Consider the following 61137-nt stretch of genomic DNA (forward strand, 5'->3'; position numbering starts at 1 on the left):
ATAGAAGCGCTATAGAAGAAATGAAGAACAGATTACCTAAAATTCCATAGAAGAAATACACTTTTGCATTTGAGCTGATACTATTCTATCATTGTGTTCTTTAGTGAAATTTCTCAAATGTGAGTGTGGGGGGGACTTGGCCCAGGCAGAGGGATTCTCCTGGGGAAGATAATCCACCTGAGTTTGGCAGTTGCTTAGAGCTGCCTTAACAGAAAGGACAGGAGCTGAGTCCTTGACACCAGGCTGGATTTCTTGTGATATTTGCTGAGGTCTGGGTTAGATCTGGCTGGCAGCTGGATCTAAATGGTAGAGTGAAACCTCCCACCCACATCTCATGGACTTCCCTTAAAAAGCAACACTGATTATCCTTTGTGCAGGTCTGAGATATGGGCCTTGAGCTCCTGTCACTGCATCTCCTGCTGATCTCCACGGCCCCAACTCAACCCTGGTTAATATCTTAATTGTTTTGATGTAAGGTGTCTTCTGAATTATCGGGTTTTTTTTCTCATTTCATCCTCAGATATATGAGATGGGAAAAATCAGCTTTTGGAAGCTTACCTATTTCCTGCTGGGTTGACTTGAAGATGTGACAAGACCTAAGGTGTTTTTGCACAGGAACTTCCATAACCCTTGAGTCACTAAAGTCCTAGAGCCTTGTGTGATACACAAGTTTCCCATAAGCTTGTAGTGACATCAAGGCACAGACCTGAAGGCCAGGCAGGAGTCTATTCAACATTGTGATTCTTTCCAAAAAATACTTACCAATTTCCATCTGGGTTGGTAGCTCAACCTCAACCCTACCAGCATAGGGACCCCAACACAATGAGAAATGGAGCTGGGTTTGCACCAACAGTTGACCTTTGCCGTGTGTTCTTCATGCTCATCTACATTGCCACAGTCCCAAATCCTAACATTCTTCTTTTTTATTAGGCAAAACGTTGCCTTATATCGTCTTATATTTTTCAAAATTCTGTTGAATATGCCATACAAATGCATGCCTTCTAATTCTTCCAGGTTTGGTTGACTATTTTCAAAATTCAGAAATCTCTCCTTTTATTTCAACCGGCCATTCCTGGGAGTGATCAAAGACATTGAACACATGACTTCTGTTTTTAAGTAGATTTAACAAAATCTATCTAGTAGCCATAAACTAAGAATGTGAGCAGTTTTACTTGCGTACTCCCTGGCACAATTATATAAAATGCTGTTTCTGCCCCTTTACTGGAGATACATGCTAAGAAAAAGTGTAAGTGTGAAGTGGAGACAGAGAGAGGAAGTCTTTATATCACTAAACCAGTCCAGCCACATGTGCACCAGTAACTATTCAAAAAAAAATCAAATCCAAAAGGCATATTAGTTTTGGGTTACCATGAACCAGCCTTATTTATAAACCGGTGATACTGACTAGATCTATTTGACAAAAAATTGTAGGGATGACAGGAAGGATTAGCATGAACTTTCATTCAGCTTTCTCCGCTGCCATGTGTGATTTTTCAGGGGGCACTTGGATTCCCTTCACTCTCATGTAGGTTCTGCCAGGCCAAGACTGTTACAGCTGATAGGGTTGGTGTAGCCCAGGTTCTCACAGTCCAGAGCAATTTGCTGCAGCCTATCCTCTGAGTCCTCCATCATCTTATAATATAGATGGCTCTATAATGCCTGCTCCCCAGACAAACAACATACGTGGGTGGCTGGGGTGGATGGCTGCGGTCACCCAACAGGAAAGTTTGTGTTCGGAACTATACCATTGTGGTAGGAACTTTTGTATCTTGTTGGCAGTAATAAACTCCAACATCCTGAGCCTCCACCCTGCTGATTTTCAGTGCAAAAATCTGTGCCTAACTTACTGCCACTGAATCTGTCTGGGACCCTAGAAAACTGGTTGGAAACTTCATAGATCAGGAGCTGTGGAGGCTGACCTGGCTTCTGCAGGTACCAATTCAAATAGATGTTTCCATTACTATATAGGAGGCCCTGACTAGACCTGCAGGAGATGGAGGCCGGCTCTCCAGGAGTAGTGGCCAGGGAGAGTGTAGCCTAGGTCATTGCAATATTCCAACTGAATCCTAAAATAATTAGGAGAAGTGCAAGGTTACATGTAATTATTAGGAGACAGTTTTATTATTTCCCTTCAGTCACTTTTTCTCATGCTTAATCATTATTTTTGTGAGTGAAAATTTTGGTTCATATCCCAAAAACATCCAATTTCAAAAATAACCAAGATTTACAGAGCACGCAGGAGTCTATAGAATTCTCTCACATCATCCCTTTCTTTCTGTGTTAGAGGCTTCCCCAGAGCAAGGAAAAGTCCTCGCTCTTTCTGAAATCTTCCTCACTCTCACAAATCTAAACATTACATGCCCCATCCTAGAGGACAAGACGAGCACATCTAATACATGGACAGGACACACATGAGAGGCACTGGGGCCCCCAGAGCTCACCCTCCCACCCTATTCTCCTCTCTCATCTCCTTCTGTCCTTACCAGGGACCCGGAGCATTAGCAGCCCCAGGAGCTGAGCAGGAAGCCTCATTGTGAGGTGACCTGAGGAGTCCTGATCAGGTCAAGGCAAGGTAAGAGCTGAGCTTTTATCTCAGACTCACAAAGGGAGGTCCTCCCTAGGGGACAATATGCAAATTTCCTGGTGGGTGCAGTGGGATGGAAAAAGTCAAGGGAAAAGGGGAGTACATCTTGCATGAACAAAGTGACATAAAATATACTCTATGTTTAGAGGGTAACTAATAAAGATAAAGTTGCTGTTGCCCGAGTGACAGAAGTGTCATATTTAAATTTTTTCTTTCATTTTATCTATCAGATTTCTATTGATTTTGTACTTTCTAAAACACATTTTATACATCTAATAAGTTGAGTTTCATCAGTATTTGGCTATTCTTAATTTTTTATGCTTAAGAGTCTGGGTTTTATCTTTTGTCATTTTTATTAATAGAGATAAAACACAGAGTATAGGGGACAAATCTTTAATATGCAATTGAATAAAGTTTACGTATATTTACTGTCCAGATGGAGCTATACAAACTCAAGTTATCCTGATGCTTCCCTCATGCACCATATTAGTCAACTTTCCTTCTATTCCAACCGTGGTAATTGTCATTCTAATATCTGTCACAGTAGTTTTAAGTTGTTCTTGGCTTTAACCTCACATAAATTGAAGGAAAGGATTTTTTGTTTGCTGTTGTTTTTGTGTATTTTCAATATTCTTTCTTGCCCCTTACTATTTTTGAAGGCTTTGTTCCTGCTTGTGGACTTCAGCTGCTTTCTGCTGTCACTACCTGAGATTGTGAAGGATTTCCTCTTGAATATCTTCCAGGCATATCTGCTATTAATGAGTCCATCCTTATTTACCAAGGAATATTTTTAATTTGCTTTTATTTTTGAAGGATATTTTCACTGGAAATAGAATTCTTGGTTGTCCTTTCTCCCCATCCCTTCATTTAGTTATATCGTTTTACTCTCTTCTAGCCTTTGTTGGTCATAACGAAAAGTTAGCCAAAGGGTTTATTACTGTTTCTCTGTGTATAGTGAGTCAGTTTTTCACAGGGAATCTTGATGCATACAAAATTTTCTCTGTCTTTCAACATTTTAACTACAATGTGTTTCATTATGAATCTCATAGTGTTTATCCTGAACAGGTCTCATTGTCTTATTTTTGTATAGATTAATGTCTATTATTATTTTTGAAAAGATTTTGCAATTTTTCTTTTCAGATTTTTTTTTAGATACTTTCTCTCTGTCCTTAACTTTGTGATTCCCATTACATATTTTTGGTGTTCTTCAGATTGATCTATAAATCTATGAGGTCTTAAACATTTTTCTTTAAATTTGTTTCTTTCTTTGGATTAATTTTGAGTGTTGTTTTTATTTCACCAGTTTTTCTGCAATCTTAAACTGCTGTTAGATATAGCTAGAGAATTTTAAAATAGGATTATTATACTTTTCATTTCTAGATTTACCACTTGATCCATTGTCACAGCTTCTATTTATCTATGGAAAGTCCCTACTTGTTGAGTCATTGTCTTTATATTTGTCTTTTAAAGTTGTGGAACATAGTCTTAAAATAATAATTTGAACATTTATTTAATAACTTTTAAAATCTTTGCTAAAGCCAGTATTTAAAATGAGTCTGTGCCAGGATCCACAGACTGTTTTTATAGTTGACTTAATTTGTTCGCTTCATATAGGTCCCATTTTTCTGGTTTTTACAGTATTTTTTTTTTTAATTTAAAACTGCACATTATAGACAGACTACTCTTGAACATCTCTCTGGATTCTATTTCGTTTTTCTGAGCATCATTGAGTTTATTTTTAGTACCTTGCCTGGACTTATATAGAAGAATGTAAATTCCTCTTTGGCATTTGCCTATTAATGTATTTGCTCATTTTTTGTTCTGAACTTCAATATTTAATTTGGATTTCTAAGAGCTGCCGATGTATTTTCATAGCTTGGTAGTAGTCACCAATGATTTGGGCAGAAATTTTGCTCAAGTAACTTGAGCTCATAAATATACCTTCTGCGAATCTGTTTGTGTGTGATTTAAGGAACACAGGCAAACTGCAGCCAATCCTTATCTCCCTCTTTTCACTTTTCACTGGGCCCACTTAGATCCCTGTTATTCATGTCTGCAGCTCTTAAGTCACCAGAAATGAGTGTAGATATTGCTTTAGCAATTCTATGAGTCTGTCATTTCCAGGAATCCTCTCTTAACTTTCAGGTGGTGTACCACTTGCCCTAACCAGGGCCATAATCTTGGACTGGCAGAGCCGTGGGCTTTTTCTGTTTATTTCCTGCAGAGTCCATCACATTTAGCTGGAAATGCTGAAGCATCTTGCTCTAGAACCCGCTACCTGCAACTGAAGTCTGATCTTAGGCTGCTAGTTTCTGCTGCCGTCCATATACTAGCAAAACTCTAGTTCTGCAATTCATGCTGACTGAAGTGGGGTGGAAAGGAGCAGTCTTAGGCAAAATCCACAGACTTTTCCTGTGCTTACTCACAGTACTGACATTTTTATAAAAAGTACACAGTTCTCATTTTTTTAATGTTTTGTCAATTATCAGAGTGCTGATATATTTTGAGCTTTTTTTTTAGCTTTATACTTATATTTATGTTTGTTGTTTATTTTTGCTGGGAGGATTTAATTAACTCTTTGTGACACCATAAACAGAGATATCTTCATTAAACCAAATTTAAATGAACATAATAGTCACACTGAAAGAGAATGGCGGTATGAACAAACATAAACCATTTCGAAGTTGAGAATTTGAACTCAATACCCTCACTTTTAAAGAGAAAGAAAGCTCTTAACAATATAGAACTCTAATTCCTAGATTTTGCATTCTCAGAGGAATGCACTATCAATTTGTAAAACACCTTATGCATATTCTAGAATTGAGCAAATAAGTGAATATACTCTACATAGTGGGAGCCAGGGTGCTCTATAACAGAAAAGAGAAACACAGATAGTGAAAGGTGGAAAATATGATGAATTGTATGAAGTTGTTTTATAAGAATCCATGCTGTTTTCTTAGTTATTTTTATTTATATATTTTGATTAATTTTGAAATGCTTCTAGGCTTAAAATTTGAATATTATCATAAAGATTATTCCCATATACTCTTTCTTCAACTTCTTCATATGTCAACATCAAGCATATTGTAGTATAAATATGAAAACTAGAAAATTAACATAGATACAATACTATTAGTTAAGTAATTTGCAATCCTATTTGGATTTCACTGATTTTCCAGTCATATTTTTTTTAGGTCCAGGATAAAATCCTATATCTCATTAGTTATTTAATTGTTCTGTCCTCAGTATTTCCCGGTTTCTCAGTTTTATTTGTCTTTCATGATCTTGAAACTTTTGAAGTGTACTGGCCAATTACTTTGGAGAATATGCCTCTAACTGGTTTTATCTGATGTCTTGTATTGATTAAATTCACATCTTTCATTTTTAGAGAAAATATTACAGATGGGATGTATCCTCAATGCGTCATATCAGAAGCTATATAATGTCAATGTGTTTTATTGTTGGTAATGATTAGTGAATATAAGCAGAAACACTTTTCGGGAAGGAAGTTTTAAACAAAGCTAAGACAACTGCTTCAATCATTCTTTATATTTGGTCATTTGCTGACTTTTTTTAAAGGAATAATCTATTCCTGTTTCAACCTGTTTTAACTTTTGTTTTTAAGACTTAAACCATTTAAAGTTTACTGCACAATAGAGAATATTGAAGAATTTTTTTTTTTTTTTTACTTTTTTGAGACAGGGTCTTACTTGATTCCCCAGACTGGAGTGCAGTGGTGTGATCACAGCTCACCACAGCTTCAACCTCCCAGGTTCAAGCAATCCTCCCACCTCAGCCTTCCAACTAGCTGTGACCACAGGTACAAGCCACCAGGCCTGGCCATACTTTTTACTTTTTATAGAGGTATGGTTTTGCAATGCTGCCCAAGATGGTCTTGAACTCCTGGATGCAAATAATCCTCCTACTTCAGCCTCCCAAAGTGTTGGGATTACAGCTGTGAGCCAACAAACCTGGCAATAAATAAATTAGTTCGCTTTTAAATGGCAAATATTTCTGCCATTTGCCACTGAAGTGTTGGTAGCCTGGAGATAGCCAAAGAGGCAATTATTAAAACATGCTGTTATCAACAAGTGGACAGTTGTTAAAAACTCAACAATTTTGATAAATAAATAGAATTTTCTACATGTAGAATTTTGCAGACATCAAATGGACAGGTATAGCTTACACTGAGCTACTTCTCCTAAGGAGATTGAGGCACCATCTGTGCCATATCAGGATGTATATAGTTCAGACACTATTTCTGGAAATATGAGATTCAGGTCCTTCAGTTAAAGAATGTGTGGTTACATATGCCTGACAATCATTTCTAAAAACAGGTACTTTTCCAAATTTTCCATTTATGATGTAGTTGACTAATGAATGGAATTGTGCCTTTGGATGATTGTGAAAGGTAAAAAAAAATTAGAATCAAATGGAGACTTTGGGATATACATAGAGAAAATATCAGAGAAGAGCCAATCAGACTTTACAGGATATAGTTAACATGACCTTGGCTTTTGGAGAAAAAAGACTTTAGAAGAAAAATGTTTGATAAAGTCACACATGGCTTATTTTTAAAAATCAAATATACACAACTTGAAAACTCTTGCCAGAAAAAATAGATGGCTTTTTAAAAAGGTGAAATGACACTTCAGTTTACCAAATCACTCTCATTCATGCGTTTTCACTTGGCTCTGTGTATGTGTGTGTGTGTGTGTGTGCGCGTGTGCCCTGTAGGTCTGAGGTCTTAGAAGGGCCTGAGCTTAAAAGACTTTGTTTTCACAGGAATTCAGCAAATAAGAGAATAAACTACATTGAATAAACTACATCATTAGCATAGAAGCATGTCAAAAAAAACTTGAGATTAAGTTGTGAGTTACTGCACAAATACTAGATAGAGAAAAGATGTAAAAGATGGAATAAGGATTACATTAAAAAGAGCGACAGTGGCTGGGCGTGGTGCCTCACGCCTGTAATCCCAGCACTTTGGGAGGTCGAGGCAGGCGGATCACGAAGTCAGGAGATACAGACCATCCTGGCTAATACGGTGAAACCCCATCTCTACTAAAAATACAAAAAATTAGCTAGGTGTGGTGGTGGGCGCCTGTAGTCCCAGCTACTCGGGAGGCTGAGGTAGGCAGGAGAATGACGTGAACCCAGGAGGCGGAGCTTGCAGTGAGCCGAGATCACACCACTGCACTCAGGCCTGGGCGAGAGAGCGAGACTCCTCTAAAAAAAAAAAAAAAAAAAAAAAAAAAAAAAAAAAAGCGACAGCAATACAATATTTGAATCTTTCATGGGATAACATTTTGATAATGGATGTTGAGAAGAAAGGCATTGGAGAGATATGGGTGGGTATGATTAAAGGTCTGAGCATGTTAGCATAGATCAATACTAAATCATTAGGAGTTTAAGAGTTGTTAGCTAGTTGTTAGTTGTAGTGAAACACCCCATTCTATCATCTAATGGGCTGTAGATGAAATTAACTTGAACTGAATTTGATACTTTTACCCATAAGTTTCTGTAAAGTTAGTCGAGTTACGAAAATGATGATTATTATGGTGTTAAGTATTATAGCAATAAGACCATCAAAATTTATAGAACCATGTATTATATGTTGGATACTGTTCTAAGTGCTTTACCATATTTAAATTGTAAGTAGATCTATAAGGTAGAACCTATTATTGTCACAGTATCGCAAATTTTGAAACTGAGGCAACAGAAGATTAAGTAACTTTACTAATGCCATACAAACTGTAAGCATTAAAGTTCTCTCTGCAACCCCAAAGACTTGACTTCAGGGTCTGCCAAGATAAGATGTGGACTGTTGCATGGGTGTTTTCTGGCTGTGTATGAAGCTCTAATTCCAGAATGGATGAATATTCCATTGGAATTTGGAGTACCATTAATAAAACTGCTTTCTTGAGACCTAGAGAAAGGCTGGGAAAGCAAAATAGTTTAACTGCTTGGAGCAAAGGAACAGATTTATAGTAAATGAGATTCAGGAACATGAACAGAGTTTCTCAAAACTATTAAGAAGAGGTCCTGAGTCTGGGTTGATGAAAACGTTGTGCAGAATGAGTGGTACGGAAGTTTAAAAATCACTCAAGGAGTTGCTACCTGCCTGCTTGGACAGCACCATTATCTGTCTTCAGGGAGTGGATATCGGTACTCTGAGGGGTCAGAGTCTGAGTCCTGCTCATCTGTGCAATTGTGGCATCCTTGCACCTGCAGTGCTGGGGTTACTTGAGTGTTACTCTTTGAGGATGCTTCAGGACCCTCAGGAGAGATCACTAAGCAGGAAGTGAAAACTATACTTAGAAGATAAAGTTCTGATCAACTCTCATTCCAAGCAGATTCTGCCATGCATCAAGGGAGACAGACAATCAGGCACATGTGGGGTAGAAGGAGCAAAGTGGGACCATAGGCTTCTATTTTATTTCTTACAGTCTCATGCCAGGCACCATCTCATTTAGTCCAGGTGATTGGTGAGACAGGAGGACACAAGGATACAATTCTGTGGTCAAGAACAGAAATTGTACACTCAGGCTGAGCTAATAGCCTTTTCTGATTTGACCACCTGGGTAAAAGGTAACAAATATAATATCAAAACATCCACTTATATAGATAGATATATTTTATGAAAATTGATGGTCCTAATATGAATAATTGGTAATCTATTGATAAATATTTTGAGAAGAAACTAAAACTAGTATTTGATTAAAAACTGGGAACATTTCCTCATTTATGAAAAAATGTATGTAAAAGTATATGACATTTGAAAACTCAGGGCTAATAACACTAACCTTTTATTTTCTTGTTCATGTTAACAATTATCTGACTGATCAAAGAAGGGCTTAGCAGGGTGGTTCTGCTGCAGGACACTTGTGAAAAAGCAGAGTATCATGCAGTCCATCTAAGGTGCATCTGCTACTTTGCGTTTGTCACACGCTCAGAGTGATGCTGAGGATGTGGCTGAAATCTGGACAAATTTTAAGTGGCAAAGTGTTTTCACATTAAGGAAAAATACACTATGTGAACAAGTTGGTTTTCTTGTTTGGTTTTTCAAGGAAAGATTTTCATTTGTTTGTCAAAAGACTGCTATGTATTCTAAGCAAGTTTCTCATTTTTCTTTTTACTTTCTGACTAAATGAAATTAGCTTGCAATGATCCCAGACTTGCTAATAGTACATGGAAGCACATACCAGGGTATTCTGGGGCCATTGCATACCCCCAAAATTTTGAGATTTGGGAGAATATTAACCTTACTTGGCTATTAGTTCTCAACTCCCCATTATTATAGGCATTTCCAGAAGTACATCTCCCAAAACCCGTTTTCCCTTTATGGTGTCTTGTAGAGTTGCTCAATGAGATGTCCTCTCATGATATTTAAAAGTCAGAAAAGGATGATTCAATATTCATTGACATCTGCAGGTAGGCCCTTGGACTGAATTGAGAACTGGAAAATCACATGGAGAGGTGCTGCAGGCAGCCAAGAACATCAGCAGCCTCAAATCTAGACTTCCTAGACAGGTCCAAGGACCACATGTAAGGCAGCCCAGACCTTCATGGTTAGATGCACTCTGGCTTCTGGTGGACCATCAGAGATGCCCCTGTTTTAAGCATCGGCTTCCCTGATAACCATAACCCCAGGCTTGTATTTTGAATTATAATTCCCTGTTTATAATTACAGGTATTTTTCTTGGAATATGCAGAGCATCTTAATCTTTTGATGTATGAACACTGATTGAGGCCATAAAATGGATTCCCCAGGTATCATCATTGTTTTCCTTTATTAAGTCAGGAGAGACATTGCCTAGTCTCTGCTGCTGGGCTGACATGGAAGAAAGAGTTAGAATGCAGAGAGCCTCCCTGGCCCCTCTTACCAAAACCTTCAAACCTTGGCTGCATCTGAGAAATGCTTTCAGCAGATGAAAGTACCAGGAGGAGCAGCTGGGGTAGCCCAGCCTCACATATCGACTTCCCTAAGGGGTTTTTGTTCTGGCTTATAACAGCGTGGGAGGGTAGCTGTACTCCTGTTGACAGTAATAAGCTGCAAAATCTTCCAGCTCCAGGCTGCTGATGGTGAGAGAATAATCTGCCCCAGATCCACTGCCACTGAACCGCGATGGGACCCCGGTGTGCAGGTTGGTTGCATCATAGATCAGGAGCGTAGGGGATTTCCCTGGTTTCTGCTGATACCAGGCTAAATCATTGCTAATGCTCTGACTTGCCTGGCAAGTGATGGTGACTCTGTCTCCTACAGATGCAGACAGGAAGGATGGAGACTGGGTCATCTGGATGTCACACCTGACCCCTGAAATTGGAAACATTTAAGACAATTTACACTCTTAATCATGTTATAAGAAGACATCCCTGAAGACCCAGGCAGTACTGATCACACTGGGCTGAATAAATTCCTACTGCTCTTCTTTCTTACCCAAGAGCCAGAGAAGCAGGAACCCCAGGAGCTGAGCGGGAACCCTGATGTCCATGCTGTGTCCTGACTGGGTCTGACTCCTGCACAGGGTGTGACCAGCCTAGCAATAAGTCTTCAGGGCAGGGGGCTGTGCTCTGGGAACATGCAAATCAGCAGGGGGTGGCTCATCTCAGTAACTCAGCACAGGCTCAGAGTCCTCAGGCGTTTGAGGGCATACCATGGCAGCGGAGATTTGTCTGCGGAGAATATATTTCTCCAAGATGGACATTTTGTTACCAAGTAATTTATTAGGCATCTATTTCCAAACCTTGAAGCAGTTGTGAGAACTACATGGAGTCATGCATTTTAAAATTGTATTGGGGGTAACTAGGAAAATATGTCTTTGTGTGTGTGTGTGTGTGTGTGTGTGCATGCGTGTGGTTTATTGAATAAAGTCTTAGAGGGTGGAACTATCAGTTCTTCAACATGCTGTGAAGTTATTTCAGTTGTGGGAAGGAATACTTTGTGATATACTACATTTTTATAAGTGTGAAATTAATTTTTTAATAAAAATTATCATAAGCATGTTAGATGTTCTCAAAATAATTTTGTGATATCCCTAAGTCATTGTAATTACCAGTATTAGGTCAAGCAATTCACTGCAGATATGCAAAGATGGTACCGTGATTCTTCAATGCATGCACCATTTACAGACACACCGTTATTCAGAGCTGTAGGTCTTTTTAATACTCAGAGACTAGCTGCACCTTATTCTTGGTTTGGTGAGCCCCATATTCTGCCTTCTTTTTGCCACTGGCTAAGATTTCTCACAGTTCATCAGCATGAAGGATGAATAGTGATGGGAAATCTGATTACTTTAAAAAAATCTGTTTCTCTCTCTAATGTGGGAGACTGGATTCCAATAAACTGAAAATGGATCAATCCAGGCTCCAATGATACCTGGTCTCCAAAGCAGGAAGACGAATATCATGTTCCCCTAGTAATCCTCTGAGCTCTACTCCCTACTAGCATGTTCCTGGGAACTCAGGAACAGTTCTCCTAGAGCCTGGCTTTCTGGAGAGCAGGTGAAGGGGAGGCACTGGGGAAAGGCCAGGTCATTGAGCTGTTGGGTGTATGTTCCTGCTGTGCACCATCAATGCCACTTTCCTCTTTTACACTTAAGCAATGAATGGGGACATCATCCTGACCCGGATTCCAGTCTCTGTGCTGGGATCTGTAGAAGGGGAGAGTCTTCATCTCCTGGCAAACCACTGCTTATGTATATGGAAAAGTATTTTAGATTCTAATAAAACTGGACAAAGATTTAAACTCCGATTTTTCACGTATCTAACTTGGCCCTGAGTGTCTCAGCCTGGTTCAGCAACAGAGGGAGTGGAACAAATTGCATCAGCATCAGTAGACTGGAGCCTGAGGACTCCAGGGAGCATTTGCATGCAGGACTAGGGGTGGCCAAATCACAACAGTCTAGCCTGTGCACAGTCCTCCTGTGGCCTTTCTTGAGCCTGAATTTTTAGAGAAACTTGCTTACATCCAACTTGCCAGGATCCAATTTCAGAGAGACACAGTTTTAGATGTAAGTTCACATCTTTTTTTTTTTTTTTTTTCCTGCGTGGATGTGCTGGACTGATGGAGGAAGTAGTTATGGAGCCAGGAATACGGGGCCATCTTGAAGATTAAATGAACAAAACCAGAGGCATTGCACTACCCGACTTCAAACTATGTACTACAAAGCTACAGTAATCCAAATTGCATGGTTCTGGTCAAAAATAGGCACATAAATCAATGTAACAGATTAGAGAACTCAGACTTAAAGCTGCACATTATAATCATCTGATCTTGACAATGTTGACAAAAGGTAGCAATCGAGAAAAGGCTCCCTATTTGGTAAATGGTGCTAGCATAACTGGCCAGCCATATACAGAAGATTGAATCTGGACTCCTTCCTTTCACCGTATACAAAAATCAACTCAATATGGATTAAAGACTTACATATAAAACCTAAAACTTCAAAAACACTAGGATAAGAATCTAAGAAATACCATTCTAGACAAAGGCCATAGTAAAAATTTAATGACAAAAACTCCAAAAGCAACTGCAACAAAAACAAAAATTGATAAATAGGACCTAATTAAACTAAAGAGCTTCTGCACAAGCTAAAGAAACTATAAACAGAGTCAACAGACAACCTACAGAATGAGAGAAAATATTTGTAAACTACGCATCCTACAAAGACCTAATAAATAAATTTTTTAATAAAAAAGTTTGTATTTACCTTCTGCTGATGCTTCCTCCATGTACCTTTCTATTCAGCAACTGCTTCCCCATCTCAACCAAGGTAATTGTCATTCTGACGTCGAACACAGTAATTTGTGTTTTTATGTCTTTAATGCCATATAAATTGAATTGTGTGTTTTTTTCAGCTTTATTCTTATTGTTTACTACTTTTGAGTCCTTCATGATGGCCTGTGGGCTCAAAATCCTGCCTGTTGTAATTTTCTGTGATTCTGAAAGATTTCCTCTTGAATTTCTTATAAGGCATAGCTGCTATTAATGAATTCATTCTGTTTATCAAGGAATATTTTCAGTTCTGAAGAATATTTTCACCAGAAACAAAATTGCTGGTTGTCCTCTTTTATTTCCTTTTACTATTTAAATATGTCATTCCAATGTCTTCCAGCCTCCCTCAGTCCTAATGAAAACTTAACCAATGGCATTATTGTGTCATATGTAGAGTCAGCTTTTAGTCCTGACACATTCATGAATTTCTTTTTGTCTTCCAACATTTTTAAGTATAATGTATTTTGTTATTAATCTCATGTTATATCCTAAAAGGATTTCATTGAATTTCTTTCATCTATAGATTAAATTACCTTTGTGGTTCATGATTTTTAAAAAGCTGTTGTCATTACTATTCCAAGTATTTTTTGATCACTTTCTCTCTCTCTGTTTTCTTTGTGACTCCCTTTACACACTTGTTGGTATCTTTCAACCTGAGTTATAATTCTGTCAAGTCTTGCACATTTTTTCTTAAACCCCTTTCTGTATTTAGATTCAATAATTTCAGTACATCTATTTTTAAGTTCACTGAATCTTTTGCCATCTTAAACTGATGTTGGACTTATCTATTTTTCAGTTGAGTTATTGTACTTTTGTTTCTAGAATTCCCACTTGATTATTTTCCGTAGTTTCCATTTTTTAAGAGTTTCCATTGTCTTTATACCTCTTTAAGTCTTTAAAACTATGTGATCATAGTTTTAAGAGTAATTATTTAAACATTTATATAATAACTGCTTTGTAGTCTTTGCTAAAGCTGATATTTAGGACAAGATAGAATCAGCTTTCATTGACTGAGTTTTCTTGCTACAGTTGTTTTGTTTGGCTCCCTCAATATTGATCATACTTTTCTGTTTCTTTGCAGGATTTTTTTAACGGAAAACTGTACATTTTAGATAATATATTCCTGTACCTCTATCAGGAATATATTCTATTTTTCTTAAAATTTGTGAATTTCTTTATACTTACTTCCCTGACCTTACAGTAAGTACCTAATTCATGGTGGTTGGACTAAAGATGTTTTGACTTTACATTAATGTGAAAAACTTGTATTCAGTAGAAACAGTGCTTCCAGTACTGGTACAACTACTCTGTTTTTCACTTTCATATAATATTGAATGAACTACCTTACAATAAATTATAATAAATTACTGGTGGTGATAAATGAAAGTGACCAGTGAAATCCCTTTTGGAAGGAAGCCTTGGACAAAGCTAAGACAGCTGTTCCTATCACTCTTCCTACTTGGTCATTCACTGACTTTCTTAGCTTTGGAATTTATTAAAACAGGGTACCTCTCTGTGAATGAACAGCTCTTACTGAGTCAACTGTTGGGTAAATAAATATAATTTTCTTTTTTTTTTTTTTTTTTTTGTATTTTTAGTAGAGACGCGGTTTCACGGTGTTAGCCAGGATGGTCTCGATCTCCTGACCTCGTGATCCACCCGCCTCGGCCTCCCAAAGTGCTGGGATTACAGGCTTGAGCCACCGTGCCCGGCCAATAAATATAATTTTCTACCATTTACAATATTGTAGAAATGAAATGGATAGCTGCACCATGCACTGAGCTGCGTTTACTGGGGAGACTGAGAATTATTGATGCCTTGTTAAGAATCACACTGTGAGAAACTAATTCTGGAAATGTGAGATTCTGGTGGCACAGGTGAAGAGGGTTTGGCTATATGTGCATAGTAATTATTTCCAAAAATATGCATGTTTGCAAATTTTTAAACTTCTGATCTCACCATCACCATACTGTCACCCATACTATATTCCAGGCATTCAGGCACTGTAAGTTCTCATTTTGGTGTTTCTTCAGGTTCACTGTGGCTATTCTACACCCTTGACATTCCCACATAATATTTAGATTAGCTTCTTAATATAAATTTGAGTATACTTTAGGATTTTGATTTTTCTTATATGTAATAAATGTTTTAATCTTTGAAGAATTGACATTTTTATAATACTGAGACATTCAGTCTTTGAGCATAATATGAATTTCTATTTACTTAGGTTTTCTTTTATTTTTCAAAATAATATTCTGGAGACGTCAGTGTATTTTTAGTCTATTTTTTCTAAATACTTGATACTTTGATGTTTTTGTAAATGGTGTGTTTGTTTTATAATGTTAATTTTTAGCATGTTTTTCAGTTATACAGAAATAAAATTGATTTTTGAATCTATGAATTAATAAGTTGATCTTGAATCTAATGATTTTCTATTTCTCGTATCAATTTTAATAGTTTCTCTGTAGACAAATTTGAATTTTATCTGCACACAATCCCTCATCAGTGAATTATGACAGCTTTAATTCTTCTTTTCCAATTTCGATTATTTTTGTTGTTATTGTTGTTGCCTTATGGCTCTGGTTGGGACACTTATTGATGTCCACTGATATAAATCTGATCCAATGGCCATTACTGTGAAACTGTGTTTAAACCTGGCTGTCCGTCTTGATCTGAAGAAAAATGCAGGAATCAGAGTCTAAATACATCAAGGGATTACTTTTTTAAGATCCTCAAAATGCCCAGGCAGAGAAGAGATGCTAAAATTGAGTTGTCATTGCAGCAGCTATCTGTAAAGGAAGCAGCTGGTATAATCTAGTAAACAATGAAGGTCTTGCAGAGGTTTTTGTTTCAAGTTGAATCACTGTGGGAGGGGAGCTACTATACTTCTGACAGTAATACACTACAAAATCTTCAGGCTCCAGGCTGCTGATGGTGAGGGTGAACTCTGTCCCAGACCCGCTGCCACTGAACCTGTCTGGGATGCCAGTGGCCCTGCTGGATGCACCATAGATGAGGAGCCTGGGAGCCTGCCCAGGTTTCTGCTGGTACCAGGCTAAGCTGCTGCCAACACTCTGACTGGCCCTGCAGGAGAGGGTGGCTCTTTCCCCTGGAGACAAAGACAGGGTGGCTGGAGACTGCGTCAACACAATTTCTCCGGTGGTATCTGAGATTGGAAAGAAAACAGAAAAGTCACCCAGTGTAATTTAGATCAAACCCACTGTCTTCCTAGTAGAGCCAGAATTATTGCTTCATATTGAGCTTTAACTATTGCTTTGACTGAGCAGAGTTGCCAGGTAATAGGACCCCACAAACTTGAGAGGGTTTTCACTGACATGCAAAACCATCCCATGCTCCCCTCACCTGGGAGCCAGACTAGCAGGAGGAAGAGAAGCTGAGCTGGGATTTCCATGGTTCTCTCTGGGTCCTAACTGAGCAGCTCTTCTCCAGAGCTCTGACCCAGGCATTGATATGGGCTCTGGACTGCAGGGAGGCTGGGAGGGACATGCAAAGCAGCTGGGGCAGGTGCTGGGCTTCCGGCTGCTGAGACCATCTGCCTCCCCTCTCTGCAGTCAGCAGCCCATGTCCAGGTGATCAGGCCAGAAAAGGACGTTGGGTCAGCCTGAGGCTAGAACTTCTCCCCTGTGGCCAAAGAATTTAACCCCTGTGTTCTCTTGTCTCACCATCACCTAGATTCAGTCACAGAATGTTTGGCACAAATCTGTTAGAAACAAAATAGAAGGCTGTGGTTTCATTTTTCTCTTTCTTCTCCAACTGTGCCTAGTCAACTCCCTAACTGCATGATGGATCTGGTTGAAAAGAAGAGTCTATTACAACTTTATCTTCCGGATATACTTGTATTTACTTGTTAGTGATCTTTTCTGAGGGTCCAGAAGCTGTCTCATTCTTTGCAGGAATTAAAAGAGTAACATTCAATTAACCTCAGCACTGTGGGTGCGAGGACTTTCACAACGGCACAGATAAGTGAGACCTGGGCTCCAAACCCTCAGGGTAGTGATACCATTTCCCTAAAGACAGAAGATGGTTCTGTCCATGCAGGCAAAGAACTATTCCTTTTGTGATCCTCTAATCTATCCACCACGCTATTCTGAACAACACATTCATCAGCCTAGACTCAGAGCCTCTTCAAATTAACAATTTTTAAAAATTCTTCTGTTCATAGTACTGATTCAAATTCACAAAATTTCTGCTGTTTTCCTAAAGCTGTTAAAAATCATTTACTTTCCCATGTCAGGTGAAAGCAAGCTCAGAGGTAATCATCATTCATTCAGGAATTGGAGCTTCATCCTTAGCTAGGTTTATTTTCCCTCCAATAGTCCAGAAGTTATCATGGTAGGCCCTGAAGTAGTCTCTGGGCTGGTGAGGAAGCTCCATTGCTCATGGATTGCTTAAAATTCGTCAAGTTACGTAACCTCTTCTTACCTCAGTTTCTTTATCTGTGAAATGGTGACAATAGTAGGATATACCTTACAGTGCTATGTACAGCTTAAATAATATAAAGCATTTACAACATTATTTAGGACAGTATGTACACTGTTGTTAAGTTTGTTTTTTTTTTTTTTTTTTTTTTTGAGACGGAGTCTCACTGTGTCTCCCAGGCTGGAGTGCAGTGGCGCGATCTCGGCTCACTGCAAGCTCCGCCCCCCGGGTTCACGCCATTCTCCCGCCTCAGCCTCCCGAGTAGCTGGGACTACAGGCGCCCGCTACCGCGCCCGGCTAGTTTTCTGTATTTTTAGTAGAGACGGGGTTTCACCATGTTAGCCAGGATAGTCTCGATCTCCTGACCTTGTGATCCACCCGCCTCGGCCTCCCAAAGTGCTGGGATTACAGGCTTGAGCCACCGCGCCCGGCCAACTGTTGTTAAGTTTGTTGTTGGGATTGTTAAAATGTTTAGCATTATAATTATCCCCCTTAACAGAGGTGCATGGAAAATATTCTTGTAGTTCATCAAATGTGTTTCAACCACAGCCTTGGTTCTACAGCCTTTCTTCCATTCATCTGGTTGCAACTCTCAAAATTCTAATTATTTGGTCTTGAAACAATAAGTTAGTCAGGTCTTCAATCAGCTCCACCAAGCTCTGTTCAATGCATTTCTTCTCATCAAATATTACCAAAACTTTATCCTACAAAAGGTTAACACGTCCTATTGTTGTCCTTCTTTCTTAAGTAATCCTTATTCTGCTTTGTTATCTTTTTGTCTAATTCTTATCCCATCACTCACAATGAGGAAAAACTAGCATCATTACTTGGAAGCCTGTTTCAGAATAATTTCTTCAGCATTGTTGTCTTGAAATTTTGCAAATTGTCTCGGAAATAAGCATATTCATTAGGGCAGTTTCTTATAAAATGGAGGATTTTATCTATTTAGGTTCTAAGAAATTAGAGTGTCATGAATGTGCTAATTTTTGAGTTAAAATTTAAATTTTAAATTTTAAATACTCTAGTTTTAATGACAAAAGCTAAAATAAAATAAAATAATGTCAGAAGCACCCAGGGAAATACAATACAATAGAAAACACAGGTTCTGTCATATGGACTAATAGTTCATATTACTTCATAGATTTCTAGATACATGTTAGAAACCTGCTGTGTATATGTGTGAAATGATGATCCAAAAATTGAAGAGTGACTGACTGAAGGAAGTCCTGCATTGCACAAAGACTTCCCTACTTTCCCTGTTATGAACAAAAGGCTACAATGCTATTCCCATGACTATCAAAATGCTTAGCCACTTGAGATAAAGGCAGAGAAGATTTACTGAAATGAAAGCATTGGAAACAGTGGAGGCTTGTCCTGTGATGTTGTGGATGTTGTTACGGTTCTTTTTGTTGTGATTTTTGTAGTTTTTGTGGAGTACAGTGGGAGTAAAAGCAGCTGGAAGATTTATAAGCTCTGCTCTTCTTCGTACCCACAACTCCCTCTAGAGGTGAACAGATGATGGTCAAGGAATCTCTGACACCTCTAGGGAGTCTTGAGAAGTCTATCCCGAATCTTTCCTGATAAATGTTGTTTGAGTCACAGATTAGGTGGGACTGAGACACAGAGTCAAGGACTAGATCAAAGGACGAAGGGAACCGAGTTGTGGTTATAGGTGCAGGGAGCAGGGTTTCACCAATTTCAGGAGGTGCCTTTCTTCTATCATCATAAGGAGAGAGGCATCAAACCAGGCTCACTCCTGCAAGAATCATCAGGTAATTTTGGAGAGAAGGAAGTATGAATTCTTTGTCAAATAGCTTTTTGAAATTCATAGTTACCTAACCTTTGTTAATATTATTTATCTTCCTTACATACACCGAGTGTTGGAGAGCACATCCGCAGTTGGAACTCAAGACTTATAATCACTACCTATGTAAGTTGTTCCAGTAAAGAACAGAAAATTCTGCATTCATTGGAAGAGGGTGGTTGAATACAATAGGTGTTTAAGACTCTGCCAAACTGTTTTCCAAAGCTGTCATACCATTTTACACTTACACTAAGAATGTATGAAATTCCCACATTTCAACTACTTTTTAAAAAATTACCTAATTCACTGCAAACAGTGACCAGAACAGCTAATGGTCATAAAAACTATGTTTTTCTTAGCATTTTCTTGCTAGTTCTCTGTCATTGTCATGTTTCAGGAATTTGAGGACAGAATCAATACTGTCCAAGCCACTTTTCAAACACTTTAAGCTGTAATATTTAGGATGGTAATAGGAGATGTAAAGGGAGTTTTAATAGTAGTAATAATCATTCTCGATATTTATTATTTTCCTACTTCATAAGGCAATGTACTTGGAGCAAAATACCATTTGACTTAGGAGTCAGAAAAAAAGAATTCTAATTTCAGCCCTAAAAGTAAACATTAGAAAACAATTGTTTGTCAAAACATGGTATGAAAAATGGCATCCCAAAGTGATTATTTATTTACATTTTCTCAGACAATTAGAAAATAGTACAATTTCTTACGAGGCAACAATATTATAGATGTCAAAATTTTTAAATATGGTAAAATACAGAAAACATAAAATTGGCCATCTTAGTCATTATTGAGTGAACAGTTCAGTGGCATTAAGTATATTTGCATTGTTGTTCTACCATCAGTAACATGAATCTCCAGAAGTCTTTTTATCCTATATAGCTGGTATAGTTTACCATTAGTAGGATGAAAGAACCACTTCAGTCAGTGACAGGGTGAGGTCTGGGATGCAGATACAGTGTTTTGTCAAATTATCTGTGGTGGCTTGGAAGAGCCTAACACAGACGTGAAGCTTCTGGGTCTCTGTTGCCTAGTCCTTGCAGGAAAAGCAGATTGACAGGTCAGTGCCCCACCTCCCACCCACCCCAGGATCTCAGGCATCCTCTACCCATCCACAGGGGTTGGGTTGAGTTAGTAGAGGGACTCAATCTGTCTTTCCCTGTTCTAAGAGTACAACCTCTTTGGGCACCCATCACTCTTGTTGCTTGACCCAGTCCTTTCAGCCTCTGTTGTCCAGTTCTAGAAGGGAGGTCATGTACTGTAAAAACTTGACATGTCTGATAACGTCATCCACCCTAATGGAGGAATCAGAGGTCCTCTGTACAGCAGAAGTACCCTAACACCCTGGTATTTCTTGATCCTGTGGAACCCATAAAAGGCACACAGGGGAATCATTCCATCCACATTAGAGTTAGGAGGCCTGTCTGGGTTAGTATGGTGGCCTAGACTGCAACACCCCCAAGAACATGCACTATAAAAGGGAAAAAATGATTGCAAACATTGAGTTTGGGATTTCACAGTGGCAGCCCAATCAGGCGCCTGGTCTGGTCCAACTTCTTCCATACTCAGCTCAGGATTTTTCAACCTGCACCTCCATGTCAGGTTTCCCTTGCTCTGCAATGCAACATTTAATGTCCAATTGCCATAGTCAGATGGGGTACCACCCTATTAACAGATTGTCTTGATGCACACTCTTTAGTTGCTTTGTGAGTCAGCTGTTCTAGTATTAAATAGATCCATTGGCCTTTGGATGACAAAGTGTATGGAAAGTCCGTCATATCCCATGAGAGTGTGTCCGTTGACATGTGACTTGAGCAGTAAAGAACTTTCCTTGGTCAGAGTGAAGTCTCAGTGGGCATCCAAAAACATGACATAAGTTCATCTCAAGGGTGGTCATGGGAGTACCAGCATCCAGTTGAGTGAGATATTTGTCTCTTACAGGTGGCAAGCTGTTACCATAGTCCTTTTCTCCACAGAGGGGATGCTTTAATAGTCCAGTCACTCAGTTGCATTGCTATTTTCCTGACCAGATAGCTAGACTGTTGGCAATGGCCCATGAGTTGGTAAAAATGTAGCAAGAGGTGGCAGAAAGGCCTGCATGGCCATTACCATTGCATGTAGTTTGGACCATTGGATGGAATGACCATTATCAGTCTCAGTAAAGAAAATGGTCATCCACTGGCTAGATGATAGCCACCCCTAGTCTGCATGTTTTGCAGAGCCCTAAGTGAACCATGCCATACCGATGTAGGCATGTCTGTGAATCCTGGACTTCAGGTAGCCAAAAGCAGAGCCAAACCATCCCCCATGGGTCATCTAGTCCCTTCTAGCAAGCTCGCCAATTGTTCATGGAGCCTTAGGATCCCACAGGTTGCTGGCTAGGCCTGATTCTGAATATACCATTTCCATTTGATAATGCAGCTCTATTGAGCCTGTCCAGTTTTATTGGTTGGATTTTAAGCACCCAAGTGAAAAGGAGCAGTTCACCCAGCAGCGCCACACTTGGTGCTCAGCCCTAAGATGTCCAGTCCCTATCAGTTTCCAGAAGCAAGCAAGGAATTGCCATTCCAAAGAGGCACATCTGGTGGCTGCTTCAGCTAGTTTATGTGTCCAGTAGCTGAGAGGCTGGCTCACTCAGTGACAATTTTCTGTTGCCACAGACTCCAGTCAGCATGCAGAGAGACTGTGGACACCTGAACTGCCATCAGGCTAACAGGTTCTAAAGGTCTAAAAGAAGTGCTTGGACCATGTCTTGTTGAACAGCTTCCAAGGCTGCTGTTGCAAAGGGCTCTGTTCAAGGTTGGTGGCTTTGTTTGTGATTTTGATTTTGACTAATGTGACTAAAAGCCCACCCCAGAGAGGTTTATGCTGTTTCCAATACCCAAAGAGGCCTACCAGCTGTTTTCCTTTTTATTAATGGTTGCTGCTAGTACCAACAATGTTTAACTATATCTGTGATCCTTCCTTGGTTTCCTGTCCGAGTGGCCTTCGCATTCAACGTGAAATAGTTCATTGTTAGTCTCTGTTGCCCTTAAGTCTTTTTGCCCCGCCAAACTGAGTTGCTCCATGGTGACAGGGGGCTATGTAACATTTTAATCTGTTTGTAGCAAGTCTTGAAAAAAGCAGATAATGTCTTGTTCTTCATTTAGTAGATAGTACTGTTTTTGTCAAATAACCCACAGAGTCATGCATATCTTAGGTGGTAGGCTTCAGTGGATATTCCCTTTTGTTAAGGCTTGAATTCTTAGCTGTGAGGGAACATATCTTTTATGCAGCAGTGATGTTCTGTGGTACAAATATCAATGCCTGTACTGCACTCTGAGGTGGGAACTACAATCACCAGCCCCAACATGGCCCGCAGGGCACCATCCACAAGCAGAGAAGCACCATGGCCACTGCATTTGTCCCTGAACCTCTCAATGTCATTGGTTAAATTTTCCCCAATGGAGACCTATGGGCTCTGGCACTCAAAAACCCAGAAAAGTATTTCCTTATTTTCTCCTTTTATTTTTACATGGTCTAGGGCCACTGGTTTCTGGTGAGCACTCAAAGGCATTGGCTGCATCCCTAACTGTGCCATTTAGATCAAGAAATTTGGATCTGCAAATATTGCTTTACCAAATACACCAAAGTCTGCATAAGACTTCCCTGAATTTTTTGTGTATCTCTTATTTAGAGAGTGAGCCTCCCTTCGTGTGAAAGCCCAAATAGCATATGTTGGTTCCCTCTCAGGGATCTTAGGGTCCATTTGAGTACCAATTTCCCTAGCTTTCTGGCTCCAGGAATGAGCAATCATGTAAGTGTCTACCAACCAGAGGATATTCTGCCTCATTCTTCTTTCTACACTCCTTTCTGTCTGCCTGAATTCAGGCAGCAAGCTCATCTAAACTCATGGAAAGAGTGATCTATAAGCCAATGATCCTCCCTCACTCCCCGTAAAGCACCCAGATGCATGTCCAGGTCTTGCAACTTCCAGTCTGAAGGCCCTCCCCTGGGCCAAGTAATGGGAGGTATCATTTTTCCCAGTTCACCAGTAAGCCATGGTTCTCTCATACTAGAATCCTCTCACTGGGACAATTTCGTTAAGCAGGTTAACTGTGCAGTGATTACCAACTTACCTGAGTCCAGGTGTGGGGAAAAGAAAGAGAGATCAGACTGTTACTGTGTCTGTGCAGAAAGAAGTAGACATGAGAGACTCCATTTTGTTCTGTACTATGAGAAATTATTCTGCCTTGAGATGCTGTTAATCTGTAACCCTAGCCCCAACCCTGTGCTCCCAGAGACATGTGCTGTGTTGACTCAAGGTTTAATGGATTTATGACTATGCAGGATGTGCTTTGTTAAAAAAGTGCTTGAAGACAGTATGCTTGTTAAAAGTCATCACCATTTTCTAATCTCAAGTACCCAGGGACACAATACACTGCGAGGGATCTCTGCCAAAGAACATCAGGTATTGTTCAAGGTTTCTCCCCATGTGATAGCCTGAGATATGGCCTCTTGGGAAGGGAAAGACCTGACCATCCCCCAGCCCGACACCCGTAAGGTGTAAAACCCGATTACTCTATTTACTGAGATAGGAGAAAACCGCCTTAGGGCTGGAGGTGAGACATGCTAGTGGCAATACTGCTCTTTGATGCACTGAGATGTTTGTATACATGCACCGGTTCCCTCGGCCCACTTTTCTTTCTCTATACTTTGTCTCTGTGTCTGTTTCTTTTCTCAGTCTCTCATCCCATCTGACGAGAAACGCCCACAGGTGTGGAGGGGCAGGCCACCCCTTCACCAGGGAAATAAAACACCCTCACACAGATAGTTATGTGAGGCAATTTACTATTTACAGACAGGCAGCAAGGGATAGCAAAAGCCTAGAATTTATTGTAGGTCTGTTCCTCCAAGGCTCAGGAAAGCTGCCTGGGGCTGATGGGGTCTAGACTGCGCTTTACATACACTGCAGCTGAGGGACTCTGTATTTGACCCACCCTGGGTTTTGTATCTTGGAGTCACATATCATGTTGAGCTAAAGTGTTGAAGGAAATCCTGTTTCAAGAGGGTGTGGCAGGCCAACACTCCCTGTCAATTGCACAGACAGGTCTGCACAACAGTCACACAGACAGGCCTGCATAGCACTCCAGTTACACCAGCAAATTTCCACAATGCTGCCTTAACACTGAGCAAATAATTAAACCTAGGAAAATCGGTTCCCAGGCATCAAAGCTAGAAATAAAATATATGGTCAATGGGAGGCTTGCATAAGCTTCTCCCTAACCTGGAGCAAGTCAAAATAATGGAGCCAGCCTTGCATTCCTAGTGCCAGGACTCATCTTGGGTCAACAAAATGAGAAGGTAACAGAGGCAGCTGTTTGAATAGATTCACTGGAGAGTCTAAGGCAGCTCTCTGGACCAAGCTGTAAATGAGATAAGATAGAAATAATCACTCAGGTACCACAGTCCTCACTAATTAGAATTTGGGAGACAGGTCTTGACCTGTCTTGGGGCCCTTACAGCTTAATCAGACTTAGCATTGCTTTGGCCTCTGACCTAGTTGAAACAAAATTAGTTGCTTATAGACTTAGGCGAATGTTATACTGCATGCAGGCCCATAACGCCAACCTATATGAGCACTAAGAAAATTGTAACACTTTCAGCCTGGCCAATATGGTGAAACCCTGCCTCTACTACAAATACAAAAATTAGCTGGGTGTGGCATCAGGTGCCTGTAGCCCTAGTAACTAGGGAGGCTGAGGTAGGAGAATCGCTTGAACCTGGGAGGCAGAGGTTGCAGTCAGCTGAAATCGTGCCACTGCACTCCAGCCTGGGCAACAGAGCCAGACTCCATCCCCCGACCCGCTCAAAAAAAAGAAAATTGCAACACTTTGATTTGGTCTGGTGGAATGATCTCTGACCTTCTTCCTATATCTGGTTATAGCAATAAATTCCCTTCTTTCCTAGTTTGTCTGCTTCTAGTTATTGGGCCATGAGAACATGCAGCCAGAACCTGGCTCTTTCCAGGTACAAGAGGACTGGAACTGAGCCTGTGCTGTGGTGGCCAATACTGCCCTATCTCAGGATGTTACATTCCCAGAACATTCTACAGTGATTCTTGAAAACTAAGAGTGAGAAAGGGGAGGAGACTGGCTTGGTCCAAGGCCAACTGGAGACTGTGCTGCAAATACTGTAGTGGAATCACACCTCATTAGTCCTGTGACTTGCTGATTTTGCTGAGCATAATACCTTCACTGTTCATCTATGTGGCAGACTGTGTCAGAATTTCCTTCCTTTGGAAAGTTAAATAACATTCCACTCCAGTTAAATAACATAGCATATATATATATATGCTACATTTTGTTTATCCACCCTTCCCTGCATGAACATTTGAGTTGATTCCACCTTTTGGCTATTATGAACAATAATTCTCTGAATGTGAGTATATAAATATTTCTTCAAGTTAATGTTGCCAGTTATTAGGATGTATGTCCAATTGTGGAATTGCTGAATTATATAGTATTTCTATTTTTAATTTATTGAGGAATTGCCATGTAGTTTCTTATACTAGATGACCATTTTACATCCCCACAACAGTGTCCACAAGATTTCCAATTTCCCTAAATTCTCATGAACAGTTTTCATTTTCTGTGGAGGAAAACCATCTTTATATGTATAAAGTGGATTTTGTTTTCATTGCCCTAAGAATTAGTGATGTTGAACATCTTTTTCTGTGTTTATTGGCCATTCATCAGTCTTCACTGGAGAAACATCTATTCAAATCTTTTCCCTTATTTTAATCTGGTTTTTCCAAAAATTGAAAGCTTCCTGTTGACCTGTAGGACTTATTATTATATATTGGATATTATTGACCCCTTAACAGATATATAATTTACAAATGCTTTTTTTAATTCCACAAGTTGCATTTTCACTGTGTTGATTATGCCCTTTGATGCACAAACATTTTATATTTTATACATTCACATACATTTTCTATGGCTATTTATGTTTTTGGCATTAAAGATGTTAAGTTTTTAATTGTCTGTACCTTTCTGCTATTTATGCTGAGAAGACAGTAGTTTACAAAGTTAAATAACCCCTTGGGTGTCACTCATAGATAAGGAAAGGACAATATTTTGCTTCACACAGGTCTTACTATAAAGTGAAGAGTGATTGTGGAAGACATTGTTAAAAACATTTTTCCTTGATAGTGAAGCTACAAGTTTTGCCTTCCTCATTTTGTACCATGAAACAGTGCAACTGTTTGAGAATCCGGCAATTCCCTTTGTGCTTACATGGTTGCACTTCTTATGACATGGAAGGTTGTTCGTTGGCCTCCTCTGGCAGGTCCACCCAAAACACATTATAATTATCAAAAAAAAAAAAAAAAAAAAAGGAGGTTGTATTGAGGCTCTCAGTACAGATTAGCTTTGGATCTTGGTTGCATATGCAAAGTCCACGAAGCAGAAAGAAATTTATTATGGGATTTTGAAATGCTCAAAAATTGTTTGTAAGCCTTAAGAAACAGGCTTCAGACAAAGCTTCTAACAACAGTTCCTAGAACTGCACTGCTGATGTAGCCTGTGGAAAGAGCCCCTGCTGCTTGGGGTTTTACATTCACGCTGCCTCCATCAGAAGAGAGCTGCCCCTCTCACTAGTGCCCCAAGAATGACAGCAGATCTGTTCCCTGCTGCCAGAGATCTGACCCAGTGGTCTGCAGCTCTCCCTCTGTGTGTTGATTAGGTCACTATTTCAGTCTCATGATGATTCATTAATTTTTGTGAGTGCAGAGGCTATTTCTTCCGCCTGTTCACCCTGTGGCTTTCTACCATAAATACACATCTTTCCACACTTGAACTTCCAGGCATTAATAATGTCAACAGCACCATGCTACTACCTAATATAATGAAAAGATTTCCTTTACAAATAACAGCACACTCTCCTCTACCCAAAATGTGGGGATGCTTCAATCCATTCCGTCCAACAGCATCTAGGAAAAAATCATCTTCTCTCAGTCACAAGTCAGTCTGGATATTATTTAATCTATGGTTTAACTTATAATGAAGACACTTTGTTTAAACATTTTTAAAGGAAGGAAGAAAAGAGATTAAATTATTTAACATATGGAAGTGTATGCATGACTTATTCAGTTATTGTGAATCAGTTTCCTTCTTACTCTGTTTATCCTCTGGTTTCTGGTAGGACTTTCTCTAGGATAGAGTCTGGCAAGGTTAATCCCTCAAGTCCTTGGCTTCCTAAGTCCCAGATGTGGTGAAGACTCTGCCCATCAAATGCATTAGTGTACGATGGCTTTAGATTGAGAAGAGGGAGAAGAGATGTCTGATCTCACTGAGGGGTGCTCATTTTCCGGGTGTGGATCACAGCTAGGCAGCATAGGCCTGTGGGTCCAACAACTTGTCTTGCCAGGTTTCTGTCACAGTGAAAGTATAATTCTTGTTCATAGAAAACACAGGGGAATCCAGGGATAGGAAAATGAGTACGTGGAGTTGCCTGAGCCTAGTCTTGTGGTCTTTCAAATGTTTTAAATCCATTTAATCCATGACAATAAACACCTTTCTGCTTAACCACCCATAACGGTTTCTCTCGGCTCCAACTGATTTAGTGACACAACAAATGAGAAGGAATAAATGGAGGAATTTTTATGCTTTTCATCCCTTCAGGTGACCAAGAGGCTGTCTCTGGGATTCACATCTCCTTATCTCACTATGTGTTTCATCTTCCCTTTGCCTCACTAGTGTTCCAAGTGCATGCGATGCGTCACCTGACTGTGTTCCCTAAAATCTCATTGTGAAGTCTACTGAAGTGCTCTACTAGATTTACCTGTGAATATGGAAAAAGTAGAAACATTCCTGAAGGTCCTCTAGGTCCTCTATACTCTCAACTTTCTCTCTAAAATACTTAGAAACAATCCTATTTGTCCTTGCTTAGCATATGTATCTAGGATCCCAGCCCACACTCTAACACGCCGTGTTGACAGTTTCTCTTGTATCATATGAACTCTAAATGGTCAGGCTTAACATTTCTTCCAATTTAATGGAATAATTCTCATGTCCATTCTCTGGATTAAGAACCATCAACCTTTGGATTAAGAAACCACAGCCTTGAGGAAATAGAAATAGAACATTTCAAGCTGTTCAGTTGGCATAATAATTAATGATGAGTCCGCTGCTCATTTTCAAGATACAAATACTCTATTTATGGGAAACAGCACCACATATAGTTAGTGAATCAGGGCACCCACCACATCTTGTAGGATAGCAATTCACTATCACAAGAGCTTGTGTGTCAGCTGTGCGTGACTAATAACGGGTTTTCTCTTTCCTATAGGAACAGCTGCACTTGTGCACATGATAAGATCATGAACAGAAACCTTTGTTGCACTTTTTTTTTTTTTCTGGCTATAAATAAATTGCTTAGTCCAATGCTAGATTATTGAAGAATTTCCTGACTCTGAGTAAAGCACTTGGAAAGTCTTCAAATAAGATTTTACATAGAAACATGACTGACAGGAAAGGCAAATGCATATTCAGGAAAATAGTCACTGACCTCCAAATGTTGGGTTAGGTCTACTGTGATCATCTGACACCAGCTATTAGTCTGGTCCCTGATGTGTGGTACAATGTTAGTGGTTCAGTTCGGGTCATATTTCTAGGTGAGCAGGACATCAGAAAACCCAGTAGCCCTTGAAGCTTGGTTAGCTGCAATTCATATTGTTGAACCCATGCATGAATCCCCATGACATTGGTTTATGACAGTCTCTGGGAAAGTTGGGAAAGGTGACTGACTAAAGTCCATGTGTTGAATCATTATGATTATTAAGAGTCCCCTCCTCACTCATGGCATTTAGATAAATATTCACTTGAATAGCATTTATTTTTCAACTGTGGCTCATTTTTGAAAGGTCTAGTCATGGCCTTTCCAGAATGGTGGTGTCTTTCATCCTTCAGCTGTATTTATTCTAAGACCTGATGATCTGTCAAAACTCATAGCCAATGTTATTAAATTGCTGTTCTCTTTGCAAAGTGAGCATCAGATGTAACTCTTCAGTTTACCCACTGTTGTGATTTTCACTCTTTCAGGGCGTCTCTGATGATGTCAATGATGCAACTCCAACCAGCATATCATCACTGTGGGCACACACACATGATGGGAACCTCCAAAGGATGCAATGATTTAATGTTTAACATTAGGCAATATTATCTCTATTCCTAACCCTTGGACCTCTATTAAGTTAGAAAAACATTTTAAAGTGAGGACAAGAATTTGTAGAGTTTAAAAAATAAAGACTACAAGACAATTTCCTCTAGAAATATTCTTATGTAGCAATTTTTTTAATGTGGCATAACCAAAATCATTTTAATCAATTTAATTTATATAATAATTTTATAAATATGCATATGTTGCATATACATCACTGAATAAACTTAATAATAAAAAGGAATATTATATAAATATGTGTAGCCACCCGTATCAAATAAATATATGTACCTATGTGTGTGTTTAAAATAAATATATACATTTTTCCATAAATGAGGTAAATTTTACTGTATTCATTAAAATATTGTTTAATCTCTTCTTTAGTCTCCTTTCAGTAACTTTAAAAATTAATTACTAAATATTCATATTTTTGCCATCAATTTAAGAAAAATTACTTTTATGCCATATCAGTCAGCATTTACACATTAATGATTGATAACGAATGACTCAAAAGTCAGTGGCTTATTACACTAAATATTCATTGTCATGTTCATGGATGCTCATGTTCACAATCATCTGGCTGATCAAGGCAGAGCTCAGCTGTATGGTTCTGCTGCAGGCACTAAGCTTGTCTGTAATCTATTCACTGTATTTATCTGAGGCCAAGGCTGAAGGGCAGTGACTACTGAGGGCAAAAGATTCTCATTGCAGATTGCAGGAATGAACAACCTCCCCAACCAAACTGCACAGGTGAATTAAGTCCAACAATTTCTAACGAAAGTTCACACCACTTTTAATTTATTGTTTTAATTTAGTAAGTTTTAAAAAATGTTTACTCTATTTAGTTGTAAAAAGTATTTGGTCTTTACATGAACAAATAATTGTGTTTTTCAACCTTACATAATGTTTTCAAATGTAAATTTGCATTAATTAGAAAATAAAGCTGGATGTGTTTTCAACATGTGGTTTTAAATCCATATTTTCTAAATGGTCTTACTGGGGAAAAACATCTTTACCTGTGGGAAATATACCCTATTTTTTATGTTTCCTAGAGATTCCCAATAAGGGAAGTCAAAAAATGCAATTTGGAAGTCAAAAAATGAAGACTCCATATTATTAATTGGCACCTGAGACACACAGATGGGCAGAGTTGTGGACTGGAGAGGTGCTGCAGGCAGTTGAGAGCATCAGTGTCCTCAGCCCTGGGTTTCCCAGATAGGCCTCAGGACCACACGGTTCAACAGCCCATGCCTTCAGGGGCAGTTGCACTCTGGTTCCTGAGGGAACACCAGAGAATTCTCTGATTCTAGTATCAGCTTCCCTGACTACTATATTCCAAGCTTGGAAAGGTTAGAGTGTGAAAGTTCATCATAGGAATTGGGTCATTATTGTCACGCCTAACTAAAACTGCATCAAGAAACCAGCAGGGAAAAGCACTCAATGTACAAACTCTGCTCGCAGAATGTAATTCTCTCCAAGTTTGACTGCTGAAACTGCCTGTTGTGACCTGAAGCCAGTTTTATCTATAGCCTCTGAGATAACTTGCTACAACTCTAAGACTAATTTTGCCCGCTACCATTGCTTACCAGTGGAAGATGCCCAGCTCCCCAAACCCTTACTCATGCCATGGAACTTTCTTAAAGAGTGACAGGTAAAATGTTTTCCGATTCTGTAAAACCTCTAATCTCTTTGTTCCTCGTAGATACCGAAGAACACCCGGTCTTCCTATGTGGCCCTTATTGTAGTTCTTTTTCCCAAATAAAACATTACATTTAGAGATTCATCTCTACATTTTATTTTCTCTTCAACACTAGTTTAGACCATAATTCACTGTATTAAGAGAATTCCTTCTTAGGATTTCGTGGCTTCTCCTTTGCTGTATGAGTCCCACCTGAAGCCATAAACCAGACTCTACAGGTTTTTGTAATAATCTCTGTCCTTCATTTAAATCAGGAGGGGTATTAACATATTTGGGCTGCTGGGATGAAGAGAATATAAGAGTTAGGGTGCAGAGGAGGCTTCATCATCCACTCTACCAATACCGTCAAAGTGTGGCTGAGTCTGAAAAATGCTGTCAGCAGAGGCAGGTGCCAGGAGGAGCAGCAGGGGCAGCCCAGCCTCACATACTTGCTTTTCTAAGGAGTTATTCTTTTGATTTGTAACACTGTGGGAGGGAAACTGCTCTCCTGCTGAAAATAAGAAGTTATAACATCTTCAGGCTGTAGGCTGCTGATGGTGAGAGTGAAATCTCTTCCAGATCCACTGCCACTGAACCGTGATGGGACCCCAGATTGCAAACTGGGTGCAGCATGGATTAGGAGCTCAGGAGCTTTCGCTGGTTTCTGCTGATACAGGCTAACCCCAGGCCAATGATCTGACTTGTCTGGAAAGTGATGGTGACACTGTCTCCTAAAAATGCAGACAGAAAGGACGGTGACTGGGTCATCTGAATGTCGCATCTGGCACCTGAGATCAGAAACATAAAAACAAATATCCACACAATTAATCATGTTGTAAGAGAACTTCCTTGAATTGCCAGGTGCTGAGCACACTGGTTGAGTAAATTCTTAGCGTTCTTCTTCCTTACCTGGAAGCCAGAGCAGCAGGAGCCCCAGGAGCTGAGCGGGGGCCATCATGTCCGTGCTGTGTCCTGATGGGACTGACTCCTGCACAGAGTGTGACCAGCCTATTAAGAAGTCTTCAGGGCAGGGGGCTGTGCTCTGGGAACATGCAAATCAGCAAGGGGTGGGGCAGGCTGGGCACTGCTGAAGGGCTGGCAGATCTCAGTAACTCAGCACAGGGCAGTGTCCCCAGGGTCTCAGGTCAGGCCAGGGCAGCACAGATTCACCTTCAGAGGCCATGTTCCTGAGGGCTAGATGGAGAAGTGTATTATGTTTTTGTATAGAGATTGTTCAGGAGAATACGCTTGTTTATAAGGAACACACAGTAAAGTCTTCCAAGGCGGGATTATCAGGTCTTCAGTATACTCTCAAATGGTCCCAGTAAGAGGAGGGAGGATACTATCTGCTGCACTTACAACATTTCTCTGTGTGTAAAATCGTTCCTTTTTAAAATAAAAACCAAAAATATATTTGGTTAATGTTATGTTAAATATATTTGAAAGTATTTTGCCGTGACTTTAAGCCATTATTCTTACCAGTATAAGATCAAGCAACTTACTGCAGATTTACACAAGAGGAGATGTTTCCTCAATGCGTGGGTCACTCCCAGGTCCACCATTGTCAGAGCTACAGATCTCTTTAATACTCAGAGACTAAATGGGCTGCATCTTATTTTTGGTTTTGGGACCTCCCGCCTCCCATTCTACTCTCTTTTCTGCCATTGGGTATTATTTCCACAGTTCATCAGCAAGGAGGGCTGACTAGTGATGCCAGATGCACTGTTCCTTTATTCAACTATACATGTGTGGATGAGGATAAACTTGAAACTCTGAATCAAACTAGGCTGCAATGATAATGTCTCCAAAGTAGGAAAACAAAGAACACATCCACTGGATAATGCTCTGAGCTGCACTCCTCACCAGCATGTTCCTGGAGGCTCAGGCACAGGTCCTCTGGAGCCTGGCTCTCTGGACATAGGTAAGGGGGAGGCCCTAGAGAAAGACCAGTTCAATTAACCATCTCCCCTATGTGCGAGTGGCTGCTGATGGGTGTATGTCCCTGCTATGTACCATCAATACCCATTTCTTCCTTTACTGTTCAGCAATGAGATGGGACATAGTCCAGACCAAGATGCCAGCCCCCTGTTGGTATCTTTAGGAGAGAGAGGCTCCATGTGTTATCAAGCAAATGCTGATGTACATGGAAAAATCACATGGATCGAGATAAAACTGGACACTGAATTTCACTCATTATATCTCACTTCTCTAACTTGGTCCAGGACATTCCAACCTGGATCAGCAGCAGGGGAACTGGGCTCAACAACATCAGCATCAGTGGGTTGCAGCCTGGAGACTCTGGGGAGCATTAGTGATGCCTGATTCAGGGTGGCCAGATCATGGTCATGTAGCCAGTGCACAAACATTTTGTCATCTTTTAAGGAGCCTGAATTTTAGGAGAATTTGCATGTATGAGGAATGAAAAGAAAGTTTATTCTGCCCTCTAAATATTTGCTGAAAATGAATTGACAAAGGACGGATTAATAGGAGAAAAGATATACAAAATGTATTTAACACATAGGAGAGTGATTATCACAATAACCCAGTAAAGTCTAGATGCTTATGCATTCTCCACAGGTGAGAGGAAAGTGGGGAATGTAGGCCACATAGGGAGAGTAAATGACCGAAGAGAAAACAAGTAGGTCCTCAAAAGAATCAATCATAGCTTGTCCGGCTAAATTATCAACTTCCAGTCTCTTATGGTTTAGCTCATGTTGTGTCTTCTGTGGTAGATACACATTTCCAGGGAGAGTTTCTAGGACAATTGGTTTTCTCCTGGATAATCTGCCTTTAGGCAGATAAGTGATATTTAGGAAAAGCCCCTTTATGCATTTGCTGTTTTCCAAATACCTTTGGTTTGGGGTAATCATCATACTAATGCAGCATATTTGAGACTGTGTTTCCTGGATTCCTGCACTTGCAGCCTGCCTCTGATCCTGTTTCTGAACCTAGTATGTTATATGTACTATCTACTGTATTTTTACAATAAAGTATGCAAAGGAAAAAATGTTATTAAGAAAAACCACAAGGATGAGAAAATATATTTACCATTCATTAAGTGGAAATGGATTATCATAAAGATTTTTCCTCCTCATCTTCACATTGAGCAGGTTGAAGAGATGGAAGAATAAGAGAGGTTGGTCTTGCTGTTTCACAGGTGGCAGAGGCGGAAGAAAATCTGAGTATGAGTGGATCTGTAAAGTTCAAACACATGTTTTTCAAGAGTCACCTGCACATACCTTTTTTTCTGGATAGATGTAGCAGCCCCTGTCTGTACCCAGGGCCTTTGCCCTTCGCTGTACCTCTGCTGACTTCCAGTGGTCATCAATGTGTCCTGTGCTCTTTCTGAAGCTGAGGCAGGTAGTGCTGCCTGCATGTATGGCTGGCCAGAGGGCCTGGAATGAGTATCCCTTAGGGAAGTGTTGTGGTTGGATGTTTCCCCCCTAAATCCATCTGATGTAAACTTAATCTCTAGTGTAACAGTATTGGGAGGTGGGTCCTAATGGAAATCATTTAGGTCATGAGGCTCTGCCCACATGAATGGATTAATGCCACTATAAACAGGGCTTATGGGAGTGGGCTCTCTCTCTTCTCTGCTCTTCTGCTGTGCCAGAACATGGTCTTTCTTCTCTCCAGAAAGCTCAGTGTTCAAGGCATCATCTTAAAAGCAAACAAATTGGACCCCTGCTGGTACCCTAATCTTAAACATCCCATCTTCCAATTTGAGAAGATACATTTCGTTTTTTTTTTGTAAGTTATCTAGCCACAGGTGTTCTGTTACAGCAGCACAAAACTCACTAAGACAGACAACTCACAATCACATTCATGGCAAGAGGAGGCACATACCCCAGCTCCCTCCCTTCTCAGGTGGAATAATTCAGAGGCATTTCCTCCCTGTTTCCACTTGGGGTTGAGCTTCAGTCATCCTAAGATTTAGGGGACTTGTTGAGGTGCCTTTTACCATCCATCTACGATTCCCTGCCTCACTTTCCTGCCTCCCTCCCAGTGTAAACTTGTTGCCTGCGCAGAATCCTTGTCACTGGTCAACCTCACTGAGATAGCGGAAAAATCCTTAATGCTGGCAAGGATATATCTCTGGTCTGAATTAATATCATTTCTGTTTTTATCATGTATAGTAATTGTGATGGTTCATATCGAGTGTCAAGTTGATTGGATTGAAAGAGGCAAAGTATTGTTCCTGGGTGTGTCTGTGAGGGTGTTGCCAAAGAAGATTAACGTTTGAGTCAGTGGACTGGGAGAGGCAGACCACCCTCAAACTGGGTGGGCACCATCTAATCAGCTGCCAGTGCAGCTAGGATAAAAGCAGAAAAGCAGGCAGAGGAATGAGGAAGGACTAGATTGGCTAAGTCTTCTGACCTTCATCATTCTACCATGCTGGATGCTTCCTGCCCTCAAACATCACACTCCAAGTTCTTCAGCTTTTGGACTCTTGGAATTACACTGGTGGTCTTCCAGGGGCTTGTCGGCCTTCAGTCACAAACTAAAGGCTGCACTGTTGGCTTCCCTACTTTTGAGGTTTTGAGACTCAAACTTGTTTCCTTCCTCCTCAGCTTGCAGACAGCCTATTGCGGGACTTCACCTTGTGACTGTGTGCCTCAATATTCCTTAATAAACTCCCTTTCATTTGTACATCTATCCTATTAGTCCTTTCCCTCTAGAGAACCCTAATATAGGAAGGGTCAGGAAGCAATTAATTTCCCTTCACCAATCTATTTTAGATTGTCTTTATGTAATGAATTTTTTCTGGGTTAGTAAATTAAAGGAGCCTCTAAAACTAGTTACGCATTGTGATGTCCACATTAAAGGAAGTGGAATAAGTGTCCCTCAGCATTTAAAACCCATAGATTTGAGGGCCCTGAATCTAAGATTTTTTCTAGCTCTCTTGCTTCATAAATATGCCTTGTGACTTTTAATTCTACTTTAGAGAAGGACAATTGTGGGGAAGATATTAATTGTGGGTGAAATGAAGATTGTCTGCATCCCATCCATATCCTAGTATCTAGAACCTATGAATTCTAACTTAAATAGCAAAAATAAATAAATAAATAAATAAATAAGTAAAATAAAATAAAATAAAAAAATCCCAAAACTTAGTGGATGCATCTTACTTAAGGATTAAGGATTTTGAGTTTGGGAGAACCTCCTAGATCATCCAGATGAGAGCAATATAATCACAAAGATCCTCACAATAGGAAGGGAGGAGGGTTGCAGTCAGACAGGAGCTGGGACAATGGAGAGGGATGCTGGAGTGATGGAGGAAGGGGTCACGGAGCCAGGAATGTTGAGGCATCTTGAAGATTACAAAGGAAAGAATCAGATTCTCTCTCCCACAACCTCTAGAAGGAATAGAGCCCTATGTTCTCTTGATATCAGCTCAGTTAGACTTCTCATCTCCAGAACCATAAGATAATAAATTTGCTAGAAGACAGAAAGATTTGGCAATTTAAACAGTAGCAATTGGAAACTAATGCAAGGGGAAGAAATGTCTTTTACCTCTCGGAGTGTGTGGTGTCCTCTGTTCTCCCAAACATTCCATCTTCTTATCATCTGGTGCCAAATTTGACAAGAGATGCAGACCATTTTCTATGAGAACTTGCACCAGGATTCTTCTTAGGTAGAAAATGTCTAGAGTAAACCCTTTGATTAGCTCTTTTCCAATGTGTGTTGGAGAGTTAAGGGATCAGGTCTCACAGCATCTGATAGAAAGAGAAGGGTTTGTTTGTTTGTTTGTGTGTTTGTTTTCGTGTTAGGCAGGCAAGTTAGAACACAACCTGAGAAGGAAGGACTTAGAGAGACTGGAAGGGAAAGAGGAGATGTGAACAGGGTCAGGGAAAAGCAAGATGTGTTCCTGTTCCAAAGTATAAAGCTAAGTCATTTACAGTTTTTAACGACTTTGAGAGGGTTATCTTTAGAAGAGAAAACCACAGAAGGGGCTAGTTTAAGATTAGGGCCAGCCTGGCATGTGACAGAGGCAGCAGGAAGCTGTGGATTCCACACTGTTTTTATGGTCCCTTCTTCCTATTTATAGGCTTTGGGCTGAACTATGGGATGAAAGTGGCCATGTAGAAGGAACATACTGAAGTCAGACAGACCAGGGTTTCAATCCCAGGTCTGACCATGTGACTTTGGGCATTTGCTGACTATGTGACTTTGGGCAAACCAGTCATGAGCTCTCATAACTAGTTCTCTCATATGTGAAATGGAGAACTTTGGAAGTCATAGGGTATTGTGAGAGTTTAACCAAATGATGCACCCTAAAGAGTCTGTGTATGTGTGCCCATAAACACACACACACACACAAATTATATGCACATTTTGTATACCAGTTTCCTTTAAATGCACCCTTGAGTATCTCAGAATAAAGAGGCTATGGAAGATATTATTAACCACATGTCATTTTCAAATCAAATTCTTTAATAGTTATTCTACAACTAACATGTGACTCACTATAGGCAATGGGGTTTCATTTGCATTATTTCCACAATAAAAACTTCCACCAATCCATTCCTGTGTAGCACTAGAAACATAAACAAGATGACAGATGGCTATAACACCTTTAAACCAGATTTCCCCTGAGCTCCATCTGTTTAGTGTACACTCTTGGGTTCCAGAGGCCGTGGCTACAGGTCTGAGTTCTAAGCCCTTTCTTCCCACACCCACAGCTTTCCCTCAGGTCTCACTCTCACCTCCTGCATGCTGGGAATCCAGACCCACCATCCTGCTACTCTCCTGGGAATCCAGCACTAACTACCTGGAAGTTTTGCTAAGTAAACTTTGCAAATGCAACCTCTGACAGAGACCTGGCTGAGGCAGCCAGCAGCTCCCCATAAGAAAACCACTGAGAAGGGAGGAAACTTGCAGAACCATGTTGGTGTTGAGGAGATGCACAGTGTCACCAGGTTTTAGCTTTTCAAAGGGTTCCTGTCTCTTTCTTGGCAATAATTCATGACCTTGGAAGAGGGAGAATTAAGGAGAACAAAGAGGTGTTTCATGCTTAGGATATAAAAGGAGAAATGGAGATAACAAAAGAGCAGAATTGATGAACTCTTTGACATTGTTTGGGTTTCTCTCACCATGCGCATAGCAGGACAAAGGTGCCAGGGGAGAACATCACTTACCATGTTTCCTGCCCTTCATGCCTCAGACTCATACAAGCACACACACTTATGATAATATGTTTCTTCTTCTGAAGCAGAAGTCTGTGGCTTAGCCAGGATCTTTCTCTTAAGTGTCGTTTATAGATAAGTTGGAATAATTTTAGAAACAAGTCAAAGAAATAATAGCAATGGTTTAAGCAATGACAAGAAGTCTGAAGGTTGGAGCACTTAAGGTTGGTGCAACAGCTTGGTGACAGCTGAAAGGCCTCGGATTCTTACTCCATTTTTGCTTTGCACCTGCATCATCACTGGCTTTTCACTGTTGTTGTAAATGCCCTATGGTCTCAAGAGGATTGCAGCAGCTCTAAGCATCATATCCTCTCTTAACTGTTACAGGAAGCAACGCAAAGCAAAGCTCTTCATTTTCTCTCCTTTTCTGAGGTAGAACCAGTTTCCCATGATCCCTGTCCACTCCACTGACATTATCATTTTGGAGCTGATCACATGTGTCCTTAATCCCTGCTCCTATCCTGGACTGGGAGAAACTTATCACCCTCACCATGTACGGCAGGACACAGTTGGTTCCCTATGCACCAAAGGAAGAAGGGGATGACTGCTGCATAGCTGCCAAGAGCTTTGTCACATTTTAAATTTCACTGTGCTTCTGAGTTAAGTTGTATGGGGAGGAGAATATATGAACACCTTGATCTGATACAGTTGGAAGAAGCCAGGATGAGGATGAAAATGAAATCAAATTTCTGATTTCTCATATGACATCTTTAGCTTTAAGAACTGTGTAAATGTGACCTGTGCATTTAGCATCAGGACAGGCTTTCAGTTATGGGAATAAATGAGAAGAGATTTGGAACAGGGTCCTCAACCCAGGACTAAGGTGAGGCTTGCACTACGTGAGATTGCCGGGCTCTGGCCTGGGCTGTGGAGGAAGTAGCTGCTCTCCTGAGCCATGGGGCTGAGGACCTGGGAAGAACCAAAGATCCTGCCCACAGAGCTGCCTGACCGGGTTTCAGGGAAGGAAACTGCTCACACTCCCATGGGCGCTGCATTGAGCATAGAGTCCACTGCCAGTGTGAAAGTCTCAGGTACATGACCCTTAGGGCTGGGGCTGGGCTCCTGGAGCCGGCTACTCTCAGCTCTGTCCTCACTGGTTCTGAGTGGCTGGGACCCGGCTGGAGCCAAAGAGGGAGGAACAGCAAATGTCCCTAGAGTCTTTACTCAGCCAGGCTCTGTTCTGGTTATAAAGAAAATGAGCAGATGCTAAATAAACAAACATAAAATTACATGCATAAGTATATATTTGTAATATAACATATTACATATACATATAATATTTTAGATATAAGTTATATTTATATATTTGGATATACTATGCATCTATATTAGGAATAAGTATAATATGCACATTTATATGTTAATAGATATAACTTTAATTGTTGGTGTAAGATATGATTTTTAAACCTTGATAAATTGAGCACAAACATTTAAAACCAGCAATAGTTGCACCGCCCCCTGACCCCTTCCTCACTACAGAGCCTGAGGGTCAGGAAGCTGAGGACCCAACTTACATCCATCCTGGGCTGAGTGGTACCTCCTCACCCATGGCTAAGGACACTGACTGTCCTGAGGGGGTCTGGGGTATCACAGAGCCGCAGGTGCTGGGGAGATGGGCAGTGGGTCTAGGCCCCAACTGGAGGGACTTTTTTCCCCAGAGCTCAGGGTGGGCAGGTCCTCCCCTGGTGGACTTCGTGAGACAAAGCAGCACACGTGGCCCAGTGGCTGTTTGGTAACAGGAAGAAACCACTCCAGGGACCATTGGCAGCCTCCCCTCTGACGGGTCAGTCCATATCAGGTGGTGTTTGAGGATTCAGCCAAGGCGGTGGGGAGGACAAGGCTGGGCTTCCAATCTCAGAGCACAGAGCACAGAGGGAATTTTCCACAACTCAGTGCAGTGGCAGCCCCTCCCATGTAACCTAGATCATACATGAGACCTCATTTTAGCCCTAAAATATCCCTGTTGGTTTTCCTAATATTTCTAAGACCAGGCTTAGTTCTGGTGTTTACTGTGGGGTTTGTCTGCCATCTAATGGCTGGTTTGTGACTTAGCATCTTATAGGATTTTAGATGCTGAGTCCCAGTCAATCTTGACTGTGAGTCTTTTCATGGCTATTGATGAAGCAGATCCTGTTACATCCATCAGTAGGCCAGATCCTATAAAGAACACAGAATGATACCTCTCGTGGATAAACCAGTCCCAAAGTTGAGGACAAAGGATATCCAGAAAAGATGTTGCTCCCAAAACGATTAGCAATTAGGTTCTGAAATCCATGTGAAATGCTGAAAAGGTAGTTTTGGAAGAGAGAGGAAGGGCTGTGACAGACCCGGGCACAATGGCAGGGGCTGGGGTGGAAATCCAAGGGTCTCTTTTCTGGATCTGTCAGCCCAGGCTCATTCCCGTTATGCTGGAATCTCTTCCAGAGCAGATCTGAGGACCACAGTGGTTGCGCCAGCTGGAGAGCTTTTGAGGACTCCCAGTTTTCCAGACTAACAGCTGGTGAGATTTATGCTCCGAGCTATAACACAGTGAGGGAACACTGGTCAACATTTAGGGCAGTGCTAAGCAAAATAATTTTCTAAGACAATAAAAATGTCTATATTTATGCTGTACAACAGGGTAGCCATTAGTCATATGTGGCTACTGAACACTTGAAATGTAGCTAACGTAACTGAGAAAACATGCTTTTAATTCTTAATTAATTCTAATTCACATTATTTGTGGCTGGGCACTGCTAGCGTTTACCATGTGAGAGGATACAGTTTTAGACAATAATAATCAGCAATGTCATCAGCATAACCAAGCTGCTAAAAGTTAAGCAAGCGTCTGCCCCAGGACCACTGTGCCAAGCTGGGGTGGACCATGGCCAATGTAGACAGAGCGCATGGGTGGATCTCAGGAAACTTCCCTGGATTTCTCTGCTTCTAGGCTGGTGATAGAAACTCTCTCTCTTAGAAGCTGGAGACTGGGGCCCACAGTGTTGCCACAGGAATCTGAGGCGGAAACAAAACACAAATCTTCCCCAGTGTTAATGATGTCTCACTCTACCAGCCTCACAGAGACTTGTGTTGGCTGATCAAGTGGGAGGTGAACACTGGGCTTGCTGAGCAATGATCTGTATCTCAGCACAGGACATAAGAACCCTGTCACATGGAGCTCCATAGCTGAAGCCAGGACCCAAGGGCCAGAGCCCCACGTCCTGTGTTTCCTCTGCCTCAGGTGATCCCATCCTAGAGGCAGCAACCAACACATTGACAAGGCTCGAGTGACAGGGAGGGGCTTTGTGGAACCTACAGACTTACAACAAGGATGCAAAACTGAACTTCCAGCTTCCGAGCCAGGGAACATTCCACGTTATGGGTGTGACCCAGGTCACGGTGTTTGATGAAAGATATTAGTATAAATTTTCTCCTGAAAGGAATAAAATCACAGAAGGCATCTTATTATTATAGTACTGGTTGGCTTTTTCAATGCGCAATGGTTTATCTGAAATCTCCCAATCCCTCCCCTTCCCGTGATGATCCCATGGTCTTCGCTGTTCCTATGGACACTCGGCTGCCTCCTCACCACTCAGATACATCTTCAGTATGACCCCGAGACCTTCCCTGGTCAGCACAAATAAATGGCCTCAACCTCCAGATGCCACATGCCACTGCCTGAATTTTATACAATTGATCAGCTACTGAAATGATTCTTTTCTCTTTCATTGTGTAGGTATTGTTCTCTGAATGGCTCATTTCCCCACTGAATATCAGTACTTGGGATCAAAAATTGTCTTATTTACTCACATGCTCCTAACCGTCACTTGATGGCTTTTAATTGTTCCTGAAAACTCTGATATTATGTTTAACATCCATTAAATGCAAAAATATGTTTCTTTTTTATTGAAGAAAATATCATGGCTTCCCCTCAGCTAAAGACAATTATTACTTTTATAGTTGAAAATTTATAGGAGTAACAAGCATCATCTTGAAATTAGATAAACTTGGTTTGCATGTAAGATGTACAGTAGGAGGAAGAGAGGCCCTCACAGTGGGAGGGGTTTGAGGGAGAGGGTCAGGATGTCTGTCCCTGCAAGGTGAGGGAGGGTGTGATGAGTGATCTCAGGCAAGCATCCAATATCAGGACTAGATATGACTATGAGTAAATCCCATTTCCATTGGCTTTGATACCAGAAGGAAGTACTGATGGGGAAGCTTTGGGAATATTCATAGGATGAGTGGAATACAGATTGGAAACAGCATGTTTCTAAACGCATACAAACAGCTCACAGACATTCAAACGAAAGCATCTTATAAAATGTTACCTTTTCCTCACCTTTTCTTGCCATTTGGGTTTAACCAATCATGGCACACAATTTGAGTTTCTCTACACGAGGCTCTGCAACTTGAAACTACCCTATGAAAGAATTGGTGACTGTCTGTCTGATACCATAATGTAGAAATAAAATGTCTTGTATCATTGCTCTTTGGTATAAAATATATGTGATAAAAAATTATTGAAAATCGATATAACTTTTTGTGATAAAATGTGGTGAAAGTCACTCACAAAATGTCACCAAATCTGATATGTCTGTTTTCTCAATGACTACATTGTATGTCAAAAATTATTTTTGAATGAGTGGCTTGTGTGCACAGGAAACAAAGTAAAACAAATAAACTGAGTAGCTCTTGGTATTAAAAAATTCGAGGAGCAGGATACTGGTCCTATAATCAAGAATGGTGAAATATTTTTTTTAAAAAAAGAAATTTCGAACTGCAGTTTGGATTTTGGAGGTGGATGAAAGAGGACATATGCAATACTTCTGATTCACAGAAAAGAATATTTACTCTGAGGGTGGAGGATTACCGCCCTGTATTTCATATGTCAGGGTAAGATATAAAATAAAATGTTCACTGAGTTTTTCTACCTCATCTGAGCTCCCAAACTTCTTTCTCTTACTCGTTAATACCATGGTACACTCAACTTTTGGTCAAGTTGCTCTTATTAGGGCAACTTTATTTCAACTTCCTTGGGCCTGGAATCTTGTTCTGCTCCCAAGACTGGCAACAAAGGGCTCTGTATCCTTCTGGTTTTTGATTCCAGGTAAAAGTTCTTTTCGGAAAAGTCTCCTTTTCAAAAGCCCTAGAGAAATGTCTATAGTTATGTTTTCCATGGACCAGTTTTCAGAAATCAAAACCCAAATATTCAGCATTTTCTGAATTCTCAGTTGAATGCTGCACTGGTGAAAGTGAACCTTAATGTTAATCTGACTTAATAAACATCATGCTTCAGGGGGCTGCTTTGGAAATAGAATTTGTCACACCTGTGAACCCACAACAACTGAAACCTCAATCCCCGGGATCTTCTGTCATTATAACTCTAGACCATCACCTGTTTGTTTCCTAATCTTTACCCTTTAAAACACTTTTGCTATAAATGAGAAACTGTAGCCCTGAAGAGAAATCCAAAGTTTGTACTGACTTGTAAAAGATAGTTTATGGAAAGAAAAGGGAGAGGTGACCTTCAACAACTGTCCATGTAGTTTGAAAGTAAATATGGGTAAAGATGAAAGTATGTCACTGTGTTTTTAATTTCCATTTTCCTGATAATCAGTGATGTGGAGCATTTTTCTATGTATTTGTTGGCTGTTTGTATATCTTCTTTTGAGAATTGTCTATTCATATTCTTTGCCCACTTTTTGGTGGGATTATTTGTTTTTTTCTTACTGACTTGGAGTTTCTCATAGATTCTGGTTAGTCCTTGGTCAGATGCACAGTTTGTGAATATTTTCTCCCACTCTGTGCGTTGTCTGTTTGCTGATTATTTCTTTGTGTAGAAGCTTTCTAGTTTAGTTAGGTTCCATTTATTTATTTTTTGTTTTTGTTGCATTTCCTTTTGGGGTCTTAGTCATGAATTCTTTCACTAAGTCAACGTCTAGAGGAGTTTTTCCAATGTTATCTTCTAGAATTTTTATGGTTTCAGATCTTAAATTTAAGCCTTTGATTCATCTTGAGCTGATTTTTGTATAAGGTGAGATATGAATATCCGGTTTTATTCTTCTACCTGTGGCTTTGCCGTTTTTCCAGTACCAATTATTGAATAGGGTGTCCTTTCCCCACTGTATGTTATTGTATGCTTTGTTGAAGATCACTTGGCTGTAAGTATTTGGGTTTATTTCTGTGTTCTCTATTCTGTTCCATTGACCTATGTGCCTATTTTTATACTAGTACCATGCTGTTTTAGTAACTATAGCCTTGAAATACCATCTTACTCATGCAAGAATGGCCATAATGAAAATGTCAAAAAATAATAGATATTGGCATGGATGTGGTGAAAAGGAAACACTTTTACACAGCTGGTAGGAATGTAAACTAGTACAGCTACTATGAAAAACTGTATGGAGATTCGTTCAAGAACTGAAAGTAGAAATACCATTCGGTCCAGCAATTCCAGTACTTATTTTACTTATCTACTCAAAGAAAAAAACAGTCATTATATGAAAAAGAAACATGCACATGCATGTTTATTCCAGCACATTTCTCCATTGCAAAAATATGGAACCAACATAAGTGTCAATCAAGCAACAAGTGGACAAAGAAAATGTGGTGTATAGACACCACGAAATACTACTCAGCCATAAAACAGAACAAAATAATGACCTTTTGCAGCAACATGGATGAAGCTGGAGGCTATTATTTTAAGTGAAGTAACTCAGGAATGGAAAACCAGATAACATATGTTCTCATTTATAAGTGGGAGCTAAGCTATGAGGATGCAAAGGCATAAGAATGATATAATGGACTTTGGGGACTGGGGAGGAAGGATAAAAGGGGAAGTGAAGGCTAGAAGACAACATATTGGGTACAGTATACACTGCTCGGGTAACAGGTGCACCAAAATCTCAGACATCACCACCAAATAACTTATCCATGTAACTAAAAACCACCTATACCCCAAAAAACTATTGAAATAAATAAAATAAAGCAATTTATTTTTTAAAAGATGAAAGTATGCAGCAGTGACTCTAGTTTCCTCTCTGCTGGGTGAGTCAGACTTCATTGTATTGGTTAACTCATTGCCCCTGAAGCACCTGCAACGATCAGAAGTATTCTAGGGTATCACCCAGTTTCTCTGTTCAACCAGGCTGAGCTAGTTTTTGTTCTGGGTTGTAACACAGTGTGAGGCAAACTACTACTCTGCTGACAGTAATACGTTGCAGCATCTTCAGCTTCCAGGCTATTGATGGTGAGAGTGAAATCTGTCCCAGATCCACTGCCACTGAACCTTGAGGGGACCCCTGAGATGGACTGGGAAGCATACTTGATGAGGAGCTTTGGAGACTGATCCGGTTTCTGCTGGTACCAGTGTAAGTTACTACCAATGCTCTGACTGGCCTGGCAGGTGATGGTGACTTTCTCCTTTAGAGTCACAGACCGAAAGGCTGGAGACTGAGTCAGCACAATTTCACCCTTGGAGGCTGAAATTATACAGCAAACATTAGTACAACATAAATATGTGTGTATGAAAATCATCTCTAATCTTGCTAGACATGAAGAAAGAATATGCATTACATTTTTTAAATTAGGATTTTAAAATCAAGCGAAAAATCACCTATTGCAGGGCCCCCAGTGAAAGACATTTCAGATTGAAATAATACCTCCACCTAGCTTTGTGGAAATATTCTCACCTGGAACCCAGAGCAGCAGAAACCCAATGAGTTGTGATGGAGACAACATCTTCCTGCCTTGACTTGTCAGTTTTGCTCATGCCACATCCCAGAGAAAGAGCCTCTTTTAAGATACCGAGAGGCAGGGCCTTTTCACGTGTAAGAGGAACGATATATGCAAATTACGGGGATGTCCTATTGGTTTAAATAAACAGAAATCACTATTGCCAGGAGAGCGCCCGCCGACCCCTTCCTTGAGTGTGTGAAGCGCCCTCTGCTGGCGCCTGCGGATGAGCTGCGCTGAGGCTCCGGCAGGGCTTGACCAGATCCAGGGCCCAGCTCCAGAGTGAAGGCAGACTCCGTAGCCATCTGTGGGAGGGTCTGCAGTTATCTGGGGTGAACAGCAGGTCACATCCTAGGTCTCGGCCCAGGGCTATGTTAACTCTCCTGCTCTCTGTCGCAATGTAGGCTGGAAAAGCTTTGTGAACGTTCCACAAAGCATCACCCCATACAACACTGTATTGATGACATCATGGTAATTAGACGGGATGAGCTGGACATTGTAAGAGCTCTGAATTTCTTGTGAAAACACATGTGCTCTACGGGGGGGGGGAATGCATCCCCCAAAACGTCAAGGGCTTGTCACGTTAGTGAAAATGTCAAGGGTTTATAAAAGGGGTATGAGTCGTGCTGCCTCATCCCCTTCAAAGTGAGGAAAAATAATTGCACCTTGTACTTCCAACCACTAGCAATGAAGCCCAGTGCTGGTTAGGCCATCCTAGAGTGTTGACAACGCTTTTCGCACTTAGGTTTACTACACCATCCCATTCATCAGCTAACTTAGGAGGCTGTCTTTCATGAATAAACTCTGAGAAAGAAAAGATTCTGCAGTAAGTTTGAGTTTTAATCCAAATGCCTCTGTCACTTCAGCCATGTGATCCAGCACATTGCCTGGTGCTAGATAATCTATATTAGATGAGGAAACTCTGTAAAACTCCATGCAAGCTCCAGAAAAGAGTCACAGAAAAAAAATCTCTACAGTTCTTGAGCAAGATCCTGAAATGTCCCCAAAATAAACAAACAAACAACTCACTGCTCAAAATGCAGCTCTCAAAATATCACAGGGTCCTTGTAGGCATGTCCTTGAGTAATTGACTGTTTGACTAAAGAATTAAGTGACTAAGCTGCCCTCATAAATTGAGAATGTCACTCTCACCAATTTTAAGGTCAGGTGAAGCTCAGCTTAGGATGCAGATGGTAGTTTAGTAACTGGGTTCAAGTAAATTCAGAAGGCATGCTTCATTTCCATAGACAGATGTTCCAGTTCCTTGTATCATTTTTCTCTCTGACTTTAACACCTCTGCATCAGCTGTCTATGATATCATGGGTTTTCCTGAACAGCTAATGCAGAGAGAGAATACAAAAAAGAAAAAGAAAACAAACAAAAACAAAGAAAATCAAAGCCGCAATGAGAACAAGCTGGGCTTCCTCTTGAATGGGTTGGCATCATATATTTGTCCAACTACATGTGGACTGTGTTCACACTATAGCAACGGTCATGGCTGGCTGTCAAATATTACCTTGAGTTATCCTATATCTGAGCAGAGCACATGTTCATCAAATTAGTGTAGATAGAGAAGTGTCTGGAGTCAAGTATACATATGGATTTCTGAATAGCTGGCTGGCCAAGGTCCTGGAAAAGAAGATTATAGCAATGAGCTGGGCATACATTTTGCCCAAATGTGTGAAACTCACAAACCTATTTATCTGTGTGTGTTCTGAAAAGTGCATACAAAATGTAGCCAGTTCTTATCTCCCTCTGTTTTACTTTTCACTGCACCACCTTTGATCCCTGTTATTCATACAGGCAGCCTTTAAGTCACCAGAAATGTGTGCAGACATTATTTTAGCAATTCTATCATTCCATCACTTCCAGGAATCCACTAGTAACTTTCAGCTGGTGTACCACATGGCCCAGCTAGAGCCCTCAGCTTGAACTAGCTTGCTCTGTTCATTTCCTGCAGAATTCATCACATATAGCTGGAAACACTGAAGGATCTTGCTTGACTCTCCAACCCAACTCTAGTCCACTCTCTTTGGCAGCAAGCTGCTAGTTTCTGCTGACATCCTCATTAAAACCCTAAATCTGCAATTCAAGCTGACTGAGTGGAAGGGGAAGGGAGCAATCCCAGGCAAAAGGCTGCAGATATAATTTCTTTCCTTACTCAAAACATTTTCTTTCATTTGTTTTGAATAATATACATTATTAAATGTTTTATACTTTGCCAATTTTCAGAGCGCTGAAATCGATTTGATATTTTTTAGCTTTATACTTAATTTGTCTTTCTCATATATTTTTGCTGAGAGAATTTAACAAACTCTTTGTGACACCATAAAGAGAGATGCCTTCTAAAATGAATTTTAATGAATATGATAGCAACACTGAAAGGACGTAGATATATGTTAAAACATAAGTGATTCTGAAGTAAAGACTTTGAACTCTATACCCACAGTTTAAAGAGAAATCGTGCACTTAACAAGATTATTATTATTAACTCTTGGCAGGGCCCGGTGGCTTATGAATGTAATCCCAGCACGCTGGGAGGCCGAGATGGGTGGATCACCTCAGCTCATGAGTTTGAGACCAGCCTGGCCAAGATGGTGAAACCCCATCTCTACTAAAAATACAAAAAATTAGCCAGGCTTGGTGATGCACACCTGTAGCCTCAGGTTCAGGAAAATTGCCTGAACCTGAGAGGCAGAGGCTGCAGTGAGCCGAGATGGCGCCACTGCACTCCAGCCTGGGCAACAGAGTGAGACTCTGTCAAAAAAAAAAAAAAAAAAAAAAGAAAAGAAAAAGAAAAAGAAAAGCTAAAAAAAAAAAAATATGTATGTAACTCTAATCACTAGATTTCACATTTTCAGGGAATGCACTACAAATCTGTAAAATACCTTATGCATATTCTAGAACTGACCAAGTAAGTGAAAATTCTCTACATTATGGGAGCCAGGATTGTCTTTAACAGATGATTGAAACACAAATATGAAAACATGATGAATCTTGTGAAATTGTTTAATAAGAATCCATGTTCTTTTGTTTTGTTTTAATTATTTTTATTTATATATTTTAATAATATTGAAATGTTTTTAGACTTAAAATTTGCAGAATATAGTAAGATTGTTCTCATGTACTCTTCCACTCTTCTTCTATAATGTCAACATCAAGCATAACTATAGAATAAGTAGTGATACCAGAAAATTAACATAAATGCAAGGCTATTAGTTAAGTAATTTGAAATCCCCTTTGTATTTCACTGATTTTTCCAGTAATCTCCTTCTTTATGCTCCAGAAAAAAATCCAAAATCCTATATTGCATTTAGTTATTGTGTCCTTAATATTTCCCAAATTGTGACAGTTTTTTAGTTTTGTGTTTCATGATTTTGAAACTTTTGAAGTGTGCCAGCAAGTTATTTTGGAGAATCCCTTAACTTGCATTTGTTTGAAATCTTCTACTGACTAGATTCATATCTTTTATTTTTAGCAAAAACAAACAAACAAACAAAAAACCAATGGGACGCATCCTCAGTGCACAGCAGGAATTACAAAATGCCAACATATTCTATTAATGGTGATCAATGAATATGAACAATGAAACCCTTTTTTAAAAAAAAAATTTTATTATACTTTAAGTTGTGGGATACATGTGCAGAACGTGCAGGTTTGTTACATAGGTATACACGTACCATGATGGTTTGCTGCACACATCAACTTGTCATCTACATTAGGTGTTTCTCCTAATGCTTTTCTTCCCCTAGCCCCCCACCCCCAAACAGGCCCCAAAGTGTAATGTTCTCCTCCCTGTGTCCATGTGTTCTCACTAATCAACTCCCACTTATGAGTGAGAACATGCAGTGTTTGGTTCTGCGTTCCTGTGTTAGTTTGTTGAGAATGACGGTTTCCAGCTTCATCCATGTCCCTGCAAAGGACATGAACTCATCCTTTTTTATGGTTGCATAGTATTCCATGGTGTATATGTGCCACATTTTCTTTATCCAGTCTCTCACTGATGGACATTTCAGTCGGTTCCAAGTCATTGCTATTGTGAACAGTGCCGCAATAAACATACGTGTGCATACGTCTTTATAGTAGAATGATCTATGATCCTTTGGCTATATACCCAATAATGGGACTGCTGGGTCAAATGGTATTTCTGGTCCTAGATCCTTGAGCACTTGCCACACTGTCTTTCACAATGGTTGGACTAACTTAGACTCCCACCAACAGTGTAAAAGCATTCTCCAGCATCGTTCTGAGGCCTCTGTTCTGTTCCATTGGTCTATATATCTGTTTTGGTAACAGTACCATGCTGTTTTGGTTACTGTAGCCTTGTAATATAGTTTGAAGCCAGGAAGCATGATGCCTCCAGCTTTGTTCTTTTTGTCTAGGATTGTCTTGGTTATGCAGGCTCTTTTTTAGTTCCATACGAAATTTAAAGTAGTTTTTTCTAATTTTGTGAAGAAGGTCAATGGTAGCTTGTTGGGGATAACTTTGAATCTATAAATTACTTTGTGCAGTATGGCTATTTTTACAATATTGATTCTTCCTATCCATGAGCAAGGAATGTTTTTCCATTTGTTTGAGTCCTCTCTTATTTCCTTGAGTAGTGGTTTGTAGTTCTCCTTGAAGAGATCCTTCACATCCCTTGTAAGTTGTATTACTAGGTTTTTAATTCTCTTTGTAGCAATTGTGAATGGGAGTCACACATGATTTGGCTCTCTGTTTGTATATTATTGGTGTATAGGAATGCTTGTGATTTTTGCACATTGATTTTTGTATCCTGAGATTTTGCTGAAGTTGTTTATCAACTAAAGGAGATTTGGGGCTGAGACGATGGGGTTTTCTAAGTATACAATCATGTCATCTGCAAATAGATACACTTTGACTTCCTCTCTTCCTATTTGAATACTCTTTATTTCGCTCTTTTGCCTGATTGACCTTGCCAGAACTTCCAATATTTTGTTGAATAGGAGGAGTGAGAGACGGCATCCTTGTCTTGTGCCAGTATTTGACAAGAATGCTTCCAGCTTTTGCTCATTCAGTATGATGTTGGCTGTGGGTTTGCAATGAATAGCTCTTCTTATTTTGAGATACGTTCCATCGATACCTAGTTTATTGAGAGTTTTTAACGTGAAGAGGTGTTGAATTTTATCAAAGACCTTTTCTGCATCTATTGAGATAATCATATGGTTTTTGACACTGGTTCTGTTTCTGTGATGGATTACATTTATTGATTTGCGTATGTTAAACCTACCTTGCATCCCAGGGATAAAGCCAACTTGATCGTGGTGAATAAGCTTTTTGATGTGCTGCTGGATTCAGTTTGCTAGTATTTTATTGAGGATTTTCGCATCAATGTTCATCAGGAATATTGGCCTGAAATTTTCCTTCTTGTGTGTGTGTCGCTGCCAGGTTTTGGTAACAGGGTGATGCTGGCCTCATAAAATGAGTTAGGGAGGATTCCCTCTTTTTCTCTTGTGTGGAATAGTCTCAGAAGGAATGGTACCAGCTCCTCTTTATACTTCTGGTAGAATTGGGCTGTGAATCCATCTGGCACTAGACTTTTTTTGGTTGGTAGGCTATTAATTACTTCCTCAATTTCAGACCTTGTTATTGGTCTACTCAGGGATTCAACTTTTTCCTGATTTAGACTTGGGAGAGTTTATCTGTCCAGGAATTTATCCATTTCTTCCAGATTTTCTAGTGTACTTGTGTAGAGCTGTTTATAGTATTCTCTGATGGTAGTTTGTATTTCTGTGGGATCAGTGGTGATACCCCCTTTATCATTTTTTATTGTGTCTATTTCATTCTTCTTTCTTTTCTTCTTTATTATTCTGGTTAGCATTCTGTCTATTTTATTGATCTTCTCAAAAAAAAAAAAAAAAAAAACCAGCTCCTGTCCTGGATTCACTGATTTTTTTGAAGGGTTTTTTGTGTCTCTATCTCCTTCAGTTCTGCTCTGATCTTAGTTCTTGTCTTCTGCTAGCGTTTGAGTTCGTTTGCGCTTGCTTCTCCAGTTCTTTTAATTGTGATGTTAGAGTGTCGATTTTACATCTTTCCTGCTTTCTCCTGTGAGCATTTAGTGCTATAAATTTCCTTCTAAACACTGCTTTTGCTGTGTCCCAAAGATTCTGGTTTCTGAAAGGAGGTCTTGGACAAAGCTAACTAAGCCAGCTGCTTCTATCACTCTTTGTATTTGGTTATTTGCTGACTTTCTGAGAAATAATCTATTCCCATCTAAAACTGTTTTTTTCTTATGTTACGTAGGCTTTAACCCTCTTCACACTTACTGCACAATAGAGAATATTGAACAAATACATGAGTTGGCTTTTAAATGGCAAATGTTACGATGATGGCCATTTACCACTTAAATGTTAATAGCCTGAAAAAAAACAAAACAGAGGAATGAGATTTATTAAAATGTAGTGGTATCAACAAATGAACAGCAGTTACTGAATCGACTGTTTGGGAAAACATAAATTTCTAGCACTTGGAATACCGCAGGAATCAAATGAGTAGGAACAGCTTGCCCTAAGCTACTTCTACTGAGGAAACTGAGATACCATTTGTACCATTTTAGTATGTACACAGTTCAGACACTCTTTCTGGAAATACGAGGTTCTGGTTCTTCAGTTAAAGAATATGTGGTACATATGCATAACAGTTATTTCTAGAAATATGTACTTCTCCAAATTTCTAATTTATTATCTGAAAATTTAATAGAATTTTGTCTTTGGATGGTAATAAAACAAAAATGTTAGAAGAGAATGGAAACTTTTGGGTCTATAGAGAGAGGTTATCAGAGAAGGGCCAATCATACTTTACTGGATACAGTTAATCTGACTGCGGCTTTTGAAGGAAAAGACTTAGAGAAGAAAAGTGTTTGAAGAAGTCATACACGTTTAAAAATATACACACAACTTGAAAACCCTTGCAAGAAAAAATAGATGACTTCACAAAAAGGTGAAGTGACTTTTCAATTTGCCAAATCACACTCATACATATGCTTTTGCTTTCTTTTTTATGCCCTATACCTCTGAGGTATCAGAAGGGCCTGAGTTTGAAACAATTTGTCCCCGTAGAAATCCAGAAAGTAAGAGAATGAACAACATCTTTAGCACAGAGGCACGTCAATCCTGGGAAAAACCTGGGATTTGGTTTTTGAGTTATGGAAGATGGAGTAGAAAAAATGAGAAAAGGTTAAAAAGACAGAATAAAGATTATGTAAGGAAGGACAACAATATGACATTCGAACCTTTCACAGGATAAAGTTATGATAATGAATGTTGAGAAGAAATGCACTGGACACATCTGAGTGGGCATGATTGAAGGTCTGAGCAAGTTAATATAGATCAAGAACAAATCATTAGCATTTTAAGAATTGTGAGCCAGTCAGTGAAAATCCCAACTCAGAAACTAATGTGGCTATAGATGAAACATCCTTGGATTAGAGTTAAGACTGTTTGTCCTAACTCTCTTCTAAATTAGTCGAGTGATAATAATAATGATTATTGCACTGCTAAATGTTATCATAATAGTAACAACAAAATTAATACCAGCATATATTATGATTAGATATTATTCTAAATGCTTTACTTTGTATAAATTGTAAAGAGACCTTTTAGGTAGATTCTACTAATGCCAAAGTTTCACATAAGCAAATTTATTAATGTCACATAATCTATAAGCATTAAAGCTCTGTCTCCAACACAATGGATTTGATTGCAGTGCCTGCCAAGATAACATCTTGACAGTTAGATAAATATTATTGGCTCTAATTCTAGATTGAATGAAGATCCAATTGAAACTTAGAGCAGCATTAATAAAACTGCTTCCTTGATACCTAGAGAAAAGATGAAAAAGCAAAAGATTTTAACTGGTTAAAGGAAAGGAGCAGCCATATATGAAATGAGATTCAAGGGTGTAAACAGAGGTTCTCAGATCTATTAAGGAGAAGAGAACCTGACTCTGGGTTGGTAAGCATTGTACAGAATCAAGTGGTGTGTAGATTAGAGGATCACCCAAGGAGCTGTTCCCTGCCTGCATGGACAGCATCATTGTCTGTCACCTGCATGGACAGCATGATTGCCTGTCTTCAGGGAAATGGTATCGAACCTGGGTGCTGCTCATCTGTGCAGTTGTGGTCATCCCTGCACCTGCATCACTGGGGTTACTTGAGTGTTGCTCTTTGAGGAAGCTTTAGGGCCCTCAGAAAATATCCCTAGGCAGCAAATGAAAGGCATACTTGGGAGATAAAGTTCCAATAACTCTTCATTCCAACCATATTTTCTCATACACCCACAAAAACAACTAGGCTTATTGAGGGTAGAAAAAAAAGAAATGGGACCACACATCTTAATTTAGTCCCTACAAGTCTTGTACCATACACCATTCACTGAATCTAGATAATTCATGAGACAGAAAGACACAGGGATATAATTAGGTGACCTAAGATAGAAATTCTACACTCAGGCTGAGCTAACAGCCTTTTCAGACCTGACCACCTGGGTGAAAGCTGACCAATATAATATTCACACATCCAGTCATACAGATAGATGTATGTTATCAAATCTGATGGCATAAATATAAATATTGAGTCATCCATTTATAAAGACAGGTAGAAGAAAGTAAAACTAAACAATATGAATTAAAATGTGAAATTCACCTCACTTATGGAAAAAGTGCACTTATGGAAATGTGCACTTATCCACTGCTCAAAACTCAGTGCATAATAAAAGTAAGCAGGTATTTTCTTGTTCATAGATGTTCATGATAACAATGATATGGCTGATCAAGGAAGGGCTTAGCAGGGTTGTTCTTCAGCCTTTAGATTGTGTTTCATTTGGGATCAAGGAAGGGCCTAGCCAAGACACAACATTTGTATGGAATGCAGCAAAATGGAACACAATTTTCAAACAAAGCTGACCAGGCAAATGGTAGCCTAATGTTCTCTAAAACAATGAACACAATTTAATTTATTCTTTCACTTCGTTAAGTCCTAAAGTTTCTAAAAACATTTACTGCATTTAATTATCAAAGTATTTGATTCATTGATAAAATAATTGTTTTCCAACTTTTAGATTATTAAAAATGATTTCAAATGTAATTTTGCATTAATTAGAAATAAAGCAGCATGTATTTTTAAGTGGTTTTAATATAAATGGTCTCACTGTGGGGAAAAAAAAATCTTTAGCTGAAGTAAATGTCTTCTAAAACTTGGCTTCTTAAAACATCTGTACATTACCGTTTAACTTGTAGAAGTGCAGATTATCATGCAATAAGGTCTAAAGCACATCTGGTACTTTGCATTTGTACTGTGTTCATAGTGACGCTGAGAATGCCACTCAAATCCAGACAAATTTTAAGTAGCAAAGTGCTTTTATATTAAGGAAAAAGTATGCTACGTGCACCTACAAGTGTTCTTGTTTGTTTTGTCAAAAAATTTTTTTCATTTGTCAAATGATTGTTACGTATTTTAAGCAATTTTGTCATTTTATTTTTTACTTTATGACTTAATAAAATTTTCTTGCAATAATCCCAGACTTTCTAATAATATGTGGAAGCACATTCAAATGTATTCTGAAGCCACCCCATACCTGGAAAATTCTGAGATTTTGGGAAATACTTATCCTACTTGACTGTCAGCTCCTAAAAGCACCTTTTCTAAAACCCATTTAACCCACTATGGTTTCTTGTAGAGTTGCTCAAAGAGAAGCCCTCTCATCATATTTGAAGCTAAGAAGAAGGTGATTCAGTATTCTTTGGTACCTGTAGGCAAACATGTTCACTGAGATGAAGATTGGAGAATCACCTGGTGAGGTGCTGCATCAATTGATCTTCATCTTCGCATCTGGACTTCCAAGACAAAGAAGACCACATGGTTAGACAGCCCATGCCTTTAGGGGCTGATGAACTCTGGCTTCTGGCAGATCTCGAGATTTCCCTGTTTCTAGTATCAGCTTCTCTGACTACCATACCCTCAGTTTTGTATATTCAACTCTAATTCCCTGTATTAAAACAGTAAATTCCCTGTACTTGCAATCTGTAGAGTGGTTTCTCTTTTGATCTATGACCCAGATGGATGTGATAACACAGATTCTTCAGGTATCGTAATTGCTATCCCTTATTAAATCAGGAGAGATAGTGTCATGTCTGTGCTGCTGGGGCTGAGCAGGAAGAAAAAGAGTTAGAATGCAGAGGAGACTTCTGGCCAATTCCACGAAAACCTTTAAACCTTGGCTGAACCTGAGAAACACTCTCAGCAGATGAAGGCCCCAGTGGAAGCACCTGAGGCAGCAATGACTCACATTTCTGCTTCCTGGGGGATTTATCTTATGATTGTAACACTCTAGGATGGCTGCTGTAAGTCTGTAGACAGCAATAAGTTATAAAATCTTCAGGTTGCAGGCTGCTGATGGTGAGAGTAAAATGTGTCCCAGATCTACTGCTACTGAACCGTGATGGGACCCCAGATTGCAAACTGGGTGCAGCATAGATCAGGAGCTGAGGAGGATTCCCTAGTTTCTGGTGATACTAGCTTAAATAATTGCAAATGCCCTGACTTGCCCAGCAAGTGATGGTGACTCTGTCTCCTAAAGATGTAGTCAGGGAGGATGGAGACTGAGTCATCTGGAAATCACATCTGACTCCTGGGACATAAAAACCAATATACACACAACTATTTATAAGATGATTTCCCTGAATGGTCAGGCTGTATACTGAGCACACTGGCTAAGTAAACTCCTAGCGTTCTCCTTCCTTACGTGGGAGCCAGAGCAGCAGCAGCCCCAGGAGCTGAGCGGGAGCCCTCATGTCCATGCAGTGTCCTGACTGGGACTGAGTCCTGCGCAGAGTGTGATCAGCCTATTAATAAGTCTTTAGGGCAGGAGGTTGTGCTCCGGGAACATGCAAATCAGCAGGGGATGGAGCAAGCTGGGCACAGCTGCAGGACTGGTTCATGGAGAAGTATCTTAGTTCCAGATAAAAGTTAATAAATATTCATACTCTTATGTTTCACATTTTCAACTTGGCCCAGGGCATCCCAGCCTAATTCAGTAGCAAGGATGTGAATTGTTTTTCTTTTTACTCCCATAAGAACAGTAACATAAAACTCTGTGCATGCTCTAGTCTTGGAGGAGAATGTGTGCCAAGAACAAGTGTAAAGAACAACTGGGGAAAGGGAGAAAGGCAATGTGTTAACACCACCAAATATTCTCCTGTTAAATATATGCTAGTAACTGCTAAGCCAAACAATACGAAAAATGTATCAGTGCTAAGTTACCTTTCCCTTCCTCCTTCCTCCTGTCTCCTGGCTCAGAAGGCACTTGCATCTTCTATAGGTTCTGCCCATGCTAAGGCTACGACTCCTGAAGTGCTCTTATGTGTGATGCCTGAGGTGTAGCTTCATACTAATTCCCTGAGTTCACCAACATCTTCCTCTTACATAGATTTAGAGAATATATCCTGTCTACTACTCAGTGAAGGAACTAATTTGGGCAGCTGGGACAATGCAAGTTGTGAGGCTTTTGTTTGGGGCTGAACCTTTGTAGGAGGATATTGTAGAGTGTGGTGGAAGTAGTAATCGCCAACATCCTCAGCCTCCACCCTACTGATTTTAAGCATAAAACCTGTCCCTGACCTGCAACCACTGCAAACTCATGGTTAAGTGGTGCATCACACATGGCTGTAAGTCTTTAGTGACTCAATTGTTAGTGAAGTTCTTATCCAAATGTATTTCCAGGTCATATCACAAATGCCTATTTAACCATAGGATATAGGCTAGCTTCCAAAGGTTGAAACTAGTCCTATGACATATCTGGGGATGATTGGTCTACTCTCTCCTCCCATTGAGGAGAACTTGTCTGGGAAGGCAGAAAACTGATTGGAAGTCCTATAGATCAGGAGCTGTGGAGACTGGCCTGGCTTCTGCAGGCACCAATACAAATAGGTGTATCCATTACCATGTAAAAGGTTCTGACTAGACCTGCAGGAGATGGAGGCCGGCTCTCCATTGGTGACGGGCAGAGAGAGCGGAGTCTGGGTCATCACAATATTCCCACTGGATCCTAAAGTAATATGAAAAAGAAGTACAAGGTTATGTAAATCATGAGACATTATCATAATTTCTCTACAGTGATATCTTTAATGCTAAAAAATTGTATTGCGGTGTGTGTGTTGGGGGGTGGTTGTAATTTTGATTCACGCACCAAAAAAATTCAATTAAAAAAAAGAGACATTTTGAAGGCCCAAGCTGCCCTATGGAAGTCACTTACACCACCCTCCTCTTTCCAAGTCAGAGTCTGCACCAGAGCTTGGGTCCTTGCTTTTTCTGGAATCTTCCTCACTCTTTCACATGTAAAAGTGCCCCCACACATTCTATCCTGGAGCACAAGACACATGCATCTAACACATGGACCGAACACACATGGGAGGCAGTGGGACCCCAGAGCTCACCCTCCCACCCCGTTCTCCTCCCTCATCTCCTCTGTCCTTACCGGGAGCCCAAAGCATTAGCAGCCCCAGGAGCTGAGCAGGGAACCTCACTGTGAGAAGATGAACTGAAGAGTCAAGGCAAGGTTACAGCTGAGCTTTTCTCCCAGACTCACAGGGGAAGGTCTTTCCTAAGGGACAATATGCACATCCCCTGTGCATATTGTCTGCAGTGGTGTGGAAAGAGACAATGTACAGTATGCTTAATTCTAAAATGTATCTTTGTCTTCAGTATTAACATGCCGCATCATGGCCTGAAACATGCAAACAAAATGAACCAGTAGCCAAACTAGTTACTACCTACTACACATATATACTAAGTGTTAGTAAGAGTTCAAAAAATATTCTCCATTAGTTCCAGATTTGAAAGAAAGAAAAGTCCAAATAGTATTATCAGAAAAGATTATTATGTGGTGTACACGTTTGAGACTCCTGTGAGCTTTGATTTGCTCAACAGCCAAATTCATGCCTTGCCGGCAGCTTTCCGTTCTCCTGATGGTTGGTGACAGTGAGGGTCACTCAGCAAAGGGAGAAAGAAGTGCTCTGAAAGTCATCAGTGGCAGCACGTGAGGTCAGGCTACACTAGGGTCCCCTCCCAGTGACGTGACTAAGTGTCCCTGCATTCATGACAGCAGTAGGGAACTTTAGTGGCAGTTCCAGGGAGGACATGACAGCCACTTCCTGGAGAGTCTGTGGGATGTCAGTGCACTAATTGGAGAGAAAGGGGAGAGGCTCTAGGAGTTGTCCTGGAGGGCTTTGACCCCTGTTTACACAGAGGAGGAGCCAGTGTTTGTGACTGAAACCTCATGGCCTCTTCCTGAAGGCTCTCCAGCCATCTCTAACTGAGCCCACCTGGTGTGGACATGTCCCCTGGGTACCCCAGCTGCTCCTGCTGCATTGAGAGACTGAGTCTCCTTGAGGTTTGTATGTGGGGCCATCACACAACGCAGGGTCCCAGTGAGTGTCTTGCTAACCGTCGTACGTGCAGTATCTCCAGACCCCACAGAAGGGATTGTGAATATGTAATCATTAGAATTTTGGCTGGATGTGTGTCTCCACTTTGGAATATGTGCAGAAAAATACTTTGAAGGTTTGTCATTCTTTGCCTATGTTACAAATGTCTTGCCATAATCCATTTTATTCTGGATTTCTCTCCTTAAAAATTGAATTTTATCTTCCTTCAACACAGAATACATTGTTTTGGAATACACAGTCACTTCTAATGTGGTTTACTTCCTTAACAAGGAAAAAGAATATCTTGTCCTGCTGATTCAAATGCCTCTTTACTTTGATCATATTATGTCATGATTACTTTATAAATACTTTTAGGGCATTATTTTAAGTGTCATCTCTGCAAGCTATATATTTTCTATACAATTACTACTAGAAGATAGGAATGAGGTTCGTTTTCATGTAATGACTACATTGTGTGAAAGTAGTGCATGTACTTATATGTTGAAAACCATTTATTATTTTCATGACAATTGAACACCAAAATTGTAATTTCTAAAACATTATTTAGTTGAAAAAGTTATCTCCACTCCCATTACAATAATATTGTGGTTAAAAGCCTTAAAGTAACCACAGCAAAAGGTACAAAAAATACAAAAGTTATAAAATTATAACATCAGAGAACAGTGGACAGAATGAGGCCTAGGTAATCTAAAATTCCAGAGTGAGGAAAAGCTTTCTAATTGAGCTGATGCTTACCTGACTTTTTGTTCCCCTGCCGTATTTGCCAATTTGACATTTGGACCCAAGTTCTGCTTTGGCACAGGCAGAGAAACCCATCTGTGAAAGGAGAATCTGGCTGTGCCTCTTTCATTGCACAAGGCAGCCTCTACTCACAGACAGTATTTTCCATGGAACAGGGGCTGTGGTTTCATGACATGTGCAGTCTATGGGTGCTCGTCTAGAAAAGTAGAAACTCCCCATACAGAGGTCTCATGTAGCTTTTGTTGTTGATAAATTCTGCTCATACCATTCACAGTACATGTCTGAATCACAGATATATTGGTCATCATTGCCACAGCTCCCCAGTTGATGTAGGCTCTATTGGGACTTCAGGTTAGCGTGTCACTGCATGATTCGTGTTCTCAAACCCAACCACATGGCGTCTGCTCATTATTTTAGTTCAACTGTGATTAAGTCACATAACCTCAGGTCTATTTGCACAGGAACCTCAATAAACATTTGATGATTGCAGAACTACAAGATCATTCTTTTTTTTTTTTTTTTTTTTTTTTTTTTTTTTTT

General features: G+C 40.0%; 1 pseudogene and 3 gene segments (V, D, J or C); all 4 read right to left on the reverse strand.

The window, feature by feature from the left end:
- Nucleotides 1-10590: 10590 nt before the first annotated feature.
- On the reverse strand, nt 10591-11079 carry LOC112604970. The segment is given in 2 exon segments: nt 10591-10901; nt 11025-11079. Coding segments are annotated over 2 exon segments (366 nt in total).
- A 5041-nt stretch (nt 11080-16120) lies between these two features.
- Nucleotides 16121-16826, reverse strand: LOC112605296. The segment is given in 2 exon segments: nt 16121-16527; nt 16725-16826. Coding segments are annotated over 2 exon segments (456 nt in total).
- A 15129-nt stretch (nt 16827-31955) lies between these two features.
- Nucleotides 31956-32456, reverse strand: LOC112605297 (annotated as a pseudogene).
- Nucleotides 32457-45702: 13246 nt separating this feature from the next.
- LOC112604948 lies at nt 45703-57204 on the reverse strand. The segment is given in 2 exon segments: nt 45703-46145; nt 57156-57204. Coding segments are annotated over 2 exon segments (408 nt in total).
- Between the last annotated feature and the right edge of the window lie 3933 nt (nt 57205-61137).

The sequence above is a fragment of the Theropithecus gelada genome, chromosome 13 (assembly GCF_003255815.1).
Source record: "Theropithecus gelada isolate Dixy chromosome 13, Tgel_1.0, whole genome shotgun sequence".
NCBI lineage: Eukaryota > Metazoa > Chordata > Mammalia > Primates > Cercopithecidae > Theropithecus > Theropithecus gelada.